The sequence below is a fragment of the Rhipicephalus sanguineus genome, chromosome 3 (assembly GCF_013339695.2).
Source record: "Rhipicephalus sanguineus isolate Rsan-2018 chromosome 3, BIME_Rsan_1.4, whole genome shotgun sequence".
In the NCBI taxonomy this organism is placed as follows: Eukaryota; Metazoa; Arthropoda; class Arachnida; order Ixodida; family Ixodidae; genus Rhipicephalus; species Rhipicephalus sanguineus.
Genome location: NC_051178.1, coordinates 3,167,644 through 3,239,732, shown reverse-complemented (window position 1 = coordinate 3,239,732; position 72,089 = coordinate 3,167,644).

Below are 72,089 nucleotides of genomic sequence, written 5' to 3'. Positions count from 1 at the left end.
GTATATTAGGAATAAAAGAGGCCCTAGGACGGTACCCTGGGGCGCGCCGGACAAGACATGGGAGAGGTCGGAGGAGTGATCATTAACATGCACGAATTGTTTACGGTTTCTTAGGAATGCTTTAATCCAGTTAAAAACATGCCGATGAAGGTTTAGATGCGAGGTTTTTAGAAGGAGACGGGAGTGCGGTACCTTATCGAAGGCTTTTTTTCAAAATCTAAGAACAGTGTGTCAGTTGGGATGTTACGGTCCATTTGAAGTTGAATGTCGTGGAGGAATAATGTTAGTTGCGTCTCGCATGAGTGATCTTTACGAAAGCCATGTTGGTTTGGGTGAAAGAAGTTTACGCATGATAAAAATGTAGCAACATGAGAAAAGATGACGTGTTCCATGATCTTTGAACAAATTCTATAGTGAGCGAGATTGGTCGGTAATTACCTGCAAATGAGCAGTCACATTTCTTGAAGACCGGAATGACCTTCCCAACTCTCCAGTCTAATGGGACTTCACCTGTGTCGAGTGACTGCTGAAAAATGATTGATAATATGGAACTGCATATATGTTTTGTATTTTTCAGAATTTTGGCGTTTATGCCGTCTATACCGCATGACGAAGAGTTCTTTAATTGGTTAATGACTTTTACAATTCCCTCTGAAGTTAATTCAATCTTTGGCATTGGCGGAAAAGCAAAATGCGGAATATCAGGAAGTTCGTTGTTAGGTTCGTTAGTAAAGACGGAACAAAATGCAGAGTTGACGGATGGAACGTCGCAATCGGCAACGGGGGATCCAGAAGTGTCACAAAGAGAGACTGTGGTTTTGTCGTCCGGTTTCATAATTCCAAAAAAGGCGTGGGTATGTACATGTATTACCATGTACATACATTGTCACCGGTATTACCATTAACATGTATTACCAATGACAATTTGTATTATATGCTGCAAATCACTTCTTGAATGCTGCCCTCTGTTAAGAACGAGTAAGAAATGTGTTTTTTTTTCGTAAAAATATTATGTTGGCATGCCCGCAAAGTCTTTCCAGGAATAACTGTCTTCAATCTTTTAAATATTTTTTTTGTGTGTGCGTAACAGGTACGGCAAATATCACGTGAACTTCGGAACTGCATCAGTTTTGAACTGAAGAAGCGCCTGATAACAAAAAAAAATGAAGTCCACAAAATAACCAGGACGAGATCAAATATTTTAATGTAGATTGTTTACGCAAAATGTTGATCTTTCTGCACAAATGATGCGGCCAGGGAAAAGCAAGAATGGGAAAGTACACCTCGAATACGTGCAAAACATAAGTCACCGGAAACAGTGCGCAGTATGCTTACGCAAAACTTCACAAATGTGCATTTATATGTGCCATCAATAAACGAAACTAAGCAATGATCACTATACATAATGCCCAGCTGATATGTCCTTGGGCCAAGCTGCTGTCTCGGACGCACCATGTGGACAGAACTATAAAGGAAGAGCGCAGAAATAACGAAAGAAACTATTTCAAAACGTGAAGCTGTCGATTGGCTGGTAATGTCCACCTGATGCCCGTATTCTTATGTTTATATTAGGTCACAGTGTTAACTGCTAAAAGGTACAAAATCCTCACGGCTTTAAAAGGTGGTGAACAATAATGTTGCGTCAGAATTACGGGCTCATTGACCTGAACTCTGGAACAGCAATGTCTTTTCCTTTCGTTTGCGCTGATTTTTGTCCTGCTCGGTATCAAAGGACAACAAAGTTGACCCGGCGAGGAAGTTTAGCGAAACGGTTAATGACTTCCGACACGCTGATGTTGACATTTCTGTGGGCGTACAGAAGTGCCTGGCCAACCATGCGTTCCTCAGACATCGTGGAGCGTAAGTAGTTCTTAAGTAACTTCATGCTTGAAAACGTTCTCTCTGCGCTGGCAGTGGTCACTGGAAGGGTGACTAGAATCCGGAGTAGCTTGTACACATTTGCATAGAACCTGCTGTCGCAATGAGAGAGGGCATCGGTTCCAGTACCGGGGCGCTGGTTTGCTGCTTTGTTCGCCCACTTTGTTCACCATAGTCGCAGTTCTCCCTCGTTTCGACGTCATGCGCAAAAACGGTCAGGAGATTTTCTGCTCCTTTCTCCCGATCATCTTGCATTGGTGGTATTGCGGATCGTACAATTAATGAAAAGTCCTTTAGAAGTGCCCTGTGCTTTTCGAACCGTTGGTTTAACTGGGCTAGTACGTGGTCCATGAACGGAATGAACAGGGTTCTGCGAAAATATTCTTCCGCGCTTTCGAATGCATTGCTCCCAAGGTTTTGCTTCCAGACACCTGCTCGACGGCTGGTGATCTCCACATTCAGTTTTTCTGCCAATGCCTGCACTTGTGGAAATATTTTTGAGAATGCAGCATTCGTGTTCTTGCGGTCACTTTCAATTGTCCGCTGTACCACTTCTATGTCGTCAATGGCAGCGCTCATGTCGATACTCCTCGTCTGCAGCTTCTTTGACAGTGGCAAAGTCAGTGCTAATGCCTGCTTCGTCACATGCAGGCTTACAAGGAACGCTGGTGAAAAGAGTGACTGTTTGCTTGCACTGGACTTTCGCCATTTCCGTTAAACTTAATCTCCTCTAGTGCTGCGATCAACGGCTCGAAGCGGCTCACAAATGAAAGCACTGCATCGTGCTTCTCGGCCCAGCGCGTTTCGCATAGTCCCAAAAGGCGCTGCCTTGTAGACTCGGGACAGCTCAAACTTATCATTTTTCGCAAAACGTGTGAGCGGCTAGAAGATTTACGGAAAAAGACTGACGTCGCCTTCAGAGTCCCAAAACAGTTTCGGATGTCTGTGATGGAGCATGCCGCACACACAACTAGATTAAGGGAGTGACACGCGCAGTGAGTACATAGAGTGCGGCTGGATATTTCTCACGAACAGCAGCTTGAACACCTTTTGTTTCGCCGGCCATCGAACTTGCACCATCGTAGCCTTGACAACGGAGATGCTGCACAGGGGCGTAGCCAGAAATTTTTTTCGGACGGGGGGGGGGGGGTTCAACCATACGTTATGTATGTTCGTTCGTGCGTTTGTATGTGCGCATGTATATATAGGCAAGCAAAACTGAAATATTTCGGGGGGGGGGGGGGTTTGAACCTCCCAACCCCCCCACTTGGCTACGCCCCTGATGCTGCATGTTAATTCCCATGTCTATAAGGAGCCTTATGATGGTGTCGGCGAGGGCCCGGCCATTTGGTCGTGAATTGGCACAAAGCCTATAACAACACTTCTTCGATTCCGTTCGCATCCTTATAAAGGTACTTTGCACAAACAGTTAGATGCTCGATACCAGCAACATCCATCGTTTCATCAGCAAGTACGGAGAAGCAGCCTGCTGCGTTTACTTTTGCGACTAGGCTTTCCTTGATGATTGCAGCAGAGATTTCTATAATGTGGTTTTGTACATCTGGACTAAAATATGAGGCCTTATTTGGGCAACTTTCCAAATGCTTTTTTAGATCTGTGTCGCCACAATCCGCGCGTATGCGAAGCAGCGCTCTGAAGTTGCCTGTATTTGTAGAGGAGGCTGTGCTTAAATCCATGGGACCACTGTCTCTATGTCCACGGAGAGCCCGCAAAAAAGAGAACTGTCTCAACAATAGGCTGCAACTTCCTTCGGGTTTCTCTTATTTGAATTTGCCTGCCATGGTCCAATTGATCAACAACACTGGGCACACATCCTGAGAAGGTTTGAAGGAAACTATCGGCTACCAGATGAGTGTCAGTGTGATATTTAGTGACTTCATGTGCACCGAAGACTTCGAGGGCGTGCTTCCACTTTTGAAATGGCTTGGATACGAGGACCTTAGTGCGCACATGTTGGCCCTTGCCAATCTCACTTCTGCTAAAAAGGACACACACTCGGCAAAACGCACCCTCTTGAAGCGCTGAGTAGCTAAGCCATCGGTACCGGTCCAGTCAAGCCACGTAAACCTTCGTTTCTGCTTAAAATCGTCCATAGACCTAAACATACAGCATGACGGAGGAATCCAAGGAGAAGCTATAGCAGTTGATGTTTTGTGTCATCATCCACTTTTGAGCCATCTGTGTAGAGCCCGATATCAAACTTGCATCTGCTAACGTTTTGAGGGTCAGAAAAAGATCAATAATTAAATAAATGATAATCAGGCGGAAGCCCAATAAATCCCACCACCCGGATGACGCCGCTGGTTGGTGGTGTATGAGAGCACGAAAAATTTCGGGGGGGGGGGGGTGCTGAAGCCCCATAAGCCCCCCCCCCCTGGCTACCCCGTTCCGTACATGCATAACACATCTCACCGCCTGAAGAAGATTGGCAACCGGAACCGAATCAGAGTGGTGCTTTCTGCTTCTGAGAAGCTAGAACGGCTTTGCCAAATGACGAACCCATTTAAGAAAAAGAAAGAGCCATGCAATATCAAGCATTGCGACCCATTTGTACCGTGTTTATCAGAAGTAGTATACGAGGTCTCATTATCATGCGGCTTCAGCTACATCGGCCAGAATGGTAGGTGTCTGAACCAAAGACTCATGGAACACAAGAGGAAGGTGGGGAACTATTGTGATGGCAATCTTTCGGTGCATTGTCATGAGTGTGGGTTGAAGAATGGTAGGCCTTGTAAACCATTCTATGATATGTTTAGGGTGGTAGCTAGACATAGAAGCCAAGAAGTGAGGGAGATAATAGAGGCGGATTTGATTGCAAAGGCGGGTCAGTCATGCGTAAGCGCACCGTCCATTATCTTGTCGTCGAAAGAAACACAGTTTCTCAGCACGTTCACGTAATATCAGCAGTACAATTTTGTGACGTCGTGAAAAAAAAGAGTTCATAATATGCATTTTTCGTAAATAAATGTCATTTGGAAGTAAGCGCTTGTGTTGTCGTCACCTCCCTTTTTCCTTGTTTGTGCGCGCCTAAGTATCGGTGAAGACAATCTCGACATCGTCACTTATCTGCAATGCGCCGAAGAAGCTCGACAGCTCGCTCGCCTACGCATCAAGAACCAGCAAAAGCTCGACAGCCGTCACTATAACCTTCGACGACACCACATGGAGTACCAACCCGGTGACCGCGTGTGGGCCTGGACGCCGATACGTCGACGGGGACTTAGCGAGAAGCTTTTTCGACGATACTTCAGACCATATAAGGTGCTTCGACGTCTCGGCGCTCTTGACTACGAGGTCATCCCGGACGGCAATACGATCTCGCAGCGACGCCGCGGACGACCTGAAGTCATGCATGTCGTGCGCCGTAAGCCGTTTTTTGGGCTTTAGCGAACCTAGGGACTGAAGTTTTTGCTTTGTTATTGTAATTTATTTGTCTGTGCACTTGTTCTTTTTCCCATCTATGTTCCGTCACAAGCATCGGCCCGATGTTTGTTTAGAGGGGGTCATTGCCACGCCCGCTTCTGGTTTTATTAGGGGCGAAGCTCCTTAAAGCGGCACCCGTTCGTCCCTCGTAGTCGTAGTGCGTAACCAGTCGTAACGCTAGTACCAGATCTTGACCTCCAAGGTGGTGCCGGTGGGAGATTTTTCCTGTGCGTTGTTGAACAATAAAAAATTCGCAGCGTGCGCGTTAACTAAAAGCCGAATTCTTCTGTCTCTCATTCTCCATTAGCAGCCATTGGCATGTTCCAGTAGGAAACGTTAGTAGAAGTAGAAGTGTTAGCTAAAAGCCGACTTCTTCTGTCTCTCACTCCCATTAGCAGCCATTGTTTACCTCCAAGGTAGTGCCTGGTGAGATTTCTCCTGTGCGTGATTAAACAATAAAAATTTTGTTCAGAACGCCGTTGATTGATGAAATAAACCAACGAAAGACGCCAGATGTTTTCTAAAAGCAAAACGAAAGAACGCCAGATGTTTCTAAAGCAAAAGGAAAAGACGCCAGCTGCTTAACGAAAGACGCCAGATGTTTTCTAAAGCAATGGTTTTCTAAACAATGAAAATTCGCAACGTACATGTAAAATTAAAGTGAGCTGCAAGTCGTCATAACTCTCATCGAACCTTTAGTATAAACGCGCCCGATCTCACGTCGGTGATGATGTACTGGGCAGAATTCACGGAAGATTCACGGTTTACCGATGAACCTCCGCAGCTTCGCCCACTCATCATCATTCACTCAGTGGATATGCTGTGATTTTTTTATCTATTCGGATAAATAAAGATTTTCATCTTGAACGCACCGACTGCTGTCTCCGCTCCGTGGACTTCACGACCCCGTGACAATACTCATGTGCTGTCCAATTTTTTTTTTCAGGGCGGAAAAGCAAGCTCAACAGAGAAGTTCTAAATGAGACAGGTGGCACTGGTGACTTCATTATCATGTGGTGCACAGCAGACCGAAGCGACGTGCATTTTTTGCAGCAAAGTCATTCATTGTTCCCGTCATGACGTTAGTGCTGTCAAACGACACACAACCAACAAGCAACATATTTAAGCTCGCAAGCAACACAGAGATAAACTTGGAGCACTGAATAAACCGGCCACGACGCAGTCTCTTGGTGTTCTGCCTTCCTACAAAATCGGAAATCTCAGAAGCCGATCGAGTCAGATTGGCGGAGACCTATTTTGTTCTTGGAGTAGCCATTGCTGGAATGCCGTATTCGTGGGGAGACACAGCGACATCTATTTTTCCACTGATGTTCCCAGATTCTAAAGTTGCAAAAGAATTTCATTGCGGGAGAAAAAGGTATCCCGCATAGTTTCCGACGGCCTTGGACCGTATTTCAAAAAAGCAGTCATCGACGAACTTAACAAGCAAGCCGTGCACTATACCTTCGAAATCGATGAAACACCCCTTCCTGAACAACGATGCGAGCAGCTAGACATCATTGCCAGATACTTTTCTGAAGTTCGTCAGCAGGTCGTGGCAGAGCACTTGTGTCCTTTTCACTTAGGTTCTGCAACCTCAGATGTGTTACTTGCACGAGTGAAAGAAGCTATCCCGGACCTGCCTCAAAAGAACATGCTTTGCTTCTATAGCGACGGCCCTAACGTGATGAAGTGTTTAAAAACAAAGCTCAAGCTGGATGTAAACACGACGCTGCTCAGTATTGGAGAGTGCAGTTTGCACAAAATTCATAGTGGTTTTGCACAGGGGATTGATGCGTTTGGTAGCAATGCGGAGTCAACTTTGCAGGACTCTTACCACTTTTTCAAAAACTCTGCGGTACAAAGCGCGGTTTTGAAAGAAAAGCAAAGATGCCTTGGTCTGCCTGAAAGTGTCTTCCTTGGGCACGTGAGCTCACGGTGGTTGACACTGGGTCATGCAATCGACCGTTTCGTTGAATAATATCCCGCTCTGAAATCTGTGGTGCTAAATGTGCAGCAAGGACCTCGTACTGCTGGTGTAGTTTACAAGCGTTTTCGCGAAAATCACTGCAAGAAAGACCTTGTCACAGAACTCTTTTTGTGGAACGTGGCAGACTTGTTTGTTGGCTTTTTGAAATTCTTCCAACGTTCTGAGCCACTTGTTCATGTTTTGTATGAAGAATTGGTAAAACTCCAAAAACGTTCTTGGTCGGTTTGTGCGGATTGAAGCTTATCGGTGCCTCACCGGGCAAGAACTCCAATCTGTTCACGTTAGTCTTCAAGCAACTGGAAGGAAGTCATCGAGATTGGTGGTGACACGGAAAGGGCCATTTCAGGCTGGTCAGCCGAAGAGAAGACACTGTTCCGACTTTGAGCAAGAACCTTTTATATTAAATATGCAAGCTACCTGCTTTCAACACTACCACTCGACAACACTGTTTTGAGGGATCTCGGGTGTCTTCAACCAAACGTTGAGCAAGAATGAGCAAGCAGCTAAGAGAAGCAAATGTTACATTGACTGCAGTTCGATGAAGCCGCAGCAAAAACAGGACCTTGTGGTAGCCTCGATACTCACCACAGTCGAAGAAGACGGCGGGTTGAGGCTTAGCGAGCCACAGGGACGCGTCTAGCGTCGCCTGCTCACGTGTAGCGCACCGCTCCGCGCGCGCTCAGCTGGCAAAGGCGTTGAGCGCCGCGCGGCAAAAACACACAGTGTTCGAAAAAAAGTCACAGTTCCACCGCAAGGGCGAAGCAATGAATGCGATAGCAAGAAATTAATGCTATACGAAGTGAGGCTCGCCAATGGATACTCTCAGTTTGAACAGCGCTCCTGTTGCAAAGGCGGCCGAAGCAGCGAAGGAAATTAGCGTGCTTCAAGTGTCGAGCTGTGACACTTGATAGTTCGCGCTCATCTTCTGTTTGTTCGTTTAGCGGCGTCCCTGAGCTCGAGTGACATTCGTACGCGCCGTAACATGAGCGCGGACATCACGGTGAAAGCTTGAAACATTCCTCTTCCCCTCACCACGAGAAAACCGCGCGAGCAGACAGCGGAGGGGCAAGGTTCTCCCATGCGCAAATATAAGAAGAAGAAGCGAGCGAGCTCGCCGACGACTTTTAAATGCGCCCGTCGGGCTCCTAGCGCCATCTCGCTGGTAATAAAGAAACGCTTATTATCGCCTGCCGTCTCTGAGTCCGTCTAGCGGTAAAGCGTGTGTATATAACGCTCGCCGTTAGCTACATGGAGGATCTGCGTTTGTGCGTAGTGGATAGCGCCACTCGCTGCGCAGCAAGAGGTCCCTGTTTCGATTCCGCGCTTCGGAAGCATTTTTCTGAATTAAATGCGAAACATTTCTTAGCGAACCTTTGGCACTTTGAGCGTTTCTATCTACGTATCTATCTATCTAGCCGCCTACGTCTGGGTGCTCTCATGATCGCCTCCTTAACATGGTGTAGACCATAGTTTGCACGGGAGGGCAGGAGGGTCATGACATGAATAACGTTAAAATCCTGTCGCGCACGTCGTCAAACCCTTTCCACTAGACACGTGTGGCACATACCCGTTTACCACGGGCCGCGGTGTACGGGAATGCGCCACAGGTGCTCGACAGTTTATATCTACCCAGGAACGGCGAGAACAGACATTTGTAACTTACATGTTAGAGCGTTAAGGAAAACCAACATCGGCAGCGTTGACTCAACGAATGGAAAGAATGAAAATTAGGATCCCAGCAGGAATCGAACCCAAGCATTCTGCGTGGCAATCAGGTATTCTACCACTGAGCCACGCCAGGTCTATGAACTGGTTTGGAAAAACAGCCTACGCAGGCGTGATATTGGTGCAACGTCAATTGTGGTTGTGGTGCTGGCTATCTAATTTTACAAGAAAGCAATAAACACTGCATGATACCCCTACAATGTGTACTCCTACGATACAGGCGTCATATCAGATTGACGTCTGTAGTTCCAGTGTTGCCTCCGCTTTTATAGCAGTCTAATAAACACGTTTGTACTCCTATGATTCAGCAAGCTATATGGAGGCATTGCTCGATCCCGGAGGCATACATAAACGAAAGTTACATATGATATCCACATCACCGAACCGTAAAGTGCACTTCGAGCACCAGAACGACGCTGTGTCCTCTTCATTTCTTACGAGGCTGGGCGATGGCGTCATGCTGACCGAGGATGATGCCAGATTGATTGACAGCCGCTTTGTAGACTAGGCTACGCAGGCTACATACGCCCAGGTAGTCTACGAATACGACAAACACCGTCCACTGATGTTGGTCTACGTAGCACTATACAGGCCTACCAGCCTCGACGGCCTATACCTCACCAACGCGTAGGGTGGCTTAAGGTTCCGACATGTCGCCGGCTCAGTCGACACAGAATTTGTCGACGAAATGACCGAGGCATCCATGAATTCCAACAGCTCTACTATACCACATACTTCACTACACATGGGCCCCTCGTCACCACGATTACGACCGGATCCTATAACAAGTCATGAACAGCTGCTGGTGCTCACTTATCACGGTGATGATGCCCTTGTTCAAGAACTGTCAAGAACTTCTTGCACACACGCACACGGGTTTGTGAAACATGCGTGCGTTCTCGGGACACGTGTAAGCACTACATATCAGCTTACCGCTTCTGGTGTTGGTATATAATAATATCTGGGGTTTAACGTCCCAAAACCACGATATGATTATGAGAGACGCCGTAGTGGAGGGCTCCGGAAATTTTGACCATCTGGGGTTCTTTAACGTGCACCTAAATCTAAGTACACGGGCCTCATACATTATCGCCTCCATCGATAATGCTTCTGGTGTTGGTAATACCCCCGTTGCCATTGGCAGCGTTACCCAACCGTGAACAACAGGTTATATAACACATATGCGGCTCTTCAACATGTATATGTGTGCGTATAAAATTTATACAAATCTTTAGCGTCATTTTGTAACGTGTCGCTCAGTAAAAAAAGTTACGCCACAGTCACCTACCCGCCGCATGCTTCGCATAACATCGACTCCCACGGTACGTGGGATCTGCCGAATTTTTTTTTCTTTGGGGCTTTTATATATATATATATATATATATATATACATATACGGTGCATGTCGGCGGCGACGGCAAAATCCAGCCGAGACTGTCCATATAATTGCTATCGCAATAAAAAATTGGGGGACCCTTAAGCTTTGCCTTTAAGAGTTGAACGCAATAGCGAAATCCGGCCCCTAGTGCGCAGTTCAACCACTAAGTGCATACTTATTAATGTGTATTGTTACACACACACGCGCGCGCGCGCGCGAATGGTACAGGTTTTTGATCTAAAGCAAGAGTCGCATGGCCTCCAAGATACACGCCGCGCGCTCGCCAGCTCGGCGGCCATGAAGAGTCTCACAATGCCTCACAGATGGCAGCACATTATCTAGCGTTTGCTGTTTGCTTGTTGATATGTTTTCCGCTAGATGGACATAGTTGTCCATTTTTAGAGCTGTTGGAAAGTTCGTGTGTGTTTTTAGCGGCGATGGCTGCACTATCCCGGCCTTTTTCGACATAGTTTGATGGCCTCCCAAATGCGCCTACAAATCGTCGAATGGGCTCGTTTTCGTCGTGACACCTGTCGAACAAAATGCGTTAAGGAAATTCCTTCCACTACATGACATTTATGTAGTGTTTTTTTCCGAAGCAGCTGTAAGTAACATCGTGGCTTTATGGTAGGACACCTGCTTGCCACACGAACGGCCCGGGTTCGGTCCTCAATGGGACCGAAGTTTTTATTCTTTATTTTATTTGCTTCTTTCTCGATTTTTCGCTCACAACCAACGGTGCCGACACCGACGGCGGAATTTCTGCGACACGAGCTCTCTAACGCTATCGCGTTAAAATTACACCATTTCCCGCTAAAGGGGACCATGAGGCGATGCGAAGCCGGAGCACTTGCACGATCGCGTTCCGTTGGCGTTCGTTGGGCATGCTACCGACCTCGCGTCGTGGAACGCGAAGAGGAACGCTACGCGCGTCTTGTCTTCCCTCTAGCCTGGCCGTTAATTCTCACAGGGCGAGCGGGGAACGCGGTCGACAGGCGCGCGAGAGGGCGGCAGCGTAGGAGAGGAGAGAGAGTGGGAGGGCATGCGCATGCGCTGCTCACCGCGGCGTAGCGCAGGAGGGAATTTCGGCATGTCTAGCCTGCGTTTCAGAGGAAGAGAGGAGAGGGGTAGGGGAGAGGAAAAGTAGAGAGGAGTAGTGGGGAGGGGAGAGGGTGAGTGAAGAGGTGTGTGGAGAGGGAATGCGCATGCGCAGTAAGCGTGGTCACGCCGCACACCACCACCACCGGTTTGAACTCCGCTATAAGATGCTTCGCATCTAATAGCAACATATACAGAAATAGTTACTTGCCTTTTGCGGCACCCCAACATGCAGCACAGCGTCTGTTCCCAGGACACGGGGAAGCAACGGGCTTCCCGCGTGGACGGTCCACCCAGGCGGAAACGCGAGCACGTCGCAGCTGGCAATGGCGAGCTCTGATGCTCTGACACGCCGCTCGTGAAAAGGTCCCTCGCGGCTATGCTGCACACTCTCGCGATGACCACTGGGCCTGGTCGCGAGAGCTAGGGCAAATCTCCGTACGCGTGGGCCTCCGGCAAGTGCAGCTCGGCGTGGTACTACCAGGCACGAGCACTAGGCACCGCTCCTTGACTTAACGTACAGAACAGGAGCTAACATTCAGGTAAACACGCCCACCGAGGCACCCAGGCAGACTGCAGTCCGGCGATTCCCAAAGGGGACGTCGGACCAGAAGGAAACACGTACTTACCCAGCGCCGTCCTAGGAAAGAGAGAGAGAGAGAGTTCGTCCCGGCGCGCACGTGCCTCAGTCACGCCAAATCTCGCGGCTCCGAGACCGCGCGCAGCTCCACCACGAGAGCCGGTGCGTAGCGCAAGATGGTGCCACTTGCCGTCGCGGGAGAACGGGAGAGGAAAAGCATTAGCAGCACGGCGATATGCCCCCGCAGAGGGCGCTCCTCGGATGCCCACATCCTCCTCTCCTTAATTTACCCTACACCGGTCTGCAAAGGCAGCCGGTCGTCGCCAATGCATGCAAAGACGTCAGCCCGCCCTGCTGATAACAAACCCCAAAATACAAGGAACTGAGAAGAGTATAAAAAAACAATACACTTGAAAAAATTCGGCAGATCGCACGCGTTGTGGGAATCGCTTTCATGCCGCGGCGCAGTGGTGGGAAACCTGCGCCAATTGCGCCTACCTGCGCCAACTCATTATTACTGCTCCGTACTGCTCCAAAACGGTCTTTTTTGCATAATTTGCGCCATTGCTGCGCCACAATGTGGTTTCGCAACCGAAACTAATGTTTCGCGGACAGCTCGCTTCGTGAGCAGCAGTACGTCATGGCCGCCATCTCGTACGCTGAGCTGCCGTATTTGTTGATAGACAGTTATAGCTTAGCGTTAGCGCCATAGCGGCGGTTAAGGGAATAGCGTTACCGTGCCGCAAACGTTGGTTGTGGACATCGCGTTTTAGTTTAGCGGGATAGCCTTTACGTGCCCAAGCTGTGATGGTGTTGCCATCTAGCGGAGGGTGAGTGCGTTAAAAAACGCGAAAAGAAAGAAAACTGAGAATGGTCGCCTGTATCCCCGCAGGCAGCAATATTACTACTTTTCTTAGTAACAATAAAGGCAAGTAAATGTGAACCACGAAGCGAAATTTTTTATTTGCAGATTTGTTTACACCGATCTCCTAGTTAGGACGTTCGAAATTGGAAGAGATGTCAAAAAGCACTTCAAGTTATCCGTAATATTCGGGCGTCGAAGCTACCTCAAGGCAAGAGAAGCCATTCTACGCAGTCGCTTGTGTGAAAGAAGTGAATCCGTCCACATCAACGCAAAATTCAGTTTGAAGCCGGCGTCCAAAACCGCCGCCATGTTTTATGTACGCTACGTTAACTACGCAAACACGATAACGCTAAATCTGAAAAATAGCGTGCGTACTGTAAACGCTACGGGTCGCTTAGCGTACTGCGCATGCGCATTTCGATCCCACTATTCCACTAGCCCGCTAAACGATAACTCTCTAATGGCGCCATAAACGTTGCGACATACGACACAATCCAATTCGTTATCAAATGCACGGAGCATGGCACGGAGCGATCAGTGGCAACGCTAGCGATGGTGTAACTACCCGTAGCACGTGCAGTTAGCAATTCCTCGTGTGTACTCCGCGGCCGTTCCATTGCTGGCAGCATTCTGCGCCCAGACAGCTGCCGATGCGTCATGGCGCTCTCGAAAGGTAAGCAAGGTCTATTTGTTTTGCTTGCTTGAAATTTTATTCGTTGCACTGCAAGACTATCTTGTGGAAAATGTTCGGTTGTGCTTATTATCATGCTTTATAAACGCGCACACTGCCATTTAATAAAAGGCGATTGTTCGTGCTCTTTGTCACCTATGTGGCTGGTAATGCGTGTAAGCTAGTGCAGGCGGCCGAGCGTTTTTAGGTATCCTTTTTTTAAAGCGCGATAACGATAAATACTTGATTGCGGCGAATTTCCAAAGTGGATCCGGCGACCACGTTTGTGCCGCTGGGCTTCCGGTGTGGCCGGCGCCTCAATGTGCCGCAATCAAAGACCGGCAGACGACGACAAATGAGCGCACGACATATATTCATGAAAATATAGCTCGGGGGCTCATTTTGGGCAAGACGTACGCTTAAACAAATATGGCATTGTGTATCGCAGCTCGTTTAATGACAATGCACTGCAGTGGTGGCCGCTTGGCGCGCTGTCAGAGCGAATGTCCTGACCACAAGGTATTGCTCAGTTATTTCGTCAATTGCGCCTTATTTAGGGGCACTCTGTTGTAATAATTACTGCAGAATCGTTGTTTGGAAGTGTGTTCTGGTGTACAAGTTCAGATGTTTAATAATTTCTTTCACTCAGTGATTCCACTCCTGCGCCAAAGTGCGCCAAATTGTATTTACTGCGCCACCCTGATAATATCGACGAAAACTGCGCCAGAGTCTCGGGTTTGGGGGCGTCTATCACCGGCGATCGCACCGGCGGCGCGTCAAAGTATGTGCAGCTTGATCTTGGGGCCGTCAAAGTTACAATCACGGACCAATAATTATTCCGTTAAATAAACAGCGCTCGCGCATGCGTGCCGAATAAGCCATGACGCCATGCACGGTGCCGACGCAGCTTTTGTTGTGCAAGTCGGCTCGACAGCAAAACACGCTCTCCGCAGATGCTCGTGACGTCTAGGCCAATCGGCAGCGTGGAAGTGTGGTTGCGATTGATCGGCGGACGTCGCCGCTTCCAGAAACGCTGCTGATAGCTTGTTTCAAGCGTCGCACGGCCCGTAATGAAAGCAATGCTCAGTAATAACTATACGCGTGCCGCTAAAAGGTCTGTCACTTGTTTCTGGACATCGCGGAATCAAGTCTGGGGTCACTAGCAATAGGTATATGGAACAATATCGAATTCTTCGTGCTTCGCGTTTATGGAAGAGCACGTGAATGGTGCGAACGCATTGACACTTTTCCTCAGATATACTTTATCCATGGGTCTTCATACAGAAAGACTTTTTCGTAATTCCTTCCACCACCACATTCGGGTTTGTAATCACTCTGCGGTAAATACCCCTAAAAGGTCCTGCCCTTTCGAGCTCGTCAGTGCTATAGGGTTCCGAAATGAACTTATTGCTTGCTTTTTTAAGGAAAGTCACAGCTCCACCGCAAGGATGAAGCAATGAATGCGATAGCATGAATCCCATCTCGCGTATCTACGAAACGCTAGAGTAAGCGAATACGGCCGTTCCAGGGAGAGATGCTCTTTCCGCACAGTGTCTGCGTTGAGAGCGCAGCACGTAGAAGAGCATACGAGCCGCCCGCTGATGGCTGCCGAGATAGCGCGCTGGCCAGCGATCGCCACCGCGCCTTTAGAATCAAAGTTCAAAGTTGCTACTCGAGCGAACCTCCCCCCTCCCTTCGTGTCTTTTCATGCTCGTGCAAGACGGGCGGGGCGTTTCCTCTCTTTCGACGGCAGGCCGCCCGATCGGGGTGATGTTGCGCATGCGCCCTCCGAGCGACGGAAATGGGCCAGCTCGTTTGATTTATTTTTCGGCCGCGTTCGTCGGCACCGCTCGCGCGCTTTTACTCGCGGTGGTACATACGACGCGCGGGGGGATGCTATCAATTTGGACTTTATATGGGACATGACGGCAAAAATCCGTCGATAGTACCCATATAATTGCTATCGCAATAAAATGTCATCTCAATAATAAAAACATGCCTCCTGGTCGGAGCAGCCGCAACTGCGTTTTAATATGCGCTGCTGTCAGTAGCGGGCCCGTCGCTGACGGCCCACTGTGAAGTGGCTACGCCATGTTACACGTTCGCTGCTCGCTTTCCAGGGTCAATAGCTGACGGTTAAGAAAACGCAGTTTCGCTTAAGGGTGAAGCAACGAATGCGATACCAACACATTGTATTGTTATACGAAGTAAGGCTAGGAGCCAACTCTTTTGGATCGGATCTCGCGTAACTCCACAAAACGCTGGTTTAAGAGAATATGGTCGCTCCAGGAACCGAAGCGGTTTTCGGGCTGTGAGTTCTCTAAACGCGAAGTAGGCGGTGAAAACACAGCAGATTTACGAGCCGTCTCCTGATGCCTCGAGATAGCGCGCGCGCCAGCGCCTGCTCCCTTCGAGCGATACAGTTCCCCCACCCCTCCTCTGGCGTCCCTTCATGCTCCTTACGAAAGACGGGCGGGCCTATCAAAGAGTGACGTTTCCTCTCTGATGAGCAATCGACGGCAAGCCCGCTCGCGCGGGAAGATGTTATCGCACGGGCTCTCCGTGCGACGGAGACGGCTGGCTCGTTTAATCTCCGCTTCAGCCGCGTTCGTTGCCAGCGCTCGTGAGCTTTTACCCGCGGGTAGAATGCGCGGGGTGGCGCGAGGTGATGTTATCAGTTTGGACTTTATGCGGAAAAGTACGGCAACGGCGACGGTGAAAACCCGGCGAGAGTGTCCATATAATTGCTATCGCAATAAAAATTGAAAAAAGATTGAGGAGCCATTTCACGTAAAGTGGATGATAAGCGAAGCTATTTCGCGCACAGCACAGTGGTGACATGATGGAGGACAGTTTGGTATATAAAGCCAGGTTGTTAATGGCCAGGCTGTTAACGTTCAATGCGCAATATTAATGCAAAAACCTTAGATCTATGCTTCATCAAACACAAAAATTGACCGTCGGCGGCGTCAATCGATTTACGCAAAAAATAATCATCACGTGATAGCGTCATCACGACGCCATAGATCTTCAGAACTAGTGACGTCATCATGGCGTCATGTGTCGTAATGTCATGTGATGACGTCATCACATGACATCGCCGCTTTGCACTGCTTCCGTGATCAGTGCGCCGATAATGGAGTCAGTGCAAAACCAGGTGAGGTGCAGAATTAAAGCTTGCAGAGAGGGAGGGGAGGATCAACACATCGATCGAGGAGAAAAAAGAACCTGGCTTTCGCCTTGGAGTCGTCTTAGGGGAGTGCATTAGGGATAGTGCGACTCTTTAGCATTCAGGCACTGTTGTACGTCACTGTGTTTGTCTACCACGTCTGCTGATAACCACATAGATGTATTTAGTTTTATTTCGAAAAGTACAATTTTATTGATCCGGTATCTTGTTTATTTGGTTGTGTTGAAAATAATCACCGAAGAGGTTAATGCAGAACACTCAACTGCATGAGCCCTTATTTTTGCATTATCGAGTGAAATGTAGAGTACTCCTGAGATGATTTTTTCCATGATATTTGCATTGAATAGAAATATTCTTAGCTCTTCATAAGAGCCCCATAATAATTATTTAGGTGCTTGAACGTTAATGCAATTTACTTCTCTAGTGCACTCCAACATGTAAAATTATCTGCTCCAGAGTGCTCCCAAATGCAAAATTATCTGCTCCAAAGTGCTCCAATGTGGAAATTATTGCTGCTCCAAAGTGCTCCAAAATAGAAATTTTGCTGCTCCAAAAATTGCTCCAAATCGGAAGTCGTCGGTAGCATCACTGTTTCACTGGGTGGTAACATAACTGATCTTAGATTAAGCAGCCAAGTAACAGATGAAGTAATTTGTCCCCTGTTTCATCCAGGCCGTCGCAGCAAATTCAATCAAGATACACTAAGCCGAGAAGACGTCAATGGTGACCGCATTGGGCTCTGGTGCAGGCCAGGTAACAAAGATGCTTTTAGATGCGAAGCAGCTTTAGCGCTGGGCTTTGTCCGTAGTTCCATTGGCAACCGTCCGCTTTCTAAAACCTACTGTAGCCATCCGTAATAGTGTGCCTCGATGTGTGCGAGCGGACAAAACGCGCATCAAGGCACCCTAATCCGTAACATATTGAGCGCGCGCTCGCGCCAAGGAGGAGTCTTCTTCGTCTTGTTCTTTGACTGCCTTGATGATGCGTGCAGAGCGCGCGCTCGCGCCAAGTAGTCTTGTTGGTCTTGTTCTTCGACCGCCTTGATGATGATACGTGCAGAGCGCGCGCTCGCGCCAAGGAGAAGTCTTCGTCTTCTTCTTCGACCCCCTTGATGATGATACGTGCAGAGCACTTTAGGGGCCCGGGCTGCCGTATGCTGTCCTAGCTTGGCGTTACGCAGACAAAACCACGTGCTGGCACGCGCTAGCGCGTTCGGGCCTGTGTAAGGGGCTGGGTAAGACGCTGTGGCCTCTCCCCCTTACACTCTCTCGGGAATCGTGATGGCGTTGGTGAAAGATTCTGCAGACGCACGATGAACCAACGCGCTGCATTCTAGTCAGAACGCGCTGGCATGCGCTAGCGCGTTCGGGCCCGTGGCGAAGGGAACTTTAAGTCGACCTATGCGCTGCTTCGCATCCCCACATGGTTCCCCTTAGTGGGATACGGTGAAATTTTTTTTGCATTGTGTGCAGCACAACCATACACTGCTTGCATCATGGAGCAGCAGCTGTCAAACGAAATTCTCAGAATAAGAAGCACATCGAGCTTTGCAAAGCTTTACGTGGTCCTGATGGCACATTGAGGCGATCGCCGACTGTGCAGGCTGTTCTGGACTTTACTGGAGCAAAAAACATCATGTCCCATGCTGACACAGTGACTGCCTGTGAAGCACCTTTTGCTTCGGCTGTAACATTGCGTCAACTGCCATACAGCTGGGTGGGCACAGCGACCCCATTATACCATGCTATGTTTCCACACTCAAAGATTGCCCAAGATTTTTTTATGCAGTCGAAAGAAAACATCGTACATTGTTTCAGACGGCCTTGGCCCTTACTTAGAACGCCGTGTTAAAAGAACTGAATCAGTCTGCGGTTTTTTACAGTATAGTTGTGGATGAAACACCCCTGCCAGAGCTGCGTTGTCAGCAGCTTGACGTTCTTGTGCGTTATTTGTCTGATGTCCACAAGTAAGTCATCGTAGAACATTTGCGCTCGTTTCGCGTATGCAGTGCTACTTCAAATATACTTTTTAAGTGTGTTAACGAGGCACTTGTGAACATTCCTCGTGCGGGCTTTCTTTCTTGAGTGACGGTCCTAACGTAATGAAGTCACATAAGAAAAAACTTGCGAACGGCAATCTTTCCCTCATTGATGTGGAATACTGGCTGCATAAGGTGCACAATGCCTTTTCGCTTGCGCTAGATTCTTTTGCTGCTGAAGTAGAGAGTGCAGTAGTTGACACCTACTATTTCTTTAAGTACTCATCGGTGCAGAGCAGTCACTTGAAAGAACAGAAAATTCTTGCACTGCCTAAACCTGTGTTTTTGCGTCACATCAGCAGTCCCTGGCTGTCACTAATGCCAGCTCTGGAGCGACTGCTTGAACAGTTGCCTGCCCTGAAGAGTGCACTGGCTGCCGAAGCACCAGTGCGCAGTAGCGGCAGCATCAAGGAGCGCTTGAGGAAGACCATTATTAACAAGGAATTTTGCGCAAAAACTCTTTGTGAAAAATGCAGCTGAGATATTTACGAAGTTCCTTACACTGTTCCAGAAAAGTGAGCCACTCATTCACATTCTTTATTCAGATTGTGTGACACTTGTAGAGAAAGTCTTGGGAAGGTTCCTGAGGTTGAATGTCTTTCAAAACATGTCCGGGCATTAACTGGCCACGCTCGACGTAGAATCTTCGGAGAACTGGAAGGCAAACGTTGAGCTTGGCGCAGACACTGAGGCAGCCATAGTGTCATGGAATGCAAACGAAAAAGCAGCTTTAATACTTGGGGCACGAACATTCTACACTAAAATGTGCCAGGTACCTTCTGAAGCAGCTTCCTCTGAAGCGCAGTAAAACAGCGCCGGCGACAAAACAGACCAGACGAGGACACGTAACACAAGGCGCACTAACAACTGAAATGTTATTCAGTATCTGCACAGAATAAATACTGTCTTCACATGAATAAGCACAAGAAAGAAGGTTATAAGAGATATGACAGTGCGTGATCCCTTCTACTGCGCGTGCAAAACGGTTCCTGCAAGAAATCTAACATCATTCTCCGAAGGAAAAACAGAAGGCATGCTGACGCAAGATTGTCTGAGCTTTTTAATTTCTAGGGCTTCAACAACCTCCCTTGTTAACCTGTCAGTTGATTTATACATTGCGCCAGTGCTTTCAAATCGAGGTGCGCAACTGCAGTCTCTGCAATGGATACCTAGATGCCCCGATACCACTTTCGTTGTGTTGTACTTGTGCTCTCTTAATCTATCATTTAGGCATCTTCCTGTTTGGCCTATGTATGACGCACCACAAGAGAAAGGGATAGCGTAAACCACGTTATTGGTGCACTGTACAAACCTGTCGCGATGCTTCTTAGTGCACACACGTGTCTTAACTTCTTCATTAACCGCTCGACACACTTTTGCCAGCTTCTAAGCCAGCATTTATGCCAGCCCGATGTAAGCAGAAGCCCCGTTCACGTTATCGGCAATCTTCGTTATCGTTATCTTCTTTTAAACTGCGGAGCGTGGAGTGACCCTCTGCGTCTCCTACCACAGGGGGTGTCTGATGCTAGGAGTGCCTAGGTGTGCCCGGAGTTCTTCGTCTTTCTTTTTCCTTCCACATCCCGTGTGGGTACAGAAAATGGCCACTTTGTCGTGCGCGTCTCAAGGGCAGTATTCGAAATGAAAGAAAATTAGGAGCGCTGCGTCTGCAAGTGTCGACAATGGAGAATCAGACGCCCTTAGATATTTCTTTTTCTTTTAAACTGTGGCGCGTGGAGTTACCCCATTCGTCTCCAGCCACACGGAGGCGTCTGATGCAAGGTGTTCCCGGTGTTCCTTTTTTTCCTTCCACATCACGAGTGGGTACAGAAAAGGGCCACTTTGTCGTCGCGACTCAAGGGCAGTTTTCAAACTGAAAGAAAATTAGGAGCGTTGCGTGGTAGAAAACACGCTCACGCTTCTCCAAGATTTGCTTACCACCAGGGGTACATGGTGCATATAAATGGCTCGCCGTTATTAAAGACGATAGTCTTTCTTGGGGAACTTAAACGCAGAAATTTTGGTCTGTCTTTCTGTCTGTCTTTCTGTCTGTCCTTCTGTCTGTCTTTCTGTTTGTCGGCACGTCCCTCGATTCAGCGACTCGGCCAAAGTTGCACCACTTGCCCAAGGGCCAGCCATCGTGAACGGCTGACTAGGTTCATACTTGTGTACATTGTTGATCAAAAAGCAAACATTACGCATATCTGAGGCGCAACATCACTAAGTAGGTATTAGGCGGTGTGTTCCTTTAACAGAAAATACATAGATACGCAATTTTAAAGACCTTGATGGTATGCGTTTAACGTTGAGACATTAACGCGTTTATTAAAAGATTGCCACAGCTGAAGTGAGCAGCGGTCCAAGCCGAGCAAGCGCGAGCGCCAACAACAACCGTCTTCGTCTTCTTCTTTCGCAGGCGTTCTTGTCTGCGCCCTACCATGTTACAAATCACTCCCCCGCGGAAAAGGAGCCATCCTGGCGACCTAAGGAACAGGTACAACTGGTGGGTCATAATGCGGCTTCAGTCGATCGACGTGAACAGTCTCGGGGCCGCTACGACGGCGGTCCGTAGATGATTGAACAGGCTCAATCATATAGTTAACTGGGGATGCTTGACGTAGGACGCGGTAGGGGCCTTCGTACTTAGGCAGTAGCTTTGTGGAAAGGCCAGGAGCGGAGGAGGGAACGCGAAGCCACACCAACGTTCCAGGCGAATACGACTGAGGAGGCAGGTTTTCGTCGTGACGGTCCTTCTGGCCCTACTCGCCCTACAATGTTACAACCCTAGTTTCTTAAGGGGCGCTGAAAATGCGACTGCGCTGAAACTTGTCTTCCTCCGTGCCCTCTGCACAAGCTCATGTTGTGTTTCGGTTTCGGTTCAGTATTGCATTGTACGAATGACAGGGGGCGCCGCTCTGACATTCCTGTTTACCCAGGCGACGTGTAAGTAAGAGAGTTTGTGGAGAGTACTCGTTGAGTGCGGACGTTTCTTCTCCTTCGGCGCATCGCGCCAAACAGCGTGTTCGGGCTGGCCGGCGTCCCCACCGGTCGCGTTGGTCACCGCCTGTCTTCGCCTGCCGCTGCGCCGGGACTACCAGCCCGCAACACAGCACTCGTGTTTCCCGACGTATTGCCAGATGGCGTCCATATCTCACGCAGCGCCTCTTCTATCGTCTTTAGACGACATTTGCAGCGAAGCACGCAGATACGCGGCCAATTTTTTTGCTGGCGCAGAGATGGCTTGTGGCGTTGTCTAACGCATCGCGCTGGGGAGCGAGGGGTTGCTGGTTCGAATCCGCGGTCGGGTACTTCAGAATTTTTTTCTTCTGCTTTATTTTTCTTTGTGCCTTTTTTATATATATACATACATATACATATACGGGACATGACGGCGTCGACAGACGGTGATGGCGAAAATCAGCCGAGAGTGTCCATATAATTGCTATCTCAATAAAAACGAGCGTAATTCAAGTACATTCCTTTTTATTTCGTACTTGTCAGTCTTTGTTAGTGCATTATTGTTGGGTTTGGGCTGTGCTGGTGTGAAAATGATAGTACCTAGTGATGTATTTTGTGTTTTGATATATGTATGTGTAATATTTCTTTGTGTGTTTGTGACTATGAACAGTTTTCATGCTGCGTCCAACCTGTTGGTGCTATATCCTTCACTTTTGTCATCTCTTCTCTACATAATCCTACTTGTACATTTTTGTGCTTTTTTTGTGAACTTGCTGCCTATGTAGAATTATGGTAATTGATAGAATATTAAAGTACATTTTCTTCCCCTGTCTGTTTCGTAAAAAGCTTGCACCTGCTCCAAATACAGAGGTGGCTGCTCCAAAAGCAGATTTTGCCTGCTCTAAAAGTTGCTCCGAAATGCTGGAGGGCATTCCCACCATCATCAAGCAGTCAGCGAGTACTTCTATACTGCATTTTATGGCTTTGAGCCAATCGTTACGAGGGGGATCGATGTGTCTTTGTAAATGTAGTTGCAGTGTCCACATCGTGGGCTTACCAGGCACGTCGACAACACTGGCGTTTAAAGGGTAACTTATTGTGCGACGTAACGCCAGCCCTCACGTTAGAGTTCATACGTCAGTATTAACGAAACTATGTGCACTTTATGGTGCTATCATGTGAAAATCATACTCAAATTTACGTAATACAGCGTGCTGAATCATAGAAATACAAATATCAGGTTTATTAGACTGCTCTGAAAGCCGAGCCAACACTGAAACGACAGACGTTAATCTGATATGACGCCTGTATCGTAGGAGTACATATGTAGTGTTTATTGCTTTCTTGTAAAATTAGATAGCCAGCACCACAACCACAATTGAAGTTGCACCGCCATTACGCCTGCATAGGCTTTCCAAACCAGTTTATATACCTGGAGTGGCTCTGACTGCCACACAGAATGCTTGGGTTCGATTCCTGCTGGGATCCTAACTTTTATTCTTTCCATTCGTCGGTTAAACGCTGCCGATGTCGGTTTCTCCTAAGACTCTCTCATTTATATTACTAATGTCTCTTCTCACCGTTCCTGCGTAGACAAACTGTCAATCATCTGTGGCGCATACCCATACACCGCGGCCCGTGGTAAACGGGTATGTGCCACACGTGTCTAGAGGAAAGGGTTTGACGAGGTACACGACAAGATTTTCACGTTATTCATGTTATGACCCGGCAGTCATATTCGTCAAATCCTCTTATTCTCTCGTGCCAATTTTTGTGTACACCAACTTAAGGAGGCGATCATGAGATCACCCAGACGTAGGCGGCTAGATAGATAGATAGATAGATAGATAGATAGATAGATAGATAGATAGATAGATAGATAGATAGATAGATAGATAGATAGATAGATAGATAGATAGATAGACAGATAGATAGATAGAAACGCTCAAAGGTCCAAAGGCTCGCTAAGAAATGCTTCGCATTCAACACACTATACTATAAAATGGTGCTGCGAAAGGGGGTAACAGAAATTAAGGCAAGTGTTCGTGATGCTCACGCGGTAGAGGGTCCACGGCGCGGAGGGGAGGTGGCGCGTAATGTTGTTGGCCAAAGTGCGAGGCAAGAGGCCCGTTTGAGGTCCGCATGCCCGGAACGGTTTCACCTCGACGACAGACCCGCGAGTCCGATGAACGCTGTTCGGCGGTGGTTCGGAGGTCCCGAATTCCCGCCTGGATGACCAAAGACCTCACTGGGACAGCCGGTCCTTCTGCTGTAATCCTGACGTCCAACCAAATTGGCTGCAAGGTGTCCTGGCGTCGGCAGAGAGCCGGCGCCAGGAGCGAGGCTAGCTGACTACTGGCATGTCAGCTAGCCTCGCTCAGCAGCCTTGACGCAGACGGCAGCTAGGCATCTCGGCGACGGCCAAGAGCAGGACACAGCCGGGCTGTCCGTCTGACGTCAGCGGGTCCCTGAAGAACTCCAGGGTCCACGACGATAGGGTGAAGGTGGTTTCCTGTGGTGTCGTCAACACGCCGCACTCTTCCAGGGCGCTTGGATGCACCACGCACGTGCACACACGCGCACACACACCTCTGAAGACGGGCGTCTCCCGCCATCGGAGGTGTGTGTGACCAGCCATCTAATATGACCAACCAAACAAACAAAAATAGCAAACGGGGCGGAGGCCGACTTCTCTGCGATCACTGGCTGTAAAGAAGTTAGCCTACTGAGGCTAGACAGTAAAGTGAGGGCCTTCGGTTGTGGAAATAAATCCACCGTCCGGCGCGAAATTACTAAGGTGAGCGCTTCCTTAGGTTATACCGGTGCTTGTTCTGAATGCGCTCCGCCGTTCCGGGTGTGCCCCGTTGCTTGAGCGCAGTGCCACTGGGCGCTGGCGCGAGCTGGTCAGACCTCGACGCAAAGGCTTTCAAGTCTGCGATGTGGGCACGGCTGAGCTATCCCGAAAGAGGATCTTTCAGCAAGTACGCGAGCGGAGGCTTAAGCTTTCTCCACTCGGTGCGGTGTAAAGGGGCACGAAGCGCGTGCCGAAAAGCAGAATGTGGCGATGGTGTGGAGGGTGCGGGAATTCCCCGATGATGTGCACTCCTGCCACGTCCACGCACACCATTGGCCGGGGAAGGGCGCCTGCCACGCGACTCGAGCTGAGGTGAGGTTGTAGCGCCACCGACATCGACGGGATTGCACAGTGAAGAAGGAAGAGGTCGGACGTGACTTCGTGCGGCGCGGCAGCAAGGCTGGCCCGAGGGACGCAGAAAAATAAAGAATTTGTAGAGCACACATAAGGAAACCACTCGACACGTCTATTTAGCGCCGAAGCCTAAAACCAACTAACTTTTGCTTTATTTTTCTGCGTCCCTCGCGCCAGCCTTGCTGCCGCGCCGCACGAGGTCACGTCCGACCTCTTCTTTCTTCACTGTGCAATCCCGTCGATGTCGGTGGCGCTACATAGCTCCTTCCCTAGAAAGCAGCATGGTCGGCGAACGAAATCAGCACTGCCAGGAGACTCTGCGGATTGAAGTAGTGTGCAGCGACGGGAACGGAGACATGTGGAAATGGATTGAGCCAGCCGACTGTGGGAGTCGTCTCACAGTAGGCTGGCTTCAGGCGCTCCAGTGCGATGGACTCAGGTTCGCCATGAACATCCACAACATATGTCGACTCGCGTTTCTCCAGTACCGGAAAGGGCCCGAGGTAATGTGGGTGGAGAGCAGGCCGAATAGGTCCAAAGCACACGAAAACGTGGGTTGCATTGGTCAGGTCGGATGTAATGTACGGTGTGCGTTCTGGAAGAGGACGTGTCGGACAGGGTTTAAGATCCCGGAAGAGGTCCCGAAGAAGGTGTACGTACTCGTGAGTGGACAGAGTTGCCGAGGGTGGTTCTGAGGAGAAAAAGTCGCTGGGCAGACGGAGCGGAGTGCCGTAGACGAGCTCCGCGCTCGAGCACCCAAAGTCCCATTTCAAGGCGCACCGGATATCCAGAAGTACCAGTGGCAGACGTTGAACTCATTGCGATGGTGTGCCATTGGCAATCAGTGCTGCCTTGAGCTGTCGATGGAAGCGCTCCACGAGGCCATTGGTCTGTGGGTGGTAGGCAGCCGTGCGAAGACAATGCGTGCCAAGCAAGCGTAGGAGTTCGTGAAAGAGGGCAGATTCGAATTGCTCTCCTCTGTCAGTCACGATCTTGGTAGGGCATCCGAAGCATCCATGTTGTGACAAATGCTGCTACGACCGTTGCAGCAGAGCTGTCTGGAAGCGGGGTCGCTCCTGGCCATCGAGTAAATCTGTCGACAGCTGTGAGCATGTAGCGAAATCCATCACACGGTGGCAGTGGTCCGATGATGTCGATGTGAACAAAGTCGAATCGATGGTCAGGCTGGAGAAACTGGCGTGTTGGGGGAACAGGGTACCTGTGGACTTTGGCACTTGGCAGGGTGTACATGCACGTACCCAATCGCGTAGATCTGCGTGCATCCGGGTCCATACCTAGCGCGATGAAACAAGGCGTTGCGAGGCACGAACGCCGGGGTGAGCGAGCTGGTGCAGCGTGTCGAAAAGCTGCTTGCGTAACGTGCTAGAAACAAATGGTCTGGGTGTGCCTGTAGAAGTGTCACAGACGAGGTTGGCGCCATCAAGCAGCATATCGTCCAATCGCAGTGCTGTTTTAGATGAGCGCAGTTGTATGAGATCATTAGCTTGGTGTGCTGCGAGCGCCTGCACATTGAGTGGCGCAGGAGTTGCAGGTGCTGTCACGGCGTCCACCCGGCTGAGAGTCTCAGCAGGTATTTCTGGTCGCCGCTGACGTGTCGGATGTCGGTGGAGAATTCCGATATAAACAAGAGATGGCGGATTTCTCGTGGCGTGTGCGTCGTTGACTCTCTGCAAGGCGCATATGTCAACGGTTTGTGGTCCGTGAAAATTGTAAATGGTCGACCTTCGACGATATGCGAAAGTGTCGGATGGCGAGGTAAATTCCAAGTAACTCGACCGAAGGTGCTGTAACGAGCTTGTGTTGGGCTGAGGTTCTTGGAGAAAAAGGCTAATGGTTGCCATGAGTTGTTAACACGCTGCTGGAAAATCGCTCCCACGGCTGTGCTAGACGCGTCATTCATGAGGGCTAGAGATGCCGTGAGGTTGGGGTGGGCAAGAAGGGCAGCGTTGGCGAGTGCGCCCTTGATCTTGATAAAGGCGTCTTCAGCAGTGGAGTCCCAAGGGAGCAAGGACCTCTTGTTCTTGCTGGTAAGCAGACGGTCCAAAGGCGCCACTATATCGGCACAGTTCTTGATAAAGCGGCGGTAAAAGATAACCATGCCGAGGAATTGCCGCAGCTTCGTGATCGTTGTGGGCCTAGGGAAGCTCTGGACTGCTTCGATTTTTGCTGAAAGTGGGCGGATGCCACTGGTGTCCAGGTGATGTCCCAGAAAGACCAAGCTAGTGACACCAAACTCGCTTTTCGAGGCGTTGATGATGATGCCGTGGTCAGATAGTCGTTGTACCAGACAACGAAGGTATTGTAAATGCTCTTCCACAGATTTGCTGGCCACCAACAAGTCGTCGACGTAGGCGAAAACAAAGGGTAGACCACGCGTGACTGTGTCAATGAAACGTTGAAAGGATTGAGGGGCATTCCTGAGACCAAACGGCATTCGCAAAAACTCGAAGAGTCCGAATGGTGTTGTGATAGCCGTCTTGGGTATGTCTGATTCGGCCATGGGAATTTGGTGGTAGGCGCGGACAAGGTCAATCTTCGAAGAGATGTTGGCGCCATGCAGATCGGCAGTGAAATCCTGTATGTTGGGTAACCGGTACCGATCCGGAATTGTCTTAGTGTTCAGAGATCGGTAGTCTCCGCATGGCCTCCAGTCACCCGATTTGTTGGGCACCATGTGGAGTGGAGCTGCCCAGTTACTTGCGGACGGGCGAATAATTCCCAATTCCAGCATATGTTCAAATTCTGCACGTGCAACCCTGAGCTTGTCCGGAGCCAGTCGACGTGGCCGGAAGAAAGTAGGAGGTCCGACAGTAACGATGTAATGACGTACGTCGTGGCGCACTGGTTTTTTCCAATTAGGCGGTGCGGTGATGTCAGGGAATTCTCGTAGCAAAGCCGCGAAGGGTTCACTGGAAACCGTAGCACAAGAGAGGCTAAATCTGTGGTTCCCGGCGCAGCAATGCCTTTCACAGAGAGGTAAGTTGTCGCGTCTAGGAGACGTTGTCGCTTGACGTCGACAATGAGGCCATGGTCGGAGAGGAAATCAGCACCGATAATGGCAGACGGCACGTCGGCGATCATGAACAGCCAGCGGAACGGTCTTCGTAGTCCCAGGTTGAGTGTGAGCGACCGTTGTCGAAATACTGGAATCCGCGTTCTATTCACAGCTTGCAAGTACAGCATGGTAGTAGCGGTGCGATCCATTCGTGTAGCAGGCAGAATGCTGACATGTGCGCCTGTGTCAATTAGGAAGCGTTTCCCAGTGACCTTGTCGTTGACGTAGAAGCGGAGACATGGGGTAGGCCCGTGACCGCTCGTCGCCGCTAGCGGTCGGCCGGACGGTTTTCCGACCAGGTGCAGGCAGGAGGCAGCGATGCGCGCGAGCGCCAAAACGGCGGTGGTACCAGCAGATGTCAGGCTGCTGTGATTCACTGTCGCGCTGGCTCTCGATGGAGGGGCAGCGTCGATAAGATGGAGAACGGCGACGTCGACGTGAAGGAGGAGAAGCGCTCCTACGTGTAGTGGCAACCAGAAGCTTCTCCAGTCTATCGCATAACTCAGCGACGGGAAATGATGTTTATGCTGACTCGGACCGCTTTGTCAGTGAAGGGCTGACGGCATGCGATGCTGAAGCCGGAATTGCAGCTGCAACCACTGGAAGTGGATTGGCAACTTCCATAACCTTGTCAGCCAATGTAGCGAGCTCTGACAAATTCTGAGTTGAAGCAGTTGCGAGCACCATCTGGACTTGGGTGGGCAAGCGCTGAAGGAATAGCTCACGGACGAAGGTGCTGTCCGTGGTGGAGACGCGCTGTCCGTGGTGGAGAGCAGGCAGGCGTTGTGCCCCTTCAGGTGGCAGTTGCCAGCCTGTTCCCTCTCTATTTCCTCTGTGTCTTGATGTTTTCTTAGTTCTATGTATTAAAACCTAAGAATAATAAAAATAATTGACACGACGCAAGAAACCCTATAACTTAATTTTGCTCTCGTATGGTGCATTCTTATTCAGCTACGGTGAAATAATAAAAGAAAGAAAAGACAGGAGGCCCTTTGTGGATATTTGTTCATTCTTCACTGCACGGCTCGATGCTGTTGTAATTAAATTTAGCGCAATAAAAATGTAAAAAAACATGTTTCGCGCTATGCGTTTTCTAAATGATAAACTTCCAAGCTTCTGGTAAGTGTACCTCATTTTGCAAAAGACAGGGAGCAAAGCATACTCTTTCATGTGAACTAATGTAATGTTGAGGGTTGCTCTGCTGCGTTGAACTACTACTTGAACATGTAATAGGACATGATATGTACGTGTCAGCAAGCAAGGCATCCGTCGCAGTGAATCGGGCATGCAGAACCGAGTAGTAGCGTCAATTGATTGCCCATCCTTACCCAAATACCGCAACAAAAAAAATCGCCCGCATCTTCCCACGGGGAGACTCGAGTAAATGCGTCGCAGAGTGGTGGGTGTATCGCGTGAATGTTGCGTAATTGGGTTTGCTTTGGGAATGCTTAATTGTTACTCTCTGCTGGACTTTGCTCGCCCTCGGTACGCTCAACAGCCGTCGACCGCCCTTCTGCCTCCATTCCGTCGAGCAATTGAGCAGGTGTTCCTGCAGTTATGTAAACCTGAATGACAGATATCGCACTGCTGCAGCTGCTGTGTAGGTGACGTACCCTAGTCAGGCACCTTTCGGGCCTTTTGCTGCGTCTCCTAAGACAATTGTAAATTGTCTTGAATAAAGTCTGAATGAATGACTGAATCAATGAAATCGCGGAGGTCATGCCCGAATACCGCCAGCACCATCCGGCTCCTGCACCCTTGAACGCCCCCATCAATCCCTACGGCTGCCCCGCACATTTACGCCAAAGCCTCCGCTCGACCTCGCTCTTTCGAAGCGGATGTACCGGTAACCTACGCCGACGTCACGCACAGGCCACGACTGCAGCCCACCATGCAGTCCTATCAGTTGCCGCCCCGTCAATCCTGTCGTGCACCATGGGCGGGGCCTGCCTCAGCGAACCGATGGCGCACACCTGACAACCGCCCCATATGCTTCGCATGCGGTTACGCCGGCCTCGTGGCACGCTATTGCAATCGCGTGCCACCGCCTAGAGACGTGTCACCTGCCATCAGCTAGTCCAACCGCCGATATTACGACCCACCTACGCCTATGTCGCCGACGTCTCGCCCAGCTCCATCTACCCGCCGTTCACCGTCACCACGACGCCACTCGCTGTCACCGATGCGGCCACCTCCGGTCCCACGCGACCAGGAAAATTAGTCGTCGCAGTCCACGAGGCAAGGGCTGCGACGCTACCGAACTGCGAAAGCCCTCAGAGAAGCCCATCGAACGTGATAGACGTTTTTGTGGACGGTGTTCGCGCATCTGCCCTTATCGACACTGGAGCCGCCGTATCCGTTATGGACGCTAAACTAAGCCGCCTGCTACGAAAAGTGACGACGCCACTTTCCGGGCTCTCCCTCTGTACAGCCAGCGCCCAAAGTATTCACCCAACGGCGGTATGCACAGCCCGTGTCATCATTCAGGACGCTCTGTACGCCGTCGAATTCATTATAATTTCTTCATGCTCTCACGACGTCATCCTGGGATGGGAGTTTCTCGCCCGCCACGACGCCATCATTCACTCCGCACCAGCCGAAATAGCGCTCTCACCATTCTCAGATTTGACGCCGGCAGACAGTTCATCGGCTTCGACCAAGGTATTATCAAAGACGACATCACAGTTCCTGCAAATTCGTCAACGGCTGTGTCAGTATATTGCGCCGGTCTCTTCGACACCATTGCACTCATTTCGCCATCTGACCACGTTTGCACAAGGAGAGGCTTGCTGGTGCCATTTGCGACCGTGGAAATCACTCAGGGCGACACGGATATTTTTGTGACCAACCCATCCCCGTTCATTGTTACGTTGGGGCGAGGAGGATGCCTCGGCAGAGCGGAACCCCTCGAAGACGCACAAGTTATGGACGCACCGGGTGACACACACTGCGCCAGCGCCCGTACGCTCAGTGCTGTTTCCACATATGATTCCTCATCCGCTGATGTATTTCGTTCCTCGATTGCTGACAACCTTACGCCGGTCGAGCGTTCCCAACACCTATGCCTGTTACAAGAATTTCGTTCTTCGTTCGATGTCGCGCAAACTTCTCTCGGTCGCACGTCTGCTGTCACCCACTGCATCGACACTGGCGCCCAACCACCACTGCAACAACGTCCATATCGCGTATCTCCCGCAGAGCGTCGTGTAATTAACAAGCAAGTCGACGACATGCTTCGCCGCGACGTTATTCGACCATCAAACAGTCCGTGGGCGTCTCCTGTCGTTCTTGTTGCGGAGAAGGACGGCTCTGTGCGGTGCTGTGTGGACTACCGACGACTCAATAAGATCACCCGTAAGGACGTGTACCCCCTACCTCGAATAGACGACGCCATTTACAGCCTGCAAGGAGCAGAATTCTTTTCATCGCTCGATTTGCGCTCAGAGTACTCGCAAGTCCCCATGTCTGATGACGCTCGACCGAAGATAGCCTTTGTCACGCCGGATGGCTTGTACTAATTCAACGTCATGGCGTTTGGGCTGTGTAATGCGCCCGCGACCTTTGAGCGCATGATGGATACCGTTCTGCGCTTCTTGAAATGGCACGCGAGGCTGTGCTGTCTCGATGACGTCGTCGCTTTCGCCCCGGACTTCTCGACGCATCTTCAATGCCTGCGGCATGTGTTGACGCGTTTGAGCGACGCCGGGTTACAACTGAATATAAGAGGTGCCGATTTGCAGCACGGCAGCTGACAATACTGGGCTACGTCGTGTCCAAGGACGGAATTCTCCCCGATCCAGCCAAGCTTCGGGCCGTGTCAGAGTTCCCCAAACCTACGTCGGTCAAAGAACTGCGCAGTTTCGTAGGACTATGCTCCTACTTTCAAAGCTTCATCCGCAACTTCGCGACAATCATGTCGCCGCTGACGAAGCTCCTTGGCAGCAACGGGCCCCTGAATTCGTGGTCGCCCGAGTGCGACGACGCTTTCGCAAAGCTCCGTTGTTTGTTGACGTCTCTTCCCATACTACGACACTACGGCCAGAGGTACACACGGACGACAGCGGTGTTGGCCCCGGCGCTGTCCTTGCGCAGCGCAAACCTGGGTTCCCGGAATACGTCGTGGCATATGCAAGTCGTACGCTTACTAAAGCTGAGACCAAATATACCGTTACGGAGAAACGATGCCTGGCAATCATCTGGGCCCTTACGAAGTTCCGACCTCATTTGTATGGTCGCCCATTTGAAATCACATCGACCATCATGCACTGTGCTGGTTGTCGTCCTTGAAGGATCCCTCAGGCCGTCTCGCCCGGTGGTCACTTCGCCTGCAAGACTACGACATCCGCGTGCTGTACGGCAACGGGCACCAGTATGCTGACGCCGACGTCCTGTCCTGCTCTCCCTTGCCTGACGACAATGCACCCAGCTCAGTGTCTCACTTCCGTTTCTTCCCTCGACATTCACACCATCGCTATCGAACAGTGCAAGGATCCATGGATTGCCTCACTGATAGACTTGCTGACTGACCCATTGGCCACACCGTCCTCTCGCGCATTGCGTCGTCAAGCTTTTGCCGTTCGCGACGACCTCCTCCACCGACGCAATTACGATGGCGACTGTCGCCAGTGGCTACTAGTAATACCCCGCAGTCTGCGTTCTCACATATGCGAGTCGTTTCACTCTGATCCGCAGTGTGCACAGTCTGGCGTATCGAAAACCTACTACCGCATTCGCCAACGTTACTTTTGGCGAGGAATGACCGTTACGTGCAGAAGTTCGTTCGCTCCTGCATCGATTGTCAGCGCCGCAAAGCTTCAACGGACCTGTCACCGGCACGTCTGCAACCTCTACCTTGCCCTGACCGGCCGTTTGGGCGCGTTGGCGTCGATTTGTACGGGCCACTTCCTCTGACGTCCGCTGGTAACCGCTGGGCCATCGTCGCTGTGGACCACCTCACGCGATACGCTGAAACTGCCGCCCTCCCTGCGGCTACAGCGCGCGATGTGGCCTCCTTCTTGCTCCACCGCTGCTTAGTGATCGAGGCCGTGTCTTCTTGTCGGAAGTCGTCGAAGCCATTCTCAAAGAGTGCAACGTTGTTCACCGCAAAACTGCTGCTTTCCACCCGCAGACGAATGGCCTCACCAAACGCTTTAACCGCACGCTCGGCGACGTGCTCTCGATGTACGTCGCCGCCGACCACACAAATTGGGATGCCATTCTGCCCTTCGTCACGTACGCCTACAATACCGCCCCTCAGAGCACTACTGGTTTCTCACCCTTCTTCGTATTGTACGGCAGGCACCCGTCGCACACAATCGACACCATCCTTGCCTACAAGCCGGATCGCTCTGAATGTGCTCCTATTTCTGCCACAGCCAGACTTGCTGAGGAGTGTCGTGAGCTCTCCAAGATCTTCACTACGGATAACCAGGAGCGGCAGAAGAGCATTCGCTGTGGCACCACCACTTCTCCGCCCGCGTTCCTCCCTGGAGCACTCGTTTGGCTCTCTGTCCCTACCACTGCAACTGGCCTCCCTTCCAAACTACTCCCCGAAACGAAGGCCCTTACCGTGACGTCAAACCCATAGAACCATCTCCAGACATGCGCCGTCGAGGGCGTGACATTGTCAACGTGGAGCGCCTGAAGACCTATCACGACCCCCTCATAGTGACAAGTTGCTAGGTCGCCAGGCGGCTCCCTTTTCGTACCCGGGGTAGTTGTAGCGAAGCGTTCGAACTCGGTAATGGGTCGTCCTCTCGAGCACCTTCTAGTGGGTCCCCCTCTTCGGCTCTTTTCGAAGGGAACGCAGCTCGTGGTGAGAGTCGGCCCCGCCTTGACCGTCGCTGTCGAGTATCGTCGCCGAGTTCCCGCTAATAAACCTCTTTATAGAACAAAGGCCCGCCGCTGGCCCGATTACTTCACGGGACCAAGGTACGTTTTTTCATGCGAATAATGTCCGCTGCCTTCCGGCAATCTACTATAACAACGCAACAAAAACACTCAGGATAATGTAAAGAAAAAGAAGATGTGGCTTTGCGCGGAATTACTGCTACATAAATGTAAAGTACGCCGGTTGGATTAATTTTGACCATCAGGGTTCTTTAACGCGTACCTTAATCTAAGTACACGGATGTATTTTTATACAGTCTACGAGCGTAGCGATGTGGGCTTGTTGGTGCATAATGGAAAGGCAGTTTCTTAGCGCTGTTGTAGACGAGGACACAAAGGAAGAGACACTAGACACATGGGCGCTACTCACAACAATGTGTTGTGAGTAGCGCCCATGTGTCTAGTGTCTCTTCCTTTGTGTCCTCGTCTACAACAGCGCTAAGAAACTGTCTTTCCATTTTTATACATTTCGCCACAAGTTATAATTGCGCAAGGCAACTCAGTTTTGAGATTTCCGTGTCATTCCATTTTCTGTTTTTTAGGGGATAACTTAAGTACCGAAGTGGCATACGTGACTTGATAGAAATAGTGGGACCACGACCGTACACAACTAAAGCTCGTCGCGTAAGCTATAAACGACAGTCCCGAAATTATACACCTAACCACAATGCGCAAGTGCATGAGAGCCTTTTTTTTTACCACCGAGCTGCTAAAAGGCTCTATTGACATGAGATTTAATACTTCTCATCTTTACGACAGCGCCAAGTGCACTTTGCAATGCGCTTGGACCACAGAGCGGCACCTAAACTGATATGACACTCGTGAACGGAAGGTACAACGACCACACACAGTACTCTCGACAAGAGCATTCACTGATCTTATTACAGTACATAAACAGCCGATCAAGGCCAAATGCTTCTTTACATCGTGTTAGGCATACGTACGAGCGGTTAATGTTGCACTAACGCAACGGAACAAACCGCCTTTTGAGGACATGCATGACGTACGCGCACATGCAAACACAACGTGGCTAGCAGACGACGCATGGAGGAATCCACACTAGGCATGGTTCAGCCGGAAGCCGCCAGGCGGCGACTCCGCTCGATCTCGCGGCCAATATCTCTCAAGCACTCTTCCTCGCACAACGCTCTATGTTGGCAGGGCTAGACGGGGCAGGGCGGTGCCGCCATCTCTGAGTGGTGACGTGGGAGTAATGCGGCATGACACTTACTAGCCCCGATAGAGAACGATTCGGCGACGGCACAGTTTAAGCATGGCCTCGTAGGCCATGGTTCTCGGAAGCCATGATTAAAGCGTCTCAATACTAGCGAAAAACATTGAGAGTCGCCGTAAAAGCTGTCACATTATTTGCCTTTCGCTTCGAGTTAGCGTGTTACGAATCGTCGTCGGAGTATTGCAGCTCCCACATGCACCAATGGTGTTTCCCCGCCGCCGACTGCTTCAATTGTGATAGCACCGACTAATAAAACTGCTGCACTAAGCTCTACAGAAAGGTAAAGATGTCGACGGGCGAGTGTCGCGCCTTGGTGGAACGAGACAGAGGCCAGCGGGAGGAGGAACGCCTGCGCGTATTCGCGGCGCAAGCTACCAACCTCTGCCTCCCGTGTTGCGGAAGTGCAGTGCGGTAGTGATGCATGAGCACAGGCGGAGGTTACGCTATTACTCGGGAGCGCACACCATGCCGTTTCTCTGTTTAACTGACGACGCTTTGAAGAAGTGCATACCGAGTACCAGTGCTTATTATGTGCTTGTTGATGCCATCATTGCGCGGGGCTCACAATAAGCACCGTACAGTGGAGTTTTCCAGAGCGACTGCAGCGCCAGAACACAAAGCCTAGCGGACCGAAAAAGCCATAACGAGACAGGGCTGGTCAAAATGGAACGCGATGCGCGCGTCTCCCTCCCTGCATGAGTGGGCGTGGATTGCGGCCGGGCTAAACGGGAGACGCGCGCTTGCGTCTGTTTTCTGCGTGCCCCTAACAGCCAATGACAGCGAATTTGGGACAGGCCAGTGCGAGCAACACAGCGCCTCTTGTCAGTGGACGGTGCCAAACGCAGTGCCCGGGCACGGCCGCTACATAAAAAAGAAGGTAGCGGCCGTGGTCCAGGTGCATGTTAAGAATTTCATCTACCGCAATCATGATCATGGGCGTTATTCATGGGTTAAATTATGATCATGGGCGTTAGTCGTCGCGCCACTAGGCGTAAACGTGGGTGCATAACTCGGAACAGTAGCGCAAAAAATGACACATACGACGACAGAGCAAGATGGGACACAGCGCTTTCACGTGGGTGCATCCACGTGAAACGCTGCTATAGCTGCCAAACGCCAACAGACGTACAAGCTCTCTTTTATCACTACACAATAAGCACTACTTCTGGGAAGACACGTTTCGCTTTCGTGTGATACTGATTGCTATGACGGAGGGATCAGCAATGCTTTTTTCTGCACACACGGAGTAGGGTGCCTTGGGAGCGGTTCAGGTTGTTTGGGGCCGTTTGCATATGCCAGCGTTCATTTCCGGTAGTTTGATTCATCTACGAGGACTGTAGTTTCAGGAAAATGGATTCGGCGTTCTGCGTCCTCGGAATGTTTGGCTATGGGGTTGCAATCTCTTGCAAAACTGGGAACATCATACCCGTCTTTCTTTCAGGTTCTCGGTTTCGCTGCTCCAGCTGGCCTCGCAGTCATTTTGTAGACAATGCCTTGAATTTTCTCTTTCGGTGGCCGGTCGTTCGGTGCGATGGTTTCGCTAGCGCCTCGGATAGCAGAGAGTGATGTACAGTCGCCCATTTTTTTAACCTGAACGCGCGAGCGTCGACCGCCGAAAGCGCCGTACAATGGAGTGCAGCGGCGAAATGAACGAGAATACGCGCATGCGCGCTATGAGCAGTTATGGGCAACTGCCGTCTGCTAGGCTTTTCCGCAGACGGCAGCTGTCCAAGACTGCGCATTGCGCGCATGCGCATATTCTCGTTCATTTCGCCGCTGCACTCCGTTGTACGGCGCTTATCAACTTGGCGGTCGATGCTCGCGCGTTCAGGTTAAAAAAATGGGCGACTGTACTTCTGTGGTGGTTGGGAAGGGGGGTTGTTGCTGGTTTTATCAGCTTGCGTGGTGTTTTGTAGCGTTAGCTACACTTGCCAGTGGCATACCAACTCGTTCGCGAGTGGGCGGGGGGGCTGGCGTCACTCACTATATATATATATTGTCACGTGGTCGTGACGTCGACGTAGGCAGCAGTCAGCACATCCGAGATGAAACTCTTTATTAGGCCGAACTTGTGGCCGGGAAAATGAAACTCCAGCTACAGCAATAAACTGATAGCGGCGAACAGAGCGTCGACCGTCGATCAACTGACAAGCGGTCAAGCGTGTCGGCTTTTATACAGGCGCTATCAATTTTCCAGCGATATCGCTGGTGGCGGCCTTATCTCTCGACAAAGCTGGAACATTCGCGTGCGGCGCGCAGTCTTAACAAAACGATCTACAATGATCGGGAAGCTTCGGGAACAATGTGGCGCGGTTTTCGCTGAGCGTTGCTGACAGTCTTGGGGGGTGTAGCTTCAACTCATGAAACATAAGACACGCGGCAATGCCCCCCTGTGAAAAAGCATCGTCCCGATGCTTAAAAACAGAACATGAATACATGCAATACTACAGAAAACTAACAAAGAAAGCAAACATTAGAGTCCTCTGGTGCGTTAACGTGCATAGTACGGTTTAAGGCGCACCACATGCACGACCTCGGGTCGAGCTCGGCGCCTCTGAGAGTTCGTGATGCCGTCGGGGACAACCTCGTAGTCGAGTGCGCCCAGACGTCGAAGTACCCTGTACGGTCCGAAGTATCGTCGCAGAAGCTTCTCGCTCAGTCCGCGTCGTCGTATTGGTGTCCAGACCCAGACACGGTCGCCGGGCTGGTACTCCACGAAGCGTCGTCGAAGATTGTAGTGACGGCTGTCGGTGTTCTGCTGGGTCTTGATGCGCAGGCGGGCGAGCTGTCGAGCTTCTTCGGCACGTTGTAAGTAAGCGGCGGCGTCGAGATTTTCTTCGTCGGTGACGTTCGGTAGCATGGCGTCGAGCGTCGTTGCCGGGCTCCTTCCGTAGACCAACTTGTACGGCGTCATCTGCGTCGTTTCTTGGACGGCCGTGTTGTAAGCGAAGGTCACGTACGGAAGGACGGAGTCCCACGTCTTGTGCTCAACGTCGACGTACATGGCCAGCATGTCGGCGATGGGCTTATTTAGACGTTCGGTGAGGCCATTGGTCTGTGGGTGGTAGGCGGTGGTGCGGCGGTGGCTCGTCTCGCTGTATTTGAAGATCGCCTGAGTTAAGTCAGCAGTAAAGGCGGTACCTCGGTCTGTGATGAGGACCTCTGGGGCGCCATGACGCAAGACGATGTTCTCCACGAACTTGGCTACCTCGGCGGCACTGCCTTTGGGCAAGGCCTTTGTCTCGGCGTAGCGGGTGAGGTAGTCAGTTGCTACGACGATGCACTTGTTGCCGGAAGTCGACGTCGGGAACGGCCCCAGTAGGTCCATCCCGATTTGCTGGAACGACCAGTGAGGTGGTTCGATTGGCTGCAGAAGTCCCGCTGGCCTAGTCGGCGGTGTCTTCCGTCGCTGGCAATCTCGGCAAGTCTTAACGTAGTGGGCGACGTCGGCAGCAAGGCGTGGCCAGTAGTATTTTCCCTGTATTCTGGCGAGCGTGCGGGAAACACCGAGGTGTCCAGCCGTCGGGTCGTCGTGTAGGGCCTGGGGGACTTCTGGTCGCAATGATAAGGGCACGGCGAGAAGGAAGTCGGTTTGAAGGGGCGAGAAGTTCTTCAGGAGAACGCCGTTCCGTAAGAAAAACGACGGCAGTCCTCGCTTGAATACCTTCGGAACAACAGCGGTCTTGCACTCGAGGTACTCAATAAGGCCCCCCAGTTCCGCGTCGGCCCGTTGCCTTTCGGCGAAGTCGTCATAGTTCCGAGGAAGCAGTCATCGTCGTCGTCTTGCGGCGGCGTGTCGACAGGGGCACGAGACAGGCAGTCGGCGTCAGAGTGTTTTCGTCCGGACTTGTACACGACGGTAATATCGAATTCTTGAAGCCTCAGACTCCATCGTGCGAGATGACCTGAAGGGTCCTTCAAGTTAGCTAGCCGACATAAGGCGTGATGGTCACTGACAACTTTGAAGGGCCTGCCATAAAGGTAGGGGCGAAACTTTGACGTAGCCCAGAGGATGGCAAGGCATTCCTTTTCTGTTGTGGAATAGTTTGCTTCTGCCTTGGATAGTGACCGGCTAGCATAACTGATAACCCTTTCAAGCCCGTCAGTCTTTTGCACAAGGACGGCACCAAGTCCTACGCTGCTTGCGTCGGTGTGTATTTCCGTATCGGCGCAATCGTCGAAATGCGCAAGTATGGGTGGCGTCTGCAGGCGTCGTTTAAGTTCTTGAAAGGCTTGCACTTGCGCCGTTTCCCACCTGAATTCCACGTTATTCTTCGCGAGAAGCGTGAGTGGTTCGGCGATACGTGAAAAGTTTTTGACGAAGCGTCTATAATAGGCGCATAGGCCGAGAAATCGGCGCGCGGCCTTCTTGTCGGTGGGTAGCGCGAAGTCGGCGATGGCAGCTGTTTTCCGCGGATCTGGGCGCACTCCAGACTTGCTGATCACATGACCCAGAAACAAGAGCTCGTCGTACGCGAATCGGCACTTTTCTGGCTTCAGGGTTAGTCCAGAGGCCTTGATTGCTTGAAGTACTGCCTCAAGCCGCCGGAGGTGCTCGTCGAAGGTCGAGGAAAACACGCCAACGTCGTCCAAATACACAAGGCACGTCTGCCACTTCAATCCGGCCAGTACGGTGTCCATGACATGCTGGAACGTCGCAGGTGCCGAGCAAAGACCGAAAGGCATGACCTTGAACTCAAACAGGCCGTCGGGTGTTATAAAGGCAGTCTTTTCTCGGTCTCTCTCGTCGACTTCGATTTGCCAGTAGCCGGTCTTGAGGTCCATCGACGAAAAGTATGTCGCGTTGTGAAGTCGATCCAGGGTGTCTCTATTCGTGGGAGCGGGTACACGTCCTTCTTCGTGATTTTGTTCAGGCGCCGATAATCAACGCAGAAGCGCAGTGTCCCGTCCTTCTTCTTCACTAACACCACGGGTGACGCCCACGGACTCTTGGACGGCTGGATGATGTTGTCGCGTAGCATCTCGTCGACTTGTTTCTTTATCGCGTCGCGCTGTCGAGTAGAAACTCTGTAGGGGCTCTGACGGAGTGGTCGAGAATTTTCTTCTGTTATAATGCGGTGCTTCGCAAGGGGCGTTTGTTGGACCCGCGATGACGAGGAGAAGCAGTCTTTGTATTGCAGGAGCAGGGTTTTGAGCTGGTCTTGCTTGGCCTTCGGAAGGCTAGGGTTGACGTCAAAATCCGGTTCTGGACCTCTATTCGTCGAAGCAGGTTCGGCAGCATCGAAGAGGGCGAAAGCATCGCTGGCGGCTACACATTCGTCGATGTAGGCAACCGTCGTACCAAAGTTGACGTGCCTATATTCGTGGCTGAAGTTTGTCAGCGCTAACTTTGCTTTACCGTCACGCAGCTCGGCTATACCTCGTGCGACGCAAATTTGACGGTTGAGGAGTAGGTGCTGATCGCCCTCGATGACGCCTTCAAGGTTCGCAGGTTTTTCGGTGCCGACGGAAATAATGACGCTGGAGCGCGGCGGAATGGTCACCTGCTCTTCTATCACATTCAATGCATGGTTGCCTGGCATCGCGTGGGGCGGGAGCGCTTTGTCTGAGGTCAGTGTTATCGACTCAGACCTCAGGTCGATGACGGCGCCGTGGTCACTTAGGAAGTCCATTCCAAGCATCACATCCCTGGAGCAGTTTTGTAGGATTACAAATCTCGCAGGATAAGTGCGGTTATTGATAGTGACTCGCGCCGTGCCGACACCAATCGGCGTTATCAAATGGCCTCCAGCGGTCCGGATCTCGGGGCCTTCCCAAGCAGTCCTAACTTTCTTCAACTGTGCTGCGAACGGCCCACTGATGACGGAATAGTCGGCTCCAGTATCGACGAGAGCGGTGACGTTGTCGCCGTCGATCAGAACGTCGAGGTCGCTAGTCCGCCGTCTTGCGTTGCGGTTACGTCGCGGCGTCGGGTCACGGCTACGTCGGTTTGCACCGCTGCTTCCGCGTTGCGTCGTCAGGTCTGCTTCCGGTCGCAAAGTTTCGTCTTCAGGACGTCGTTCGGCGTGCGGCGGGGGCTCGGAACTTTGTCGCGGCGTCGTCGTCGACGGCGGAGGATCTTCAGCATTTCGTCGTTCAGCAACCGCACCTCCATCGGTTGCTGCGCTTAGTTTTTCGGATACTGGCTAGGCGACCGGCCCCGGTTTGGGCCAGTGTACTGCCGGCGGTGCGGTGACATGTAACGGACGGGCGACGGCGAGCGGGAAGGTCGTCGTTCTTGCCACTGTGTTCCGGTGAGGTAGTCGTCGATGTCGCGAGGCTGTTCGCCTGGCTGCGGGCGCGGCGCGTTGACGGCTAATCCGCGTAGCCCCATCTGACGGTACTGGCAGCGGCGGTACGTGTGGCCGCCCTCCCCGCAGTGGTAGCAGAGCGGGCGGTTGTCAGGGGCGCGCCAGACATCTGTCTTCCTCGGGGTGTAGCGCTGGCCGACAGGTGGGCGGTAGGGCGTCGGTGGCGGCGGCGGCGTCTGGCTGACAGGCGGACGGTAGGGCGTCGGTGGCGGCGGCGGTGTCTGGCGACGGTACTGCGGCGGTGTGTCGTCTTGGCGTGGGCGTGCAGGAGGAGCATGACGGCGGGCTGCAGCAGCATAGCTCATAGCTTGCGGCTGCGGCTCTACTAGCTGAGGCGCACCGAGTGAATGCTGGATCTCCTGGCACACGACGTCGGCGATGGAATCTACTTGAGGTTGCGACGAAGGTAGAAGTTTTCTCAGCTCCTCTTGCACGATTGCTCGAATCGTCTCACGCAGGTCGGTGGATCCTAGCGCTTGAACGTCGGCCTAGCTTGTGGTCGAGAAGCTGCGGTTGTATTGCCGGGTGCGCATTTCCAACGTGCTCTCGATTGTTGTGGCCTCGGAGACAAATTCCTGGACTGTCTTGGGTGGTTTCCGCATGAGCCCAGCGAAGAGCTCTTGCCTTACTCCTCGCATGAGGAAACGGACCTTCTTTTCCTCGGTCATGTTAGGGTCGGTGTGACGGAAGAGTCTAGCCATTTCTTCCGCGAAGATTGTGACTTTTTCATTCGGGAGCTGGACCCGTCTCTCCAGTAAAGCGGCGGCCCTTTCTTTTCGCACGACGCTTGTGAACGCTGCGAGGAAGCTTGTCCGGAAGATGTCCCACGTTGTCAGCGTAGACTCCCTGTTCTCGAACCACGTCCTGGCGCTGTCTTCCAGAGCGAAGTACACGTAGCGTAACTTGTCGCTGAGGTCCCAGTTGTTGAAGGCCGCAGTCCTCTCGTACGACTCGAGCCACGTTTCTGGGTCCTCACATGATGATCCCCGAAAGATCGGCGGCTCCCTTGGCTGCTGCATCACGATCGCGGGCGGTGGCGCAGTGTCTGTCATCGTTGCCGCAGTCGTGGTCCTGGCCTTTCTGTTCCGAGTGTTGTCGGGTGGAGGCCCGTACTCCGGTGCTAGGCCTTGTTGCCTACGGCTAGCTCGCTGGTCGTGGTAGGCGTCGATGTCTTCTCCGCGCTGGAGGCTGGGTTCACGGCTTGACGGGGGCGTCCGGATCATGAAGGAACAGCACCTCCACCAGATGTCACGTGGTCGTGACGTCGACGTAGGCAGCAGTCAGCACGTCCGAGAAGAAACTCTTTATTAGGCCGAACTTGTGGCCGGGAAAATGAAACTCCAGCTACAGCAATAAAATGATAGCGGTGAACAGAGCGTCGACCGTCGATCAACTGACAAGCGGTCAAGCGTGTCGGCTTTTATACAGGCGCTATCGAATTTTCCAGCGATATCGCTGGTGGCGGCGTTATCTCTCGACAAAGCTGGAACATTCGCGTGCGGCGCGCAATCTTAACAAAACGATCTACAATGATGGGGACGCTTCGCGAACAATGTGGTGCGGTTTGCGCTGAGCGTTGCTGACAGTATTGGGGGGTGTAGCTTCAACTCATGAAACATAAGACACGCGGCAATATATATATATATATATATATATCTTTATATATATATATATATATATATATATATATATATAGAGAGAGAGAGAGATGATTTGAGGTGATTTTTACATTCATAGGGCTGCTCAGATGATTTGCTTTCAAAACTGTTTGCTTTAAATCAAGGTAGAATCTGCACAACCAGAATGTGCAGGCTGGGCCGCCCTATACCACGACAGCACAGCAGTGTTTAAAAACATTTTGGAAATATTACCGTGAAGTTTAAGAAGTGCAACCACATTTGACCTGTTCTTCATCTGAGCATTACAACTGCAAACTTCACACTCTCAGTTTGGCGTTGTAAATACGACGAGTATAATGAACCTGCCTTGACGCTAGTACCTTAAATTCTCATTTATTAAACATGTGGCTGACAATGCAAGGTACTTCGCAGAAGCCTTCAGGATAAGCCGAATGCCAATTTCTTTACTGTTAGAACCCTCTAATATAAAGTCTTTCTAAAGGAGAAGCTGAAGATGAATCGATTAATACTTAAGGAAACCACATTGCGCTGGTTGTGTATAATTATAAGATTATAAATGACCACGAATTTATGTGCTAAGTGTCGTTCCTTGCCCTCTTACTTTTCTCAGCTTGGGTGGGGGGTGGACGGAAAAGCGGTGAAGTGGCCCTTTACTCCTCCCATCCGGTTCCTCCAAGTAAATAGCCTACACAAACTGTGTAAGCTGAAATTTTCCTTGAAAAAATGTGGGCGATTGTAACATTAAACTACCCCGCATTGTTTCCTCCCGTAGAGGTCGTTGGCTCTTAATGATTGGTCGAAATTTTCGGGGTCATGCTCACAGCATCTGCTCGTAAAACGACGCAACATCATGACGCGTAAGTGATCCACCGCATAATTACCACTCACGCATGACTGCGTAAAAAAGAAATAATAATGAACTATTTTCAATACGGCGTATTGTATGTCATTGGTTCTTCGCTATTCGTCAAAAATTTTCAATGTGCCATAAAATCACCTCCTTCTTACGGGACGTCAGTCTGCGAAAACTCGCGGCGTTAAAATGAAGTGTGCACAATAAGCAGCACATTACTGTGCTGAACAATAATTTATTTTTTTTTCGGAATAGCCAGACAGTGTCTCTTTCTGAACGTAATTTAAGAAGGCTGCCCGCCACTCACATTGGCAGCGGCTGCTTATAGCTGCGGGCGAGGTGGATTCATATGTGCAAAACATACTTGGAGTTCTAGTATAAGGATGTTGAGCTGTTTTTGCTCGTGTACAACTCTGTGTGAATTCATCGTTGCTGTCAAAGTGGTAGAGAGAGAAATAAACAATATTAGGAACAGACACAATCCTTTGCAGGTGGGCAGCCTTTCTTAGTCCAGGAAACCGTGGACGCTGATCATCTCCCTGGTGAGGTAGATCAAGTAACGGGGCAAAGCGCCGGCTCCCGCGTGGGCCTTTTGCGGTGAACTCCCGCGCCGCGTCGCTGCTGCGCCGGACCCGTGGCCTTTCCGCGCTCGGGAAGCGCGCGGAAAGCGAGGGGCGCCTGCTACGCGCTCTAGTTTTTTGCGTCGAGTTTCCACACAGGGCACTTGAAGTCTACTTAACCTTTATAATGCGGTGCGGAATGAAGCTTATCCATCTTTAAGCGTTGTGTTAGTGATGGGGCAGCAACAGAATGCAAGAAATCATGTCTCAAGCGGCATTAGCGTGGCCTAGGTCCGGTCACAGAGTTCGAGACCGTTGATGCGTGCGTAAAAACGCGCAAAACTGACACGCACAAGCAAATAACGAAAAAAACTTCTTCGCACGAGTAATCGCGCAATAGCATCACGCATGCAAGAATTAAGAGTAATAAAAAAAAGTAAATCACACGCACAGTCAGTTGAAATCTGCGCAGACCGCTTCACACTACGAGCTTTTTACTGATGGTCGCCACTGGTTTGCTTGCTATATGCACACCGCTTTATTCGACAATTCATTAGCCTCCACTACCACTTTATTATGGACAGAGCACACCGGGAAGACGCAAGGGAAACAAAAAAAAGAGTAGAGACGGCCATACGATCGCAATGCTGTTGGCTTATTTTTGCTTCTGAGGTAGTGTACAACAAGGCGCACCGTGCGTAAACATTTGCAAGAAAAGCAATGCCAGGTAAACTAACCTTATTGCACAAGTTTTTGCATAAAAGGCTTAATATAGAAAATGCTCTACAAATATCCAAAAATCACGAAATAAAGTTACAAACACCCCCATTCTTGCTGTACAAGTTGAATAGCTGCCTGAAAGAAAATACTGTAAGAAATTGACAAATGCGTGCATTGCTTCAAGCCTTCACCATACGAAATGAAAACAGTTTCAAACAACTCATTCTCAACTTCAGTTAGGTTCACGGTTCTCGGCGGTTAGCGTTCGCCAGTTTCGGAGACTTTACAATGCGGCGACAAACCAGCTGAAAGGACATATACAAAATACCCGATTCACAACACACACACGCACAAACGCGTTCTCTGTGTGATGAGCCGCTGTAGTATTATGTTTCAGGGATGCAGTATTAAATATTGCCCAATTTTCCGCAATTCTAGATAATAGCGCCCAAAATATCAGGCGCGTAGCAGACGCTCGCCGCTTTGACGCGGCTTCCGCCGCGGCGAAAGCCCACGGATGGATGGATGCTATGAGCGTCCCCTTTACAACGGAGCGGTGACATGTCTGCCACCAGGCTCGAAGAAAGAAAAAAAACTTCCTTGTTTCATGTTGGTCTAATACCTTATCTACATTGATCAAATCTATGTTATTATACCAAAAAAATATAAATTCATGGTCCATCTCTCTGCCTCTTAAGGCATAATGACCTTATTTTTCCGCATTATTTATTTTTGTACTTTATCTTTCTGCCTTTACCTTTCTGCCACCAATATTCTAACCCTCTTACTTATTTCTATCGCGGACGTGTTCAGCTTTCCATTGTTGTCTCTAAAACCCAATGCCTCATGTAGACTCGTGCCCACAGGTATACCTGGGTGAATATCGCCACATTCAATCAGTACATGTTCCATCGTTTCCTTAGTTCCCCCGCAGCATGTACATTGTTTTTCTTCGTTACTGAATCTCGCTTTATAACTACGCGTTCTAAGGCAGCCCGACCTTGCCTCAAACAGTAAAGCGCTTCCCCTTGAATTATCATAAAACCTTTCCCTCCTTATTTCGTTTCTTCCCTTACAGTAGTTATTCAGAGCCGGCTTCTTTTCCATCGCTGCCATCCAATAACTCCTCCCCGCCTCTCTGACCTTCCGCTTATGCTCCTTGTTGCCATATCGCCCGCACTGCTAGCCGTATATTTACTCGTGAGCCTCCTAGTTCTTTTTCTCCACTGCGTGTCAACGCTTTTTCTATACAAATACCTGAAAACCTCTGCCCATCAACTCTTCATTTTTCTCAGCCTCTCTTCGAATCTCATTTTCTCTGAGCTTCCCTCACTTCAAAGCCTGTCTATCCCATATCACCCTTTACAGCCTGATTTGTCGTCTTCCCGTGAGCGCCCAACGCGAGGCGGCCCACCGTCCTTTGATTTACATCCATTCCTGATTGTACCTCCGACTTCATGCACACCACTGAGTTCCCAAATGTAAGCCCCGGGATCATCACACCCTTCCACAGCCCTCGAAGTACCTCGTACCTACTGTATCCCCATAAAGCTCTGTGCTTCATAATTGCAGCATTCCTCTTTTCCTTTGCTACCGATGCTTTCTCTTGTACCTCCATATGTCTATCCCCCTCAGTTACCTACACTCCGAGGTACATGTACTCGCTTACCCTCGGTATTTTTTGGCCCTGTATTAAGACCGCATGGTCTTCGTGATCATTGAATACCATCAATCCACATTTTGTTGCACTAAATTCTAGTCCTAGAGCCTCACACTCTCTTCCGCATATATCTGCCAGTCGCTGTATATAATCTTGGCTGTCCGCAAATGAGACAATATCATCAGCATAAAATAGACCTGGAAGCTTCTGCTCAACCATCGTGCCGACCTGTTTGTGTGACAAATTAAATCCAATGTTGCTACCTTCTAGCGCTTTTTTCCATCCTCACCATGTACAGCATGAATAACAGCGGGGACAAAGGACGTCCCTGTCTCAGCCCCTTGCTGATTTCAACGCTGTCCTTGCTACTTATTCCTTCCCATTCTATACAAACTCTATTTTCTCGGTATGTTTTCCTCAAAAGCTGTATACAGTCGTCCCCTATGCCCGCTTCTTTCAATATATCCCACAAAATTTCCTGATTAACGTTGTCATACGCCCCGGTGATATCTAGAGAAGCTACGTATAAGGGCCTGTTTTCTATTTTCGATATTTCTATACACTGGGTAAGAAGAAACACATTATCGTCTAATCTCCTGTCGATTCGAAATTCATTCTGAAGTTCTCCCAAAATATCATTTTGTTCTACCCACGCTTCTATTTTTAATTTTGCTGCCTGCATCACCAACCTGTATAGCACCGATGTAATGGTTAGCGGTCTACACGAGCGAATGTTAACCTTTTCTCCCCTGCCTTTATAGATTAAGTTCGTTTTACTTTTCCGCCAACTGTCTGGTATTTCCCTCTCCTGTAAGCATTTTTCTACGGTTTTCAGCCGTGCTTCTCTAGTGTTATGTCCGAGTTCGTTAATGAGGCTGACGGGAACCCCATATAAGCCCGGAGTAGTGCGCTTAGGAATGTTTTCTTCGGCCTTCTTCCAATTGAAATTTTCGTCGGTTGCACTCCCCTGCGTACTTTTACTCACCGGGAGAATCCCCTGGGCGACCTTTTTAAACGAATCGGCTGTTATCTTTCGGATGTACCTAGCGCTTCATACCCTTCCATTTGATTTCCTCCTTCATCTACCAAACGTTGTTGCATTGTGACAGACTTCCTACCCAGCGCTTTTAGGTGGCTCCAACATATCCTTGGCGCGGCCTTCTTCTTTTCGCGAATCTCTGTCATCCGGCCTTCACTTTCACCTATAATTTTTGTCTCGACTAATTTCTGCACAATGGATTTTTTCTCTAAATATATTTCCCATATTTGGTTGACTTCGTTCTGTGGCCGCTTCTTTTTTGCCTGTCTGTGCTCCCGTGATGCCTCACGTCGCTTCTCGATCGCATCCCGCATTTCTTTGTTCCACCAACTTTATGGCTTTCTCTTTCCTTTCCAACAAATAGTTTTCTCCTCTTTTTCCATTTCTTTCGTGATTACATGTAGCAGCTCACTATACTTCCAGTCTTTGCCTGGTAGTTCGTCTACTTTTTCCTCGACTCTTGCGGCTATATTTGTTATTTGTTTGTCATTTAGATACAAGCTGCCAAACTTTGATTCTATGTTCTTATTTTCAGTTTTATATCCCATTTGTAATATTAAGCGTTTATGATCACTACCCAAGCTGTCAACGCCTTCCTCGTCTATTCTCATCTCTCTAAGTTTGTCATATATTCCTTCTGTCACGAGACAATAATCAATGCTCGATTGCCTGTTTCCGACTTCCCACCTGATCTGCCCCTCACACTTAGGCCCCACGTTAACTATCTCAAGACTATGTTGCTCGCAGAGATCTAGCAATAACTTGCCATTGGTGTCTGAATATCCGTCAAGGTCATGAATGTGCGCGTTCATGTCCCCTAGAAGGATTATTTTGGCATCATGACCAAATTCTTTAATATCAGTTCTTATGCATTTCACTATCTCCAGATTCTTTTCTCTGCAGTTATTCCCCATCCACAAGTAAGCTACACCTAGCCACGTTTTTTTCCACCTGCTGTGCCCGAAACCCATATGTGCTCTGAACACGTTTGTTTCACTCTATCCCATTTTGTTCTGCTATGAATTAGCATTCCAACACCCCCACCTCTCCTTTCTGATGTGATCCTGTTACATCCTTCCCAAATATAATTGTCAATATGTGGTGGCTCTTCGAAGTCTCTAAGATGTGTTTCTGTAACCGCATAAACACCTATCTGTTCCTTGTTTAACTGTCCCTCAATCTCTAACCATTTTGCCTTTTTTCTGCCACCCTGCATGTTAATGTAATTGCAACACGCGCCTTCTCCCTTGTTTTACCTTTTCTCTGGTTTTTCGCTATACTGCCTCTGAAAGAGCCCCCTGGTTGTTTTCCTCATTACAAGCTACCCTGGGCACCGAAGGGCCCGCGTGCCCCCCAAAAAAGCTACTGCGCGTCCTGCAAGTCGCCAACCCACCTCATCACCAAGCCTCCTATCGAAGTGTGTTCCGTCTCTCCGAAAACCACCCCACCTGTGCACCTCTCTGTGTATTTCCACTACCTCGATGCCTTTCTCTCGACTCATCTGTCATATCTCCGTTTGCGTCGACAACCGCTCTTTGCAGGTTGCCGTCACGCACCGGTACCTCCGGTATTGTGCATACCACAATCTGCACCTGAGGGGAAATGGCGCGCATGTCATCGACCCCTTTCGCCAATGTGGTCGCTAGTTCTGCTGATTCTTCATTCAAGACGTCGTTTAGACCTCCCGCGACTATCACGAGGTTACGTCCATTAGCCTTCGTTGCGAGTTTTGCGCTAGCTTGTCTCATCACTGATCCCAGCATATGTCCCGGGAACTTTCCTATTAAAACTCGTTTTCCGCCTCTCACCCTTCCCTTGACTGCTTCTGCGCATCTAACTAAATTCGAGTCCCGAGCGATTATCACGTGCTCCGACTTTTCTGCTGGACTGTCCCGCACCTGGCCACTGGCTTGGTTACTAGCGCGTGCCACTGCTGCTGTTTTGTCCCTTCCCCTTCCCAAAACTACTTCGCGGAAGCTGGGTCCTGTGACCTTTGCACCTGTCTTTTCCAAACCTGTTTCCCCCTTCGCGTCTACCACTGCGGGGGTCGATGCCCCGCTGTTCCCGCTGTCGCTTGCTTCCTTGTTCACCATGACTACCTTTGCTAACCCCTCCTAGGCTGACTTAAGCCTTTCCCCCATAACCATCGTTTTTTCCCGGCCTGTCGCCAACGCATTTTCCAGCTCGGCGATTCTTGCCATGAGCTCATTGTGGGCGGCCATCATTATTTCCATTTTCGCCTTGAACTCGCATTGCTTACACTTGGCGTCAGCTCCCTCTGTCTTCTCATCCGTACGAGCCTCTATTTTCCATCCCATTCCGAACCCTGAACATTTTACGGTCTTTTTGACCATGGCTAGATCGCTCACACGGCGTATTAGATACACTTAAAGTCAAATGGTATCACAAAACTCCGCAAGTATGATACACCTCAAAGCACATGTGTACCTTTCAGCCACGTGGTGGCCGAACAAACAAATAATAAAAAAAAACCAGGCGACTGTCACACAGGAAACAGTACAAAATTGTAAGCCCTATTAAGCTTCAATCTAGTGGCTTATGTACTCATATAACTAAAAAAACAAGCTCGTATCATGCAAAAAAAAAACTTATCTGACGCTGTGATTCCGGAGCCCACAAAAAACACGTCCGTCCTCTAGCAGAACCCGGCACCGGTCCGGCACGGCAGCGCCGCGGCGCGGAAGTTCACTGCAGAAGGCCGTCGCTCCTGCCATGTATTCGCGCGGCGCTTTGGACACTCCCCCTATTCTAGGTCTCTAAGGCAGCTATTCGCCTTCGCTGTGCAGTCGCCGTCTGACAATGCGCTGGTGCAGCTTGATACCGCCTCTGACTGGCGTTTGCAGGTCGGTAACGCCACGGAGAAGATGAGCGCAAATGCTGCTCAACGGCGCAGAAGAGCCAAGAAGCTTATGTCATCGGATCCCGAAGTAGTTTCCTGGCAACTAGCGGTTCAGCGTACGAAGAATGAAGAATCAACCTGACGTTGAGCAAAACTAAATATGCATGTGCCACATTATACATATACCGTGTGTGTGTCATTGGACCAGCAGTAAGCATGACAATCAAGCTAATCCTAGACAATCTTGAAAGCTCAGTATAATCAGCTGAACCTTTGCTAACGCTACGTAAATCCTGGCATAGCCGAGCTAAGCCACTGCAATGTTTTGGAAGTGAATTGCTTTCTGAATAAAAGAATTCCTGCAGGCGTTCTTGGGCGGTTTCTTGAATAATGTATGTTTTGCTTTTTTTAAGTTGTGTGCTGCTGTGTGTTCCGCCTCTTCGCATTAATGTCTAAGGCTGATATCTTCCGGTTTTTTGGTGGTCTGAAGGGAACATAAGATATCGACTTTTGTAGGTGTCCTTGCGGAGTTTTATTTTCAGGGTACGAGAACATCCAAGAACGGCAGAGAAGCTTTTGTTTCAAATACTACTTAATTCGCGTTCGATGAAATTTATATGAGATAGAAAAATTATGACTTAGTATCTCTTGACGATCGAAAAACAGTTGTTTGGACGTGTCGAAGAAAGATTTTTTTGCTGCGGCTGGAGTGAACTGAGAGCTCGTCCCTCTATGTGTTTCATTGTTTTGTCTGCCATGGCAACAGCTATGGACACAGAGTTACGAAACATCAAACATATATGAGAAAGTTTGCATATTTGGCAATCCTAATGTATTGTCGCAAGCTGGAAGGTCGAAAAGTGCTTCAAGTGCTTTCTTCTTCTTTTTTTTTTGAGGGGGGGGGGTGTATGTATAGTTATCTCGGCTTTAAGACGTCAAACATTAAGGCCAGTATAGCAGTGGCACGTGGCATTAGAATTTAGGGCTTGATAGCACTTGCAGCCAATAGGTCCCCGCTACTCAGTTGGCCATCAAATGGATGTGCCCTCGTTCATTACCACAAGACACGCATTCTCATTTAGCAGATTATTGTCGGGAGTGCGGGTGTACCCCGCACTTTACTTATACCATGGTTCTTTCCAGGCACAAAAAGCAGCTTGCCCGAGAAATTATCGAGGCCTTCCACGCTAGAAGAAGCCACGAAAGATGCGTTAGCCAGCCATCGATAAAGCTTTGGGATAGGGAATACGAGTTCTTGCTCAGCACGTGCGGAAATGTGACTTAAAAGTGGTTGTGCGCATTCTATATTACGGGGCAACAGCCATGAATGTTCGTTTCATTTTTCGTCTGGAGTACAAGTCACGTGACTCGATTTTTTCTTCCTGTTTACTTTTTTGTGTTTTCCGGAATAATAATTTATTTGAGAGTCAGCGCTTGTCCTGTTTACTTCTGTTCCTTGTCCCTTTTTGTGAGCGCTGCACAGTCCTAAGCATGAATCAATACCAACTCGCTCAATTTTATATTCTAAATTAGCTTATGCGCGTTCTTCAGCATCGCTAACTTATCGCTGAAGTCAAGGAACTTTACAATAACAGGAAGACAATGTTCGGGACGCATTCTGCAAAACCTGTGGAAGCATTCCATACGCGGGCATTGCAGGGAAAGCTTGTTGAATACGCTCGAAACCTTGGACTGCAGTGCGTCGTGAGACACATTGGTTTATTCAGGTATACCATGAAGACTCATGTTGTTCCTTCGGGAGCGATTTTATAGATCGTCAGGGTGAAGCTGATCTTAGTCTTGATCAGTCCGTGCCTTAGAACACGAATTCTCGAGAGCAGCCACAAGCGTTTCTAAGGCATCGAAACCAGTATTCATGGCGTTTTTTATTTCCGATATGTCTTGACACGTACAAGTGACTAAATTAGCGATCATCTTCACAAGAGAAAGCTTGTCACAACTAGACACTGCCAATTCGGCTGACATCTCGAGGGAGTTGAGAGGGCTTGCCAGGGATTCGTCATCTTTGTTCGTTTTAAAGGGGGGCAAGTTTCCCGGCACCAGGATTAAGCTGAACGTCACCGCACATCAGAAGACGACCAAGGCAAGTTATTACGTAAGAACAATTGTAAATAAAACAACCGTGTAGGCAACACAGCAGCAGCAGGAATCGATCATCAGAACGGATACAGTACGAATTGTCGAGATAACGTACCTGTATAAAGAAGAAGCTTTTAGGTAACATGCTGAAGCTGCTACTGCTGCATTGCCCCCAGCCAGAACACCTGAAAATCGGAGCCGATTTTCTATCGGCCGATTTTCATATCGGCGACGTCAAGCATACTGCCGATGCTTGACGTCGCCGATATGATGTCGTCGATGACTGTCGGAGTTTTGACGGTAGGGGCGCCCACAGGAGTGCGCAGCAACACCGGAGACGGAGAAAATTGCGCAGGGAGCACATGACTATCGTGTACTTGGATGGCGGGGCAGTAACGCACTGAACTACCGGTGATCGCCACGTGCTTGACCGTTGCAGAATGTACCGTGCTCTTGAGACTACCATCAGGGCCGGCGAAATCCAGGAGCTGCACAAACAAGAAGCTTTTAGGCAACATGCTGCTGCTGCATTGGTGACTAGCTGTATAACTTATCCACTCCTTATATAGCCTTGCACTAGGGCTGCACTATATGTAAATAAATAAGAAATAAATTGAAGAAAAGTTTTATTTGTGAGCTGCTGAATCACGTCACGGTAAATATTTATGCATTCAAGCTGGACGACCAGAGGCAATCAGGAAACAAACTTTCAGCTGCTATGAAATGCTGCTAACGAAAGAGTTCAATTAAAAGGACATGTAAGTGCAAAGGGCACTGCCTGCCTTGATTTATTAAGGAATGTATGGCCCGTCCTTTAAAAGCGAAGCTGTTTAATAAGTGTAACGCAGTAATTTTTAATTTTTTCCCCTTTTGTGTGTCTCTCTATGTACACCCTCTCCTGCTTGAGCTACTGTCTGCCGTATTGTACAAAATAAAAATTAATAAATAAATAAGTCGTTCCTTATCAGACTCACTATGTAAAGCATGTAGAATAGAAGAGGCCTCCCTAAGCCACATGCTATCAGGGTGTCGCAATCAGCAAACAGACTCCCCAGAACCTCTCCGGGAGCGATGGCGCAAAACGCTGCTCAGCTCCGATCTACAAGACCAAACCTGGGCTATGCAGCAGGCCAGGAAGGCTAGTGGAAGACAAGGTCTTCCGTGCTCCATCTGAGCGGTCTGGCCCGAACCAGCAAGTAGCTGGATCTCGCAATAAAGTTGTTTCATTCATTCATTCATTCATTCATTCATTCATTCATTCATTCATTCATTCATTCATTCATTCATTCATTCATTCATGCATTCTTTCATTCATTCATTCATTCATGCATTCTTTCATTCCGGCGAACCAAACCCTATCATCAACATAATGGGTATGTGCCACAGAAATTGGGTAAATCTTATTACTCACCACTGGTCCACTAAAACTGAAGAAGGCAGCAGTTAGCTCAACAAATGGCTGCGAAGCAATGACGGCCAGCCGAAGAACTTGGTTTCATAATTCATTTTTGCTTGGTTTCATAATTCATTTTTAAGGCGCAAAGGAGGACGTACACAAGATAAGACACGGGACCGTCCTGTGTCCTATCTAAAAAAACCCTTAAAAATATATTATGAACGTTCAGCATCTTGCCCAACAAAAAGTTCTCCTAAGCTTGGTTTTAGCGCGAGCTTCTGTTTGGACGTCCGTGTCGTCTCTGTGAGTGTCTGTGGTTTAACTCAAACTTCTCTGCGCTGAGAACCAACATAGAAGCAACCTAGCATCACCTAGCCAAAGCCTAGCAACGACCTAGAAACAACCTAGAAGCAACCAGAATATTCTTCAGAATCACCCAGTTTCGCTGTTTCAAGCCTTGCGCGGCTTAGTGCAAGCTTCGGCAATTTTTGTTTGCCTGAACAGCATTTATTTTCGCTAGGCCTAGAAATACCTGTGTATTTGACGCCCACAATCGTAGTACATGCTCTGCAGGAGGACACTGCTGCGAAAGTACTAAAGTATGTTTTGAAGTCAGTAAACCTACGGGCCGTTGTGAGCCAGTGCACACTATTGCTTCGTCCTTTTAGTACATTTCATGCATAGCAGAACTTTTAATCCAGTGCATACATTTGACGTCGCTTTGAATGCTCTAAATGTTATATGAAAAAGTCCGTAAACAGGGGGTGGGTGCTCGAGCCGCCGTTTCAACAAGTGGACTTGTCGTCTTCAAGGCTAGAAGTGTGCATATGCTTCGTCTTCAAGGCTTAGCGCTTGTGTGCATATGCTTCGTACCGTCTCCTCCGATCCCAAGAAAAGGAGGAGGAGAGGGCAACTGCGAAAGCGGGGGTGGGGGAGAGGCTGCCGTGAAAAATTGGGTAAATCAGGAAAGAAAGATGCATTCCGTCGAAAACAAAAAAAAAACAAGGGGGGTGTTCTCAGAGGAGGCAACACTTAAGAATGCTAGCTTAGAAATTGCTAGAAGAAGGGCTAAACTCACATTGATTTTCTTTGTGTATGTACCATATCGGATGCATTCAAGAGCCCTCTTAGAAACTTTAATACCTGTTGGCTGGAGTGTATTGAACTTGTGAATACGGTATGACTCTGTGTATTTTCTGTCTCTTGGGGACCGGAAGTTAGAATGAAGTGTGTAAAGTTTGAGATCGTCGAAGTTGTGACCTGCTACACCAAAATGCTGTGCCACTGCTTTGGGTAATTTCTTCGCCGTGTCCGCACGATGCCCATTTTCAGATAAATCTTCAGATAAATAGCTTAGATAAAGAAGGTCATTTCGTGATTTTGTCCGATGGAATGCTCGGTCAAAAATCTTGTTAAGCTATCGACAAGAATTTCAAAAATATTCAAGTTAAGCCGGCGAAAGAAAAACCGCGTGCCATTCAGCTTCTTTCTTCCCTTAATTTGGAAGGCCTTTGCAGGCACTTCTGTTAAAAAAGCGAAGCACCTTCATCGTGTTCGTTTTTAAATGTAAAACGCATAAGCCTAGAGAGCCTTTCGGAGCCATTGTCATTGGAAGGAACACTTGGCAGAAGCAGGTCGCGTGCTTTATTCAGAAACAGCTTTCCCCATTAAAAATCTCTTACCGGGTAGTTATAGATAATTCCAAAGCGGTTGTACAATATTTGATAGAAAGAACTCAGAGATGCGGGGCCTTTAGTATTGATGTACAGACTTATTTCACTCGATTGTGCACCCACAGTTTCTAAAAAGTGTAAAACTGTACATATGTGAATATGATGAAATTAAGTATAGAAACGAATGCGGAATTTCAGTGGAAAGTTTTATGGAAATACTGCTCTTTTACCTTAATTCTACTTTTGTCGGGTGGAATGAAGCAATGTATGTGCAAAAAAGCCGGCAGATCCCACGCATTGTGGGAATCGATGTAATGCGAAGCAGCCAGCAAAGAGATGGATACATCGTCTTGTATGTCGTTTAGCAAAATGCGTGTCATGGTTTTCATAATTTAAACTTTTTTAGCGCGCACAAAAGACAAGGACAAGCAAGAGAAGCAAGCGCTCGTGTGTCTCTTGCTTGTCCTTGTCTTTTGTGCGCGCTAAAAAAGTTTAAATTATGGATCCATACCAACTTGCCCAGTTATCTGTCTTACTGCAATGGTTTTCATGTTACCTCCTATTATTTATGTTCGTCACACAGTAACGTCGCGCAATACCAACTTCGGGGTAGATCAAGCTAGCGAAACGGCCGCCAGCGCAACATGAGCCTGGCACGTAAGTCATGCTGTACATGACATGCGTGTCATGGTTTTCGTGTTAACTCGTGTTATTTATGTTTGCTACACAGTCACGTCGCAAGATACCAATTTTGGTGTATATCAAGCAAGCGAAACGGCCGCCAGCGCACCATGAGCGTGGCACGTAAGTCATGCTGTACATGACATGCGTGTCATGATTTTCGTGTTACCTCGTGTTACTTATATTCGTCACACAGTCACGTCGCGCAATGCCAATTTCGGGGTAGATAAAGCTAGCGAAACGGCCGCCAGCGCCCCATGACCGTGGCACGTAAGTCATGCTGTACATGACATGCGTGTCATGATTTTCATATTAACTAGCGTTATTTATGCTCGTCACACAGTCACGTCGCAAGATCCCAATTTTTCTGTATATTAAGCTAGCGAAACGGCCGCCAGCGCACCATGAGCGTCGCATATAAATCATGCCGTACATGACATGCGTGTCATGATTTTCATGTTATGACTTGTCATTTATGTTCGTCATACAGTCATGCTACGCCATACCAACTTTGGTGTACACTCGATTAACCCAGCGACCAGAAGAGCACAAAGTCGTAGGCGGATAGATAGATAGATAGATAGATAGATAGATAGATAGATAGATAGATAGATAGATAGATAGATAGATAGATAGATAGATAGATAGATAGATAGATAGATAGATACGCTCAAAGTCGCAGAAGTTCGCTAAGAAATGCTTCGGATTTAAAATCCGCCATTTGTATAGGTTCAAAGGTTCCGGCATTTGTATAGGTTCAAATTCACCATGCCATGCAAGGCATGGCTAAAAGAGTCTTCGCGCCGCCACGGTGGTCTAGTGGTTATGGCGCTCGACTGCTGACCCGACGGTCGCGGGATCGAATCCCGGCAGCGGCGGCTGCATGTTCGATGGAGGCGAAAATGTCTGAAGCCCGTGCACTTATATATAAGTGGAGGTTAAGGACCCCAGGTGGTTGAAATTTCCGGAGCCCTCCACTACGGCGTCTCTCGTAATCACCTCGCGGTTTGGGACGTTAAACCCGAAATATTATTACTAAAAGTCTTCCCTTTTGTTGATAATTTTTTGGTGATATTTGATGGGGCTGATTATTGGTCCAACGCGGTGAATATACTGAAAGTGTTTCGTGAATGTGGCCTGGGTCTCATGTTCACTCATGAGAGAGCAAAAGAAAAACAACTACAGTTTCTAGACCTATCATTGCGAATTTCACCTAACCATATGTGCTGAATGTGGTCAGAGAACCCAAATCAGAGAACCCCTTACTCTACTACAAGTCCGGGCATTCAAAAATTGTCAAAAACAGAAAAGCAGTGTCGTGTGCAAAATGGGTTATAGTTTAGTCCTGCTGTCACTTAATGAAAGGAAGTTTCTCTAAACAAGTAGCTCGGTTAACTTCAGCAGGTTTCCCAGAAGTGGTTGTCACCAGAGCGGTTGATAAACTTATAAGAATAGTAAAGGGTGTGCATTCGCCTTCAAGGAACAGCCTGTACCGGGACAAAAAGCGCTGTGCAGTTGTGCCTTACGGTCATTATTTTTGTCATGGTTTGAAGAATATCGGCAGCAGATATGACATTGATGCTGTGTTGAGTGATCCTATAAATGTGCAACAGTTGTGCCAGGCTGTTCCCAAAAAGTTTTACCAAGAGATAAAATGTAGTTGTGGGTAGAAATAAGGCGCGAAGTTCATAAGGTGCAGAAAAGGGGTTGTTTATCAGTAACCGCTAACTTGTGAAAATATGTATATTGGACAAACAGGTCGCTCTGCATTAACACACCTCTAAAAGAACGTAAGAGTCTCTGGGAAAAGCAACCTGTAATCTTGTTTTCAGTGACACAGACATCTCGTTTGCCTATAGTGATAAACTGACACGTGCATTTCCTTTTACAGGAAATGCATGTTAGGGAAATGGGGCGGTAGTTGTCTGGTTGTTTTTTGTTTCCAGCTTTGAATACTGGAATAACCTTAGCAATCTTCCATTCATTAGGTAGTTGGCCGGTCGACAATGATTGATTAAATATTCCGCACAGTATTTCACTAGAAAGAGGCAGGGTATTTTTCAATATCTTAGCGTTTAGATTATCTACACCGGCAGATGTTGATAGTTTAAGGTTATTTATGAGGCATGCAATGCCATCCGCAGTGACCGTTATTGGTGCCATATATGGATAACCTGAATCTGGAACATAAGGCACGTTTAGGTGATCTTCTTTTGTAAATACTGACGAGAAAAATTTGTTGAACTGATGAACACTCAGCATCCGTTAATGGTGTGTTGTCGTCATTGAAAATACAGATTTGTCGCGATTCATTTCCAGGAGATATGGTTTGCCAGAACTTTCTTGGGTTTGAGTGCAAGAGAGAGGGTAGGTCATGTGAATAGTACTTGTCTTTGGCGGAACTTATCGCTGATGAATATTCTTTCAGGCATGTCTTGTACTTTTCCCATAAAGGCTCGCTGGGTGAGTGCTTGGCAGCTGTGTAGAACCGCTTCTTTTTGTTTTGCACTCTGCGCAGTGATGAACTGAACCAGGGGTTTTTGTTATCGTGGGCGATAGAGATAAGAGGCAGATACCTGTCCACTAATTCTAACATCTTGTTCTTAAAAGCGAGCCAGTTTTCACCCGCAGACTGCAGAGAGAAAGATTGTACAAAAGACTGGCGGAAGAAGACCGCTAATTCCCTGTTCATGCTTCTGTAGTCCGCTTTATTGTAGTTACGAATGAACATGTCGTCTATGTAGCAGATATAGGTGGCAGGTTTTACTGGAAGTGATTTCAACAACTCTGACTCTAACGGTCTCATAAAAATGGCGTATATTGATGCAAAAGGGGTTCCCATACTAGTACCGAAAGTTTGCAGATAGTAGAACAGATCAAATTGAAAAATATTTAGCTTCGGGACTAAGTTCAGTAAAGACAGTTAAACTTCAGCATTTTGTGTTTGCTTGCTTTCTATGAGTGACTTTGAGTCCGCTTCAATTCCTTCAGTGATGGGTATATTCGTATACAAGGAGCGGGCATCTAATATTACTAGAATGGCCTGTTCAGAGGGTGTTTGTGTTTTGTTAATAGAGTCTATTATTCGAAGGAAATGAGGAGTATCTTGAAGAAAAGACGGTAGGTTAGATGACATATTAGATAAATGATGATTTAGAAATTTTGATAGCGATTCACTAGGTTTGCTCTTTGTTATACACAATATTAATGAGAACTAACAGACAATAATGCCAAGGAAAGTATAGGGGATGTTTTTAGTAGTAAATGTAAGGTAAATGTGAAGAAAGAAAAGTGGACGAAAAGATTTTCGTCCACTTTTCTTTCTTCATATTTACCTTACATTTACTACTAAAAACATCCCCTATACTTTCCTTGGCATTATTGTCTGTTAGTTCTCATTAATATTGTGTATAACAAAAAACGAGCCCTTGAAGTTAACACTTCTTTCCTTCATTCATAGCGAGGGCCTCGTTCTGGCAGACTTGATGCTTTCAGGTGGTATGCGAGGGATTATTGGTCAGCTGCCAGCTCGTAATAAGTTCACGTGCTACGTGACGCCAACAGGCAGAAAAAGAGTGTTCCACACTCGCCGTCATGGCTACTGGCGGCGCTGACTGACGCTCCCACGTTTAAATGTACATATATATACCCTATAAAGTGGATGGGGGGATGGCCGCCGCGGTAGCTCAGTTGGTAGAGCATCGGACGCGTTATTCGAAGGTCCGAGGTTCGGTCCCTGCCCGCGGCAAGCTATCTTTTCGTCCACTTTTCTTTCTTCACATTTACCTTACATTTACTACTAAAAACATCCCCTATACTTTCCTTGGCATTATTTACTGCTAGTTCTCATTAATATTGTGTATAACAAAGAAAAACGAGCCCTTGAAATTAACACTTCTTTCCTAGGTTTGCTCTTGTTAGATGCTATAGGCCTGCCTAGAATTTGCGGGAGAAGTTGTTCATCTATGGGAACCTTATTAGTAAGAAGGTAGAAGCGGCCTGCTTGTTGTTTTTAGGCATCAGGAACCTGTACTAGGAGGGTATGATTGATTCCCTGCCTAGAAAATTCGTTATCGTACGTTGTATGCTATTACTATATTTTCGCTAATCTGTGATGGTGGGTATTGTTGCTGAGTTGTCTGATAGCTTCATTTATATATTTTTCTATAGGCCACGTTACTATACTACCGCATTTTCCGCAGGTTTTGTAACATGTCCTTTCTCTTTGAGAGTTATCTGAAGCTGTTGTGTTCTCCATAAGCTCAGCTCTTCGCTTTCGACTTTGTTTAGTTGTGCTCAGAATTTCTCTTGAGACTATACTCGGCGAAAACTTATCTTTACAGCGGAGTGAAGGCTACGGAGGCAGGGCGTCCGCAGATTCGTGTTGCTCCGCAAGTAGTACGGCAGCTTGCGGCTGATTTCAGTTTTGCTCGCTCGCATTGTTAACGCGTTTAGGAAAAGATGCACACGAAAAATGTGAATGGGAGAAACATTTTGATTGTTCAGTGTACATTTTAGTGTTATATTACGATCATATTTTTCTTGGAGAACTAAACAGCGCGTTTGCGGCCGCACACTGAAGCACGACCCAGGTAGCACAAAACAGATAATTGACGTTTTTTAAACGTTTATCCAAGAGAATAAAAAACGTCTACAAGAGGTCGCGCAATAAAAGCTAAAGGTCAAGAAAACGTGGTATGTCTCGTCTAATGTCCGGCTGGAATCCGTTTTTAAGACCATCTAGAAACCGTTTCAAAAACGTCGCAAGAGTCCCATTCTATAAAAGGGATTCCTGCATACCTAAAATATCATATTGTATTCTCTTTCAAACGACGTTTTTAAGACGTCATACAACACGTCTTTTCTTTTTGCTGTTTTGTTTTTGCGCATGCAATTAGTGCATGTTTATAGGAAGCCCTCTCTCTTACAGCAATTACAGTTACTTTATTCTGTAATTACTATTAAAGAGTGAGAGCTCGGTGGATTCACAGACAGAAATGGTCATGTCTTAATTTATTGTGTAAAACAGCTACGATTCCTGTACAGCATATAAACGTAAAAACCACAAAATGAGATATATCATGCGACTAGATAACACTATACTGAAGCGGCAAAAGAACACAAAGTATCGCGGTAGTTAAAATGCAGCTATATAGTATCCAACCTTCAACAGCACAGGTTTTTCTTGCACAATTCATTATTAGCAAAATTGTTGTCACACAACTAACAATGCAATATCAGAAAACCTAGGATCTGGCACGGCTATTTTGAAATATGTAAGCGTCGTCTCAATTAGCTGTACTGAAAGAAACAAAAGCATGAAGTGAAGATCATTTGTCGAAAAGGGAATGTCCCTGACGCCAACGACTCGAAAAGGGAAGATACCTTTGACTAGTTTCCATAAGAGGACTACTTTCCGTCAGGGCCCTGACGGAGACAAGCCTCCACGTTGAAACGTTTCCTCAACGCTTCATCTTCCGCTGAACTGTTTTCTTGAAAGAATGAAGGAGGTAGAAGGAATAGGATGGGCAGGGAGGTTAACTAGCGTCCAGATTGCTACACTACTAATAAGGAGGGGAATGAGGGAGTAAAAATACAGAGAAAGAGACACATTTCGCAACACACTACATAGGAGCGTATCACAGACGGTCGCTCAAATATGTTGCTTTGAAGTACTGCAAGAGGGCTCGTGTGGTTTTCTGGGCTGATGTGCTATGAAGACAGACTCCCAAGATCTTTCCTTCAGTAAAAGGCCGACCATCAAGTCTCCTTAAGGCACACTGACACACTAGAGTGTCCGGCGATATTGAAATTGGGGACAGCGACAGAAGACCTCATCGATAGTCTCTACACAGCTGCGGTTATCGCACATTCATGACTCTGCCCTACCAATCCGATGGGTGAATGAGTTAGAAGACGCTACATCGAGCCACAGCCAACACAGCAACACAGCAAAAAAAAAAGCGTGGAGAGCAGACGTCAACAAGAGTAAGCGCTGTCCTGTCCACTTCCACTGCCCACGTTTTTTTCAGTGCGGTTCAACCAAATTTTTCAAACATGAACGTAGACCAACCTGCCCAACTCGCCATCTTGGTCCAGCACAGCACTGTAAGCAGGAAAGGAAGCATGCATCAAGCACTTAGTGTTTGTCTCCCTTCGTTTCAAAGCAATAGTTCAGTAGCACTACTTAAGACCGCAGTTAGTGGAAATCCACTCCATTATGTTGAAAACACTAATAACAAAACAAATCTGCAAAATGATATTTGGCCCATCCAGCTGAGGATACGTAATAAAAAAAATCCGGCAGATCCCACGCACTCTGGGAATCGATGTGATGCGAAGCAGCCAGCGAGAGCTGCATACATCGCCTTGTTTCTCTTTGAGGAAAATGAAATCACTCATGTCATGATATCTAGTTCACTATATATATCACGTTTGTCATGCATGCATGCATGTGCAATCTTTTCTATAATGAAAGGTATACTCTAGTGTATTCAATGCATGACCTGTCGTTTAAGCTCGCCACGCACTCATGTCATGCCACACCTATTTTGGTGTCTATGCAGTTACCAAAAAGGCCGGAAGCGCATCAAGACGGTGTCATGTAAATCCTGCCTTACATGGCATGCATATTTTGATTTGCGTGTTCGTCATACAGTCATATTATGATTGTTATGTTCGTCATACAGTCCCGTCACGTTGTCATATTACCGCCTACCATTAGTGTTGATCATACAATCGCGTCGCGCAATACCAATATTGGTGTATGTCAAGCTAGCGAAACAGCCGCAAGTAGACCATGAGCGCGGCATGTAAATCATGCCCTACACGACATGCATATCATAATTTTCATGTTCGTTCGAACATGAACGGAAACTATGACCTGCATTTACGTTTCGACAGCTTTATCATGTATGCTGAATAAATTTCGCAATCACGGACTGTGAAACATGTCTCACATGCAGCCCGTGATGCAATGGAACGTGCTTTTTAATTTGTCATAGTTCTCAAATACTGAGCGCAAATGCAATAAAAATTCGGCAAATCTCACGTACCGTGGGAATCAATGTTAGGCGAAGCATGCGCGGGATGCTGACTGTGGCGTGATTTTTCACATTGAGCGAAACGTTACGGAATGACGCTAGAGAAATGTCGAAGTGGTATACGCACACTCATATGTTGAAGAGTCGCGTATGTATTATATAACAAGTTGTTTATAGTTGCGTAACGATGCTAACAGCGACATGGGTGTTACCAACACCAGACGCGGTAAGGTGATACGTAGTGCTTATATTCTTCGCTACTGGATAGCGCCAATCCGAACAGGACAAAGAAGGAACACAGATGCACAGGACAGGCGTTACTCGCAACTATGCTTAATTTAGGAAAGTTTCCCTAGATATGTGGTACGCAGCCGAGTGGCACGCGCAGGCGCACTGCACATACGTTACAGTCACAGTAGCAGTTGTTACAGTTGCGTTACAGTTGTTATGCTTATACTTGTCCGTTATGACGGAAAACGTACGCACGTTTCACGAACCTGTGTGTATCTGTAGAAGTGGTTCTTGAAAGTTCTTAAAAAACGTCATCATCACCGTGATCAGTGAGCCCCAGCAGCTGGACCGGGCTTGTTATCGGACCCGCTCGTGACCGCGGCTGGGAGCGGTCGAAGTGTAGTGAAGTGCGAGGTATAGTGCAGCTGGTGGAAATCCTGGATGCCTCTTACGATGAAATGATCTATGATGCCTCCTGTCCTGGACGTGGCAGCGAGGTCTTTTGATGCCCCGTCCACATCCAAGATGTCCTTCTCGCAGTATAAGACCAGGCGTTGCTGGGTCTTGATAAGTGAATGTTGAAGTCACCGGTAATGATGAGAGGCCTGGTTCTGTCGGCATATTTATTGTAGGGAAGCATTCACCCCGTTTTTTTTTTGTAATTCACGTAGTCCACGCTGCGGACCACGTGGACGAGTGGATGGTAGGTGAGCGTCTTCTGGGGGTGTTCAGTCTTCAGCTCCCTCACTTTCCTTGCGTCGGCTGCGGTGGTGTAGCGGTTACGGTGCTCGGCTGCTGACCCGAAGGTCGCGGGTTCGATCCCGGTCGCGGCGGTCGAGTTTGGATGGAGGCAAAATGCTAGATGCTCGTGTACTGTGCGATCTTGGTGCATGTTAATGAATACCAGATGATCAAAATTCCTGGAGCCCTTCGTTATGGCATCTGTCATAATCATATCGTGGTTTTGGTACATAAAACCCTAACAATTATTATTATTATTATTGTCACTTTCCTTTCGTGTCAATGTGTGTGTTCGCCGTTACTGTGTTGGTTGAGACTCTGTATCACCTGTGGCACATACCCGCATAACATGAACTCTGAAATGCGGGTATGTGCCACACGTAACTGAAAGAAAGGGTTTCATGACGTAAGCGATGGGTATTTTGCGTTATTCATGTCATGACCACTGAATCAAGTTCGTCCCACATTGATCCCCTGCTGTGACAATTATGGTATATTACAACTCATGGAGACGACGAGGAGAGCGCCCAGATGTAGGCAGCTAGATATATAGATAGATGGATAGATAGATAGATACGTAGGTAGAAACGGCCAAAGTGCCTGAGGTTCGCTAAGAAATGCTTCGCATTTAAAAATGAACTTACCTTCAAAAAATGCCCCCACCTCCCCGAAGGGAATCGTGAGGAAATGCGAATGCATTTCTTGCGCCGAGAGATGGTACCGTTGCCGTCAGACATTCGCTTTCACCGACTTCTGCCATCGCCTTGAGGGGCGCCCAGCCAGCGAACGGTCGAGAGTGAGGCGCGAGCGAACGGGAGAGTGGGGCGCCAGCGTTCTCGGCTCGGCGTTGGCGTTTCACAGCGGCGTCTCGAGCACACATTTCCGGATGTTCTTGAGAGGCGCCCAGCCAGCGAACGGTCGAGAGTGAGGCGCGAGCGGACGGGAGAGTGGGGCGCAGGGAGGAGAGAGAGCGAACGGTGAGAGAAGGAGCGGCGAAGCACTGCACCTACCTTCTCCTACACTCTCTCGCACCACATGCTCCGGTTACTAGGGGCGAGGATAAGCGCGCGCGCCCGCAGCTGTTGCTATGGGAGAGGGCGCCGCGGACAACGCCGGACGCCTGACATAGCCCGACTAAGAAATGCATTCGCATTTAAAATCACGCCTATCTATGAAGTGAATGATGATTAAGGAGCTGGCTCGGAGATAATCTGGTAAACCGTGAACGCTCCGCACAGTTCCTCTACTGTCATATAAAGACGTGACACGTGGTCAGGTTGTTGTTGTGCCCGTACTTCTTCGAGGTTCTCTTACCGCCGCTTCAACGCTGCTTCGGCTTCGCGGGCTTGTATCTCGTGGTCCGCACGACGCTGACGTCTCTCTGTGGCCTCGCGAGCTCTCACCGCAGGGTCTAGGTGGCGAGCCTGCGGCGCTGCTCCCTTGCGAGCCCTCCGCTCCGCCGCCTTGTCTTCTTCGTTCATCTTATTAGTATCGAAGCGCACTGACTGACGACTGTCGAAAGAGAGAGGAAGCGCACAGCAGTGGCCGTCTAGCGGTCTCCTATCAAGCTAGAGCATGCGCCGGAGTGGAGGGAGCGACGCGTGCTACAGTTTGCTATGCTATACGTGGTTTTGTCTGCGTTAATATTGTTGCGCATATGAAGGAGAACCAAGACCACAGTGAACGTGCTTGCCGCTGCAGGTTAGAAAGAGAGAAGAGGACGAGGTGAAAATCACCAACTAGTCGGCCGCTTCCGAGCTCACCCTCACGAAGTACTAAACATTCCCTTTCAACCTTGACGGTCTCCTTTAAGCGTAACAGCTTCGTCGAAGCCGTCGACTTGCCGGCCTCCCGCCATCTGCTGCGACTACCTTCGACATGTCCGAAGAAGGCGACGCTCCCAGGACAGCACCTTCCGGCCCACTCCAATACTATCGAGTCCCACCAACCTTCGGAGGAAAGGCGGGAGAAGACGTCGACGCGTGGCTCACCGAGCACAAGTGAGTGAGCAAGTCCAACGGGTGGGATTCAGCCGCCCAACTAACCAACGTGGTGTTCTCCCTGAATAACTCTGCACTCATGTGGACAAGAACCACGAGGACACGCTTACAACGTGGGACCTTTTCGTTGAGGAGCTCAAGGCGTGTTTCGGGGACTCAGTCGCTAACAAGAAGTGCGCAGAGCAAACACTGTCGCAACGGGCGCAGCTGCCAGGTGAAACGTGCACCACATATATCGAAGAAGTGGGCTGTGCAAGGGGGTCTGCGCTAGTATGTCGGAAGAAGGCAAAGTCGGCCATTTGCTAAAAGGAGTCGCTTAGGAGGTGTACAATTTTCTATTTGAAAAAGAAAGCCTTAGTTCTGTGTCCGACGTCATTCGGCATTTCAGAACGTTTGAAACGCTCAAGATGCGTCGGATTACGCCAATGTTTGGTCGGCTGGCAAACGTTATGACTGTTGCTAGTGTGGACACAAGTCCTTGCCTCGACCTCACTTCGACCATTCGACAGATTGTCCGCGAGGAACTTTCCCGCCAAGAAATGTAGCGTTCAACAGCTGACCATCATGAGTTGTACACGCCAAGTGAGGCTTTGAACTTTGAACTTTGAACTTTATTATTATTAAACGAAATACAGTAAAACAAAAACATGTTAGGAACACCTGGATCCTTAGCAGAATGCTAGAATGGATCCATGCAACTATAGCATACATAAAGTACAGGCAGGAGACAAAGTTATACAATCAACGACATTTTAGCTTAAGATATGGATAATTTTGAAACACATATAACTTATACACAGATAAAGAACACATTGAAAAACATATAACTTATACACAGCAGTTGAACTGGTTTTGGTTTGCATACTGAACATAAATAACACATCTAATATTTCTGTACATCTGTTTAATAGCATTCTTGGTCAGCATACAAAACATTAGTTAGTTTATCATGTCAATTTTTAATACTAAACATATAAATAGTCTAATACAGTTCCTTGTAATGACGTTTAAGCATGAAAATGAAAGCATGGTGTTGTTTCACTTGAACTGGTAGGTTATTCCACAATGACGTGCCAACGCTATAAAGTCGCCTTTTGCCATAAACATTTTTAACCAGTTGTTTTAGGAAGTTACCGCAATAACGGGCTCTTGTTTGCAATTGTGATGGCATAAAAGGGGAGTGGTGAAGAGGGACATTACCTGTTAGAGACTTGTACACCATTATTGTTGTTTTATAATTTATGACTAGTCGTAGAGGCATGACTTGGTACTGACGAAAGAGTGGTTTAGATGGGGCCATGTAATTTGCGTTTGATATAAAACGGATAGCACGTTTTTGCAGAACTATAAGTGGCTTTAGGTATGAATCGTATGTATGACCCCGAGATTCAATACAGTATGAGACTTGGCAGTGAAATATGGCAAAGTAAATTGTTCTCAAAGTTGCTTCATCGAAGTGCTGGCGACATTTGAAAAGCGCAAAGCAGGCTGTCGCGAGTTTTTTGCAGAGAGAGTCAACATGCATTTTCCAGCTGAAATGGTGATCTAGAACAACTCCAAGGTATGTTAAGCTACTCACTCTTTCTATGGTTTCGCTCTCAGCCTGAAGCACACACGAGTCCAAAGCAATAACTTTGTATGGCGAATGAATCACCATGTATTTCGTTTTGCTAACGTTTAAAGCCAGTTTATTGGCCTGAAACCAATCGCAGATTTGTTTCAATTCTTTGTTAGCCATGCTTAAGGCTCCATCGATCGATTCGTGTGCGCAAATGAGAGCAGTGTCATCAGCGTACATGACTGGGGTGAAGTTATGTAATATTAAAGGAGGTCATTCATGTACAATGAAAATAAAATAGGTCCCATTACCGATCCCTGAGGTACTCCTGATGTAATTGGCAAAAATCCTGAATTAGTGTCGCCAAAATGAACCGTTTGTTGTCTGTTCGTAAGGTAGCTTCGAAAAAATTCTAGAGTTCCCCCTCGGAAGCCATACTGTTCTAATTTGCTAAGTAGTATACCATGATGAACGGTGTCGAATGCTTTTCTGACGTCAATGAAGATACCAATCACTATCATGTTGTTGTTTAGGTAAGAATTGACCATATCTGAAAGAAATAGTACTGCAGTGGAAGTTGATCTATTGCTCCCAAAACCATGTTGGCTATTTGTTAGTACAGACTCTCGATCGAGAAAAATTAGTAGTCGTTTCGCGATAAGTTTTTCGAACACTATCTTTATGGCACTTAATACAGATATGGGGCGGTAGTTTTCCGGAAGGCTATGGTCTCCATTTTTGTGAGTTGGAGACCTCCTTCGGCGCCTCCTTCGAGTTCTTGGCAACCGGCGATGAGCGCAGCGACTGTGGAATACAGCCCAGCCCCACAGTCAAGGACGACAACACGATTTCCAGCTTCGCGATATGACCGACGCGCTCAGCGCACGCCCCTCCCCCCCGCCCCCTTTCAACGCCCGACGTATCGTTAGGACATACCCGACGAGTCTAGTCGCTATATGATGATAATCCCGACGATTTAGTCGCAAATGATGGTGCGCGATTCATTGAAGAGCAACCTTGGTTGCGACCTCTGCCGGTGTGCTACTTCTGCGGTGTTCCGGGTCATATATCGCGGTTTTGGAACCGTTGTGTGGCTACTCGGTATGACCAACCATCAGAATTTTTACGACCCCCTGCACGGCCTCACGGTGTCCGGCGGCCAGCACACATACCCCCTGGCAATATTTATTGGTCAAGCAGCTTCCGAAACCACTCCTCGGCATCTGACAGGAGTTTGACGCCTTCACCACGAGCGCGCGGTCATCGTTCTCCCTCACCGCTGCGTAGCAAAGCAACCCCTTTGCCACCGGAAGGCTAGCGCGGCCGATGGGTGTGAGGACACTGGAGATGTGCTACTGACAGAAATACCTCCTGTGTTAATGCTTAAAAACAAAGTGCATGTTTTTGTTGATGTCTGTGATGGCTTTGGTGGACACAGGGGCGACAATTTCTGTGTTGAGTGCTTCCTTTAAAGACTTGTTATGGCGAAAAGTTGTTTTTAAGTGGGACGACACTTCGATGTTTTGTGGTGTAAGTGGAGAGCCGTTGCGTCCTATCGGTGTGTGCAGCGGTGATGTGTCTTTGGGAGGCCATATTATCTCGACAGAGTTGGTGGTTATTCCTCGATCGACTCGTGACGTCATTTTCGGCATGAAATTTCCGCGGGACTGTGGTGCCACTGTAGAGTGCCGCACAGGAAAAGTATCTGTGGGTGCTCGGATGCCGTCACGACTCGTGGAAACCCCCCTGGATGAGGACGAAACTACATTGTGTGTCTATGGAGATACTTTCATACCTGCGTCATCTACTGTACGTGTGCCTGTTGTCTGTCGCGGCGCCCGTTCCGACAGCTTCGATGCAAGCGTAGAACCAACGCGCATTAACTGTGTGAAGAAGAATGTGTTGGTTCCCCATTGTGTGGTGTCCATCAATGGCGGACGCACTGGCCTATGGACTGTAAACTGCTCTTCAGAGCTCGTAATACTACCGGACAGTTTGAAATTAGCCTTGGTCAGCGAGAACACGCGTCTTTATTGGTGGCTGAACTTACGGACGCGCCGGAAGAACCTGGTTGTCACTGTTTGGACACGGCACTTATGTCAGTAATAAATAAGTCACTTAGCGAAAGCGAGCGCCAAGCTTTAATGGGTGTGCTTTCGAAGCACGTTTCCGTATTCGACTTTGCGCAGAACGACAAAATACCCCCCAACCAGAGCACCAGATTATCAAGGTTGAAGTGCAGAAAATGATGGACAACGAGTGATACAAGAGTCAGCCAGTCCGTCGGCAGCACCAGTGATTCTCGTTAAAAAGATGGATCTTGGAGATTTTGCGTCAATATAGCTGACTGAATGCTGTAACTAAAAAGGACGTATACCCATTGCCACGTATTGATGACGAAATAGAATGCTTACATTCGGCCTCTTATTTTTCCTCCGTAGACTTACGATCCGGCTATCGGCGAATTCCGATGCATCCTGAGGACAAGGAAAAGACTGCCTTTGTAACCCCTGATGTGCTGTTTGAATTTAAAGGGGCCCTGCAACACTTTTTGAGCACGGTCAAAAAGCGCTGCCAATAGGTAGTCGAGGCTCCCGAGAACACGCCAGCCAAATATTATAGCAAAGCGCGGCCTGGAAGTTACAATAAATTCTCAAAGTCAGCTGAAAGTCGCTCCCTCTTCTCTCGACAAATGATGTATTAGTCCGCAATATATGACGCGATTGTCGGCAGTTCCACCATTGGCTGATGTTATAATCACGATAACACCCTCATTATTACCTTCGTTGTTAATTTTGATTTAAATAAGCTCATAATATGTATGTTTATATTGTGTTATGCCGTTAAAACAGCGAACAAACATTAATATTAGCACTTCCGGTCTCACCAACAGCTCGTCTGCTCGTAGTTGCGTGGTTGCCTTTTCTTCACCATGCGCCGGCCCGAAATCGTGAATATTTTTGTGCTTTTGACCATCGCCGGTTGCCGTTGTGAGTGGCAGCCGTTCGAGTGTTGCCTCGTCAGCTGGAAACTGCATCGTCGGCTCGTTCTCACGACCGACCGAGGCAGGGGTGCAGCATTTCTCCGATAACAATGCTGGCGCCGGCTAGTCCCGTTCGCTGTCTGTTCAGTATGTCATCGAGCCGTACCCCGGCGTATCCTCCTCGTAGTCTCACGTTCCCGAGAAACCGCGACACAGGAACCAAGCAGACTCGCATTTTCACGGTAGCTGCAGACAGCCGGGGGATGGGTCCGCGCCGGCCCGATGCCCCACGATCCTTTCTTCTAGTCTTTAGTTCTTTGTTGTCAGCCCGCACTCGCTGTGCGCCCGCATTCGAAGAGCAAACAGCATAGAAGTGCCTACCCGCCGGCTTAAATGGTGTCAATCCAGTACCGCCACTGGGAGAAGGGTGCACGCAGCTTTGCCGTGTTGAATACGATTCAAGCGCGAGCAGTGCGACGAGGCGGTGTATCGGAGTGTAGGTCGAAACCCATCTCAGCTGTCATTCGTTCCAAACGCGCATGCAGGTTTGCGTCCACGGTTGGAAGAGCGATGAAAACACTACGGCAGTTCGAGGTGCACACCCAACATCACCAAACCGACTCGCAGTTTTCAAGCACGCGAGATACACGGTGCGATGGGCTCCGCTCGACGAGGACCACGCGAGCCGACCGCAAGTGGCGCCACAGACCACGTGGTTGCGCCTAGACGCGAGAGAGAAAAACGAAGAAAAAAAATTCCGCCGGCGCTGACGTAACTCTTGGGCACCTCCTCGCACCTCCGCCCTCCCTCCATCGACGTCCC